At 41.5% G+C, this 60,948-nt stretch overlaps 1 protein-coding gene across 2 annotated transcripts; it reads left to right on the top strand.

The window, feature by feature from the left end:
- The first annotated feature begins 2,724 nt into the window (after window positions 1–2,724).
- MYCT1 (MYC target 1) lies at window positions 2,725–28,126 on the top strand. 2 transcript variants are annotated; one of them, XR_005456620.1, is made up of 3 exons: window positions 2,725–2,782; window positions 25,226–25,870; window positions 27,371–28,126. XR_005456620.1 is itself a non-coding variant. In XM_038769897.1 (2 exons), exons 1-2 carry the CDS (start codon window positions 2,731–2,733, stop codon window positions 25,738–25,740), a joined length of 567 nt encoding a protein of 188 aa, XP_038625825.1. In that variant the 5' UTR covers window positions 2,725–2,730; the 3' UTR covers window positions 25,741–27,064. The 2 variants fall into 2 exon arrangements, 1 of the variants encoding a protein (XP_038625825.1); XM_038769897.1 differs by lacking the exon at window positions 27,371–28,126 and having other exon boundaries at window positions 25,226–27,064.
- Window positions 28,127–60,948: the final 32,822 nt, after the last annotated feature.

The raw sequence follows: 60,948 nt of genomic DNA, 5'->3' as shown, positions 1-60,948 counted from the left end.
AGAAAATGAAGAAAGAGGTTATGAAAAAAATTAAGATAAACTCTACATATTTTTATCCAGAATTACCATGTTCTTAAGATACTCAAAGAAATGAAGTTATGCAATTATTGTTTCATGACACTAAATGGCCCTTTGGTCGATGAAAGAATTCATGAAGTACCATGAGAAACTCAGTGCTTGGTACATAGAAAAATCTGCCCTTTCCTCTCCATCCAAACTGCTACCACATTAGTACAATCACACATCCTATCTGACCTAGATTACTGGATCAGCCTCCTTGCTGAGCTCTCAACCTCCTGCCTCTCCCCACTCCAGTCTATACTTTACTTTGCTGCCCAGATCATCTTTCTACAGAAACATTCAGGACATGTCACCCAAAAATCTCCAGTAGTTGCCGATCCACCTCTGTATAAAACAAAAACTCCTCACCACTGGCTTTAGAGCACTCTATCACCTTGGCCTCTCCTACCTCACCTGGCTTCTCTCCTTCTACAACCCAGCCCACACACTTCGCTCCCCTCGTGCTAACCTTCTCACTGTGTCTTGATCTTGCCTGCTCACTGCCAACCAATGGCCCATGTCCTAACTCTGGCCTGGAACGCCCTCCCTCCTCAAATCTGCCAGACAATTACTCTCATTCATTCATTCATTCATTCATTCAGTTGTATTTATTGAGCACTTACTGTGGGAAGAGGACTGTACTAAGTGCTTAGCACTGTACTAAGCACTTAGCACTGTACTAAGCGCTTAGCACTGAGGGCACATCTCTTCCAAGAGGCCTTCCCAGACTAAGCTCCTCTTTTCCTCATCTCCCACTCCCTTCTGCATTGCCCTGACTCACTCTCTTTGCTCTTCCCTCCACCCAGCCCCCAAATACTTATCAGTCAATCATATTTATTGAGCGCTTACTGTGTGCAGAGCACTGTACTAAGCACTTGGGAAGTACAAGTTGGCAACATATAGAGACAGTCCCTACCCAACAGTGGGCTCACAGTCTAGAAGGGGGAGACAGAGAACAAAACCAAACATATTAACAAAATAAAATAAATAGAATAGATATGTACAAGTAAAATAAATAAATAAATAGAGTAATAAATATGTACAAATATATATATATATATATACAGGTGCTGTGGGGAAGGGAAGGAGGTAAGACGGGGGGATGGAGGGGGGCGATGGGAGAGGAAGGAGGGGGCTCAGTCTGGGAAGGCCTCCTGGAGGAGATGAGCTCTCAGTAGGGCCTTGAAGGGAGGAAGAGAGCTAGCTTGCTGGATGGGCAGAGGGAGGGCATTCCAGGCCAGGGGGATGACGTGGGCCGGGGGTCGACGGTGGGACAGGCGAGAACGAGGTATGGTGAGGAGATTAGTGGCAGAGGAGCGGAGGGTGCGGGCTGGGCTGTAGAAGGAGAGAAGGGAGGTGAGGTAGGAGGGGACGAGGTGATGGAGAGCCTTGAAGCCGAGGGTGAGGAGTTTCTGCCTGATGCACAGATTGATTGGTAGCCTATATATCTGTCATTTTATTTATATGTATTGATGTCTGTTCATTTGTTTGATGTCTGTCTCCCCCGTTCTATACTGTGAGCTCATTGTGGGCAGGGATTGTCACTTTATTGTTGTATTGTACTTTCCCAAGTGCTTAGTACAGTGCTCTGCACACAGTAACCACTTAATAAATTCAAATGAATGAATGAATGAATCATACCAGGAAAATAACCAGACCAGGATTTGGGCTCTGACATTGGCAATAGAATTCTTGGAGGAACCTTGTGATGATTGTCCTCCTCTGCCATGCCTAATCTAATGCCATTTGAGTATTGGCTTATTTTACACCTAATAATAATGATTGTGGTATGGGTTGCCAAGACAAGTGGCAAGTAGCAGGCAAGTGGCATAGCTGAGATTAGAATTCCCAGACTGTTCTCTTCCCATGAGGCTATTGTGCTTCTCTGGCCAAAGATAATTTAATCAATTAGCTCCTTTCAAAAATCCAAAGCCACCCGACACCTTTCCACTCTTACTTGATGAAAGCACCATTATTTCCACATTTCTGTACTAACATAAAGTGAATCTTAGCAACTGATCACTATTCTATATGCTATGCTGATAACGAATAAGAAAGCAATAAAATGATTTTACAAAAAAAAGGAAGGAACAGTCTCCAGAAGGATCATAAATAACTTACTTTAATTTTATTTGGGGAGAGGAAGGGAATGATTACCATTCATATTTCAATGGATCCTTCATTGGAACAATTTTATAGGTAAATATAATTCACCCAGTTGCATGTCTGGCTAGAGCTGAAACATTAAACCTAGATAAAATGAAAAAAAAAGAAAATTAAGTCTAGTAAACTCTTCTGTACCGTAAAACCAGACCTAGTTGAATAGAATCTCGATATTTTTATCTGCTGAAAAAGGCCCCATCCATGAAGTGTGCTCTGGAAAAATCAGTCCTAAATTTCCTCCTTAGCTAATGTACCTTCTAAGGAAATGACGAGAAGGAAATTGTTTTGTGTCTCAGGAACCATGTGGCACTCCAAGATAAGGCAAACAGTTGCTAATTTGAGTATAAAAGCAGGAAATGTGATACTCATATTTCCTTTTATGCAAACAAAAGTATGTGAGAGGCTATGTGAACTATTTGTTTTCTTGCTGAGCTGGACACCATAAAATCCTGGTGCTCCTTTTGGACATATTGGTTTTTCTTTTCCCCTCTAATTCTGGTGGACATTATGGCTAATAACTCAACAGGTTTAGAGAGCCCATGGCCAGAAAACTTTTGGGGTAAGGTGTTTTTTTTTCTCTCAAACTATACATGTGAGATGTAGTTTAACAGACCACTTAGGATCTCTTTAGCTATTTGACTATTAGAAAGTATCTGATTTATGATTTTTCAAAATGTCCTGGTTTAAGTACATTCATACATGCAGGTAGCAAGAAAAATTGGGGTAATAGAAAACGTTCATTTTTCAAATGCCTGATAATTAAATTTCTAGTGATTAAATAAAAGGATCCAGGTATGTGGAGTGTAGTAGTTGGATACAAGATGTAATCAGAGTGAAAGAAAATAGAAAAAATAAGAAACAAGATTGTGGTATTGGTAGTGGCTTGGGGGTCGAGGGCAAGTAAATCTTTGAAAAAAATTCTAAGTTTTTGCAAATTGGGAGGCTTCGTAAATGTTTTTCAAGTTTTCATGAGATTAACCATTGTATTCTGAAGATTGATTTTTAAAAAATGTGTGTACATTTCCTGGTATAGTTACTATTCAAAAGTAATTTTAAAAATATATATCATTATATTTAGTGCATATGCATATAATAACTTTCGACTATATTGGGACCTAGATTTGGGAGATCTGATAAAGGGAAAATAAAACTTGAAAGATGGAAGACAGAGAAATGTTTTCAATTGAAATTTGAATGTGGAGTGAATGAGACAGAGCTGCTACTGATCTAAGGTGCTGTCAAGACGGTGGGAGTTAGTGGCATAAGGGCTAAGCGGGAGCCAGTATGGAAGGACAGAGAAAGCAGAAAGGCAGAGCTTGAATTCACAAGAATTTTGTGTTCCTATAGTTTTAAAAAAGGAAAAGGAAAATAATTTTGAACTCAATCTTGAAATGAGGGAGATGGCTCAGGAATTTTTCAATTATGTTTCATTGTTGAAATCAAAATAAAAGCAGTGTGGCTTAGTGGATAGGGCCTGTAATCAGAAGGACCTGGGTCTAATCCTGCTCGGCCACATATCTGCTGAGTGCCCTTGGGCAAGTCAATTAACTTCTCTGTGCCCAGGTACATCATCTATAAAGTGGGGATTAAGACTGTGAACCCCATATGGGACACGGACTTTGTCCAACTCAATTAGTTTGTATGTATCCCACTGCTTTGTACAGTGCCTGGCCCATAATAAGAGCTCACCAAATACTATTAAAAGAAATGTAAACAGATTATCATCAAGGGGAAGATGAAGGACTCCAGGCAGAGCAGCGACAAACAATGGGCACCTGGAGCGTGAGCCCTGATCCTGACCCTGACAGGGCTTCTGTCAGAAGCTAGATGTTTCTTTGACATAATATTGTTTCTAGATCTCGCTGAAGAGAAATGTACAACATGTAAGAATGATAACTGGTGTATATTTAAAATCAATTCACCCCAAAAACATAATTTGGGCTTCTTGCAGCAAATGTTTTAAAGTTGGTGTAAGGAAATTCTTCTCCTTTCCAAATTCCTTTAAGATAAATTTAAATTTCACTAAAGAAAAATATCCAACAAGGCAAGAAAAACTAGAAATCCAGTCCCATGTTCCTTGGGCCTAATGAAAATCAGTCAGTCTTTCTAAAAAGAATGGAACATACTCTTTTTCTCATTTGTATTCTTTTGCTTTACAATGTGGCCTAGTGGAAAGAGCACAGACCTGGGAATCAGAGGAACTCGGTTTTAACCCCAGTTCCATCACTGGTCTGCTTGTGTGACCTTGAGCAAGTCAGTTAATTTCTCTTTGCTTCAGTTACCGCAACTGTAAAATGTAAATTAAGAATGTGAGCCCTTTGTGGGACAAGGGACTGTCTAACCTGATTATCTTGAATCTATCCCAACATTTAGTACAGCATCTGGCAAAGTTCCTAAGTATGTATGTATATATGTGTGTGTGTATGTTGGGGGGGTGGTGGGGACTTTGACTATTTTCTTTAGGAACGCATTCGTTTCCCTTCGGACGAGTGAGAGGGGAACAGCACATTGAATCGTTGGGAGTAGTAGTTAGTAATAATAAGACTTATTAAGTGCTTACTGTGTGCAGAGTACTGTAGTAAACACAGAAAGAATATGCAAGCGAGAATTATGCATGGTCCCTGTCCCTTGAGGTGGGGTGCGGGAATAGGGAGAGGGGTGGAAATAGAAGCAGGGAGAATGAACAATTATGAAATAAGAAGCAATGCAATGAGAAGCAGCGTGGCTCAGTGGAAGAGCCCGGGCTTGGGAGCCAGAGGTCATGGGTTCTAATCCCAGATCTGCCACTTGTCAGCTGTGTGCCTTTGGGCAAATCACTTCACTTCTCTGTGCCTCAGTTCTCTCATGTGTAAAATGGGGATTAAGACTGTGAGCCCCATGTGGGACAACCTGATTACCTTGTATTCCCCCCCGCCACCAGTGCTTAGAACAGTGCTTGGCACATAGTAAGCACTTAACAAATGCCATTATTATTATCATTATGAAATATTCAGCTGTAGGTGCCCTTTCACACCACCTCTGAGCTCCAAGAGAGATAGGACAGCTTGATTCCCCACCTCACTCTCTTCTCTCTTCCCTCCCATTCTGTAACAGGAGAATCCTAGAGCAGATAACTTGACTACATTTTCCCATATCAGGCTGTTCTGATAAATTTTCACTTACTACAACTAAAACTCTGGCTTCCTCTTGCTGGACACACCTTAAACCATTCCCCCCCCTTTTTTTTTATGTTGGCCAATGAGTAGTGGCAACTTAGCTACTTGAAAAGGTCAAAACAACTCTAAATACTTGCTTTGCTACAGACAGTCATAGAACCAGGAATAATTCTGTTTATTATTGACTGAAAGATGTCCTAATTTATTGTCATTGTATTTATTATGAAAGAATTGAAAATCTTTATATTTTATAATTTTGGATATTCCAGCATATCCAAGGATAATTTTTAAATGGATGAAAATAGATGGTACTGAAAAATTTTTTAACAAATGAAAAACATATTTTAATGTCTATTTTCACCAATATTTATAATACTTTTAAAATGAAAGTTAATTATGCCTTTTATTTAAAATAGCAATTACAACTGTGGTATTTTTAAGTGCTTTTTATATGCATTGTACTAAGAGCTGGGGTAGATACAAGTTAATCAGGTCCCACAACACATTTAATTTTCACCTTCTCCATTTTAGGATGAAATCTGGCAGAGAAAAAGAAAGGCATATTTTTGATGTGGTTATGTATGTGTGCAAAGCTGTACTACTATTTTAATTTCAGGCCTCGCTTTCAATTACAAGCAAATTGAGCTAAATAAATAGCTGCAAGGATGCCCCATTCCTCTAGGTAGCACGACAATGTACCTTCAGATTACAAGAAGCAATTTATGCAGTAAAGATAGAGAGATCAATAATGCTGAAGCCCAAGATACAAATGCAGCTCTTGTTGGACAACACTAATTTATAACTTCAGTGTATTTGGATGTTTGTTTTCATGTTGGACTCATCATTTCATGGATTGAGAACAAAGACACCTTTTTGTTTCATAAGCACTGCACTTGTCTAGAAGGTCAGAAACAGGGATTCCATTTCAATGAATAAAATGGGTGCCCAGTTACTCAATTTTCTCTCTTTTCTATGGCTCTTTGTAGTATAGCATCATTCACTTCCTGTTGTTTCTAACAGCTGAACCCAATCTTCCCCTTTGAATCTGTGGAGGAAGATGGAAGGTGAGCAGCTCTGTGGGAAGGGGGAAGGGGCACTGGCTATCTACCTCTCTCAAAGACTGTGAGCCCATTGTTGGATAGGGACCGTCTCTATATGTTGCCAACTTGTACTTCCCAAGCACTTAGTACAGTGCTCTACACACAGTAAGCACTCAATAAATATGATTGAATGAATTGTAAAGGAAAGTCCACAGTCTTCCCACAGTTTCTCCCGGCTCTGTCACAGGTCTTTCGTGTGATCTTGGGTAAATCACTTAACTTCTTTGTGCCTCAGTTTCCTCATCCATAAAATAAGGATTAAATCCTACTCTCTCCTACCTAGACGCTGAACTCCATGCATGACAGGGACTGTGTCCAAATGTATAACTTTGCATCTACCCCAGAGCTTAAAACAATGCTTGGAACAAATTAAAAATGTATTATTATTAATAGTACTGAACAATAATTTCTTCTGTGAGTTTCCTGCTCCTAACTCAAGGGAATATTAATTTCCCAGTCTCTGTAGGCTTTGAATTATGTGGGGATGAAAGTGCTTAATAAATACCATTGGCTATTATTATTATGTGCCCAGAGAAATTTGGTGAGGTTGCATTGCCCTCCTGAAACAGCTGACCATGACCATATATACACCCTGCTCTGATGCATTTGTCATTTCCCAGCTCCAGTATAGTTGTGGAAAAAAATTTTCCACAATTTTTTTCCACAGTTTTTTTTTTTTTTCTTTGTACGGGTTTCTTTGGTGGTGGTTTTGTTTTTTGCGTATCCTTGGTTTTTTAAGTGAATTGGAACAACAGAGGAGACAGAGGTAGGGAATCTGAGGGAGCAGAAGCACTGACAGTATGAAGGAAGGAGCAGGACTGGGGACAAAGCCAAGGTTAGGGACACCCAGAGGATTCTCTACTAGCCAACAATCAATATCAAAGTCCTTTATATGATCTCACATACATACTTATCACATTTTGAACAAAATCCATGAATCATTCAGAAGGCTCTGTTGTCACCTATATTTTCCCACGAACACTATTATTATTATTTTTACTCTTGTTCAATAGGTACTAAGGTTATCATTACAAGTGTGGTAAGAATGATTCCAACTGAAAACCAGCCATTACATTTGATTACGTGTAGGCACAATGACATAAACTTCCTCCTCCTGGCCTGGAATGCCCTCCCTCTGCACAACTGCCAAGCTGGCTCTCTTCCTCCCTTCAAAGCCCTACTGAGAGCTCACCTCCTCCAGGAGACCGTCCCAGACTGAACCCCCTCCTTCCTGTTCCCCTCCCCCCTCCCCATCCCCCCCGCCCTACCTCTTTGCCCTCCCCACAGCACCTGTATATATGTTTGTACATATTTATTACTCTATTAATTTTACTTGTACATATTTACTATTCTATTTATTTTATTTTGTTAATATGTTTTGTTTCTCAACCTGGAATTTATTTTGGAACAAAGGGAAATGCAATCTACATTTGTTTTCCACTTACCACTTTTGAGAAAGTGAAGACCATGTAGCTGAAAATGTAAAACTTTCTGAATTAGAGGTATAAAAATAGATATTGGGGCTTACCTTTGGCTTTACTAGTTTTATCTAGCTCTGATGAATGGCTGTGTGATCGTGGGTATGGGAACTGTGCATTACTCTGGTCAGGCAGCCATGTAGGGGTCATATTCTGGTAAGGCAGGCTGGAATGCTCCTATGCCATATTTGTGGGTATATGCATTGACTCTGTTACAATCCTGCTGGGGCATACAGACATACAGACATATCCTTTCACCTGAAGCTTCAGAGCTCTAATGCGATTGCTGGAATATTCTTTGGTCTATTGCTCCATAAGCCCCAGTGGTCTAGAGAGTACTGGAATGGATAAAAGGAAGAATTGAGTTCCATATCTATTCCCTTTCTTTTCTTTTCTTTCTCTCTCTCTCTCTCTCTCTCTCTCTCTCTCTCTCACATACACACACACACATTCTTACCATAGGATTTAAAGCAGTATATCACCTTGTCCCCACTTACTGTACTTCCCTGATTTCTTTTTACCAGCTAGCCCACATATTTTTCTCCTTTAATGCCACCCTACTCACTGTACCTTAATCTAATCTATCTCACTGCCAACCTCCCACCCATATCTTGTCTCTGGCCTGGAACACCTTCCCTCTTCATATTCAACTGATGATTGCTTTCTCCACCTTCAAAGACTTATTAAAAGCATATCTCCACCGAGAGGTCTTCCCCAACTAAGCCCTCATTTCCTCTACTCCCACTCCATTCTGTGTTGCCCTTGCACTTGGATTTGCCCCCCCTCCTTTATTCACCCCCCCACAGCTCCATAACCCTTACGAACATAGACAAAAATATAAGTAAATCAATTATGGATATCTCCCATTCACCTGTAAACTTGTTGGGGGCAGGGTACATGTTTACCAACTCTGTTAGATTGTACTCTTAGTACAGTGCTCTGCACAGACATGATCTAGTGGATAGAGCATGGGCCTGGGAGTCAGAAGGACCTGGGCTCTAATCTCAGATCTGCCACTTATCTACTGTGTGATCCTGCTTAAGTCACTTCACTTCTCTGTGCCTCAGTTACCTCATCTGTAAAATGGGGATTAAGATAGTGGACCCCATATGGGAAAGGGACTGTGTCCAACTTGACAAATATGTATCTACCCCAGTGTTTAGTGCAGTGCCTGGCACACAGTAAGCGCTTAACAAATACCACAAGTATTTCAACCACTGATATTGTACTCAGGCTGTGTGATTGCAAAGACAGGTCAGTGAAGTTCTACTCCCAAAGACTAAAGTAGGCTAACCACATCCTCTTTTATTCAGGCCCTTCTCCATCCCTTTAAAGATGTAGGCCTTAAAGGACATACATGTTAGATATACACTGTAAGTAAAAGAGTAATAATCTCCACTATGGAAATTCCTTATACCAATTTTCCCTGTTTATGGTCACTGACCTCTATATAATAGGGATTACATGGAAATATATTGATATTCCTCTTTCTATTTTTTTGTTTTATTTGTAGGGAGGCAGCAGGGTATTGCTTGTGACAGGTTTGGATTTCTTTTTCTTTAAGAGTGAGAGGACGGTCAGTTGCTGGCATCAACACCCACCATACCAGAAGCACAATTCATCTGGAAAAACCAACACCAAATATATCCAAAATATGGGGGCCTCGTTCAAGAGTTTCAGTTTATCTTCCTACTACTCACCTTCATGAAATTTCCTAAATTGAGATAGTCTATTTCCTTTGCACTAGATCATTTCCCTTGTTTTTCCCAGCTTTCATCCCATCCACGGACCTTGATAAATTGTCAGATCCTATAATTCAGAATTCACTTCATTATGTAATTATCAAGTGAGGTCCTGCATACTAAGGCTACTAAGGCTTCATTCTTAGGGAGGATGAAAGCTGCTGTCAGTTCATTGGTCACTCTGCAGGATGTTTCTGAGGCTACTGCATTTATTGACTTTCCTTGTATCTAAGGAGCACCTTAAATCACTTGGCACTGGACCATCACAGCCATTGAGTCAGCCTTGCCAAATGGTTCAAGGTCATATGCACTGGTGACTGCTTAACAACTGCTGGAAATGGAAACTTCTATCAAGTGTAATCTTGAGTATAAACCTTGGTCATAAATCAAATCCTCATGAACAGACTCTTTGAAGGGCTGAGAGGAAAGCGGTTCCCTAACGTTACCAATTCACTAAAGGGACAGTCAGTGGAATATTAACTGCTTATGCTTTCTGGCTTAATCACCCATTTGGGATTTTTGTTATTCATTGGCTAACTGCCATTTTTTATACAATTCAGGAACATAAGTCACAGGAATGCAATTAATATCTATCCTGCCTTTTACACCTTTTTATTAAAAATAAAATGAAATATATCTACTACCACTAAAACATCACCAAGTCAGGAATAATAATAATAATAATGATAGCATATTTGTAGAATTGTGCTAAATGCTGGGATACATACAGTTAGACCATGTGCAGTGCCTGTCTCGCATGAGGTTCTCAGTCATAGGGGAGGAAAAGCAGATATTTTATCCTCATTTTACAGATGAGGAAACTGAAGCATAGCAAAGTTAAGTGACTTGCCCAAGATCCTACAGCAGGGAAATGACAATGCAGGGATGAAAATCCAGTTCTCCTGACTCCCAGGCCCATGCCCTTTCCATAGGCTATGTCTTTCTTTTCTGAATTCCCCATAAGGGGAATGTCCTCAGTAAGCACTCAACAAACAGGAGAGAGTCAGGAGGAATGTACTGGCCTGGATGTTACTGCTGCACTCAGAACTTTGGGGGTTCCCTGGGCCCACAAATGTATGGGCCAAAAAGAAAAATGGCCTGAATTAGTAGACCAGGGCCAGGCAGGGGAGCCAGAAGTAGCATGGCCAAGGGAAAAGAGCGTGGGCTCAGGAGTCAGAGAAGTTGGGTTCTAATCCTGGCTCTGCCACTTGTGTCTGTGTGACTCTGGGTGAGTTATTTAATTATTTATCTTCTCTGTGCCTCAGTTACCTCACCTGTAAAATGGGGGGGTAAAACTGTGAGCCCCGTGTGGGTCATGGACTGTGTCCAACCCAATTATCTTGTATCTATTCCAGTGCTTAGTACACTTCCTGGCACATAGTAAGCATTTAACAAATGTCATTAAAAAAAAAGGCAGAGAGGGTCATAGCTTGCTGACTCACTGGGCCTCCTATAGCCTTTCCTCTTCCAGCATGGTGTAGTGGATAGAGCATGAGCCTGAGAGTCAAGGCCATGGGTTCTAATTTCAACTCCACCACTTGTCTGCTGTGTGACCTTGAGCAAGTCACATCACTTCTCTGTGCTTCATACAATCATTTGTAAAATGGGGATTGAGACTGTAAGTCCCATGTGGGGCAGGGACTGTGTCTAACCCAATTTGCTTGTGTCCACCCCAGTGCTTAGTACAGTGCCTGGCACAGAGTAAGTGCTTAATAAATACCATAAGTCCTTCTTTCTGGAGCAGGCTCATATGGAGAATTAGGCTAAACTCGTGCCTTTTTTTCCTGACTCTTTTAAAATCGAAAGAAACATCGATTTCACATTCCATGGGAACATAATTGTGGGTTATTTTGTTGTTGTTGTTGCTCTAGGGGCAAAGCTTTACTCCCTGGGAATCTTTTGCTGGACTACTTCCCTGACTGTGATGGAGACATGAGAGTCTATGAATCCTTATACTGCCTGGAAATGAAAACAACTCACAGCCCCTTGTGGCGAACACAGCAGCTCCTATTCAGCCCTGAATTCCATTCACTCCAGCCAGCCTTCCAAGAGCTTTCATAATAATAACAATAATAATAACAACATTTATCAAGTGCTATTCCAACCCCTGGGGTAGATTCAAGTTAATCAATTGGGACTCAGTCCTTTGTCCCCCATAGGGCTCACAATCTGGGTAGGTGGGAGAATACATATTGAATCCTCATTTTACAGATGGGGAAATTGAAGCACAGAAAAGTTAAATGACTTGTTCAAGATCACACTGCAAATAATTTGGAGAGCTGGGATTAGAACCCAGGCTCTCTAACTCCCAGGTCCATATTCTTTCTACTAGTCCATGTTGCTTCTCTTTCTTAGCCTCAATTTGCCAAGAGATCCTCTTAGTGGGATCCAGCTTGGGCTGGAACAGTTGACATTCTTCAGAACCATACGGTAAGCTCCCAAATGGATTATCTCAGCCCTGCTCAATGGAATTCTCTGAAACTGAGCCTCACCCTGATTCTCCCAAAGCTTTTCAGAGCAGGGGAAATGCCAACCCTCCAGAGGATTCAGGCATACTGGGGGTTTAATAGAGGAGTAAAGAAATCAGGTCAATAAAACCTCCATTTCATGAGGCTGGTCTAGCCTGGGAAGAGGCAGCATGGTGTAGGGGTACAGCACGGGCCTGGAAGTCACAAGGATGTGGATTCTAATCCTGGCTCTGCTTTGGGACCTTAGTCCATGTCCCATGTGGGGCTCACCATTTTAATTCCTATTTTACAGATGAGGTAACTCGAGTCACAGAGAAGTGAAATGACTTTCCTGTGTCCTACTCTATTTATATCCACCCCAGCACTTAGTATAGTGTCTGACACATAGTAAGTGCTTAACAAATACCACAGTCATTACTATTAACCACAAGATGCTAAATTCTAAACCAAAATAAAGGCTTACTATTACTATTATGACATTTATTAAGTGCTTACTATGTGCAGAGCACTGTTCTAAGCGAACAGTCAAAGTAATTAATCTCCTCTATGGCTAAGAGACTCTGACTCTGACAACTGAAAAATTTCCATCGGCATCATACAAACGTCAAATGCAGAATTCAATTGCAAGATAGTATTATCAGCAATGTGAGCCTCTCAGACTGGATTTAATGCCTCCATCAGCACAGATGGCAGATCAGTAAGAGAGCATGAACCAAGCAGTTTTCACTTGGGTTTTTCTAGGGAGAAATTTGAGACTCTTACTGTGTTCTCAAAAATACTGGCATTGACTGATCAATCAATGAATGGTGTTTATTGAGCACTTATTATGTGCCTAGCACTGTACTAAGCATTTGGGAGAGCACTATAGAGAAGAATTAGCAGGCACAGCTAACAACTAGCTTTGACTAGCTAACACTAGACTAGCTAATACAGCTAACGACTAGTTAGACACTGTAATGAACTTACAGTGTTATTTAAGGCCTACCTTTTCTTGTTTTATTCCATCAAGTCGTTTCCCACCCATAGCAACACCACAAACACATCTCTCCCAGAATGCCCCACTCGCCATCTGCAATCGTTCTGGTAGTGTATCCATAGAGTTCTCTTGGTAAAAATGCAGAAGTGGTTCTCTCCTCACTGTTGACTTCAAAGCTCTCCATCCCCTTGCTCCCTCCTACCTCACCTCCCTTCTCTCCTTCAACATCCCAGCCCGCACACTCCACTCCTCTGGTACTAACATTCTCACTGTGCCTCATTCTCACCTGTCCCGTCGTCGACCCCTAGCCCCCATCCTACCTCTGGCCTGGAATGTCCTCCCTTCTCAAATCAGCCAAACTAGCACAAAGCCCTACTGAAAGCTCACCTCCTCCAGGAGGCCTTCCCAGACTAAGTCCCCCTTCTCTCCCGGTCCCCCTCCCCTCTCCATTGCCCCAACTCACTCCCTTTGCTCTACCCCCTCCCTGCCCCATAGCACTTGCGTATAAATTTATAATTATAATAAGATTTATTTTTATTAATGTGTATATATCTATAATTCTATTTGTTTATAATGATGTTACAGATGCCTGTTTACTTGTTTTGATGTTTGTCTCTCCCCTTCTAGACTGTGAGCCCTTTGTGGGCAGGGATTGTCTCTGTTGCTGAATTGTACTTCCCAAGCTCTTAGTACAGTGCTCTGCACACAGAAAGCACTCAATAAATATGATTGAATGAATGAAACACTGCCTCCTTCTGCACAGTAAACTTGAGTCTCCACCCTTGACTCTCTCTCGTGCCACTGCTGCCCAGCATTGGTGAGTTTTGACTTATAGTATATTGCCTTCCACTGGCCAAGCTAGGAATGAAATGGGTAGACCTCTGCTTGACTCTCCCTCTTGTAGCCGAGACTAGAGAGTAGTGGACACTCTCCAGGTGGGACCCTGAGAGGGGAAAGGCTTACCTAGGCATCCAGAAAAGTTGTGGGACAAATTGGACCTGTATTTATTGGTGCATCTTCAGATTGTGGGCAGGGAATGTGTCTGTTTATTGTTGTATTGTACTCTCCTAAGTGGTTAGTTTAGTGCTCTCCATACACTAAGCACTCAATAAATCCTGTTAACTGACTGGAAATCAAGGTTGGAATGGTGCATACTTTTTGTCCTTGGGAACTCCCCATTGCTGAGATTCAGGAGCTACAGAAGAGGTGAAGGATCCACAGATCATGTTTGTTATGTCAGATGGATGGGACACAGAGAACTCTTTTTTTGTCTCATCCCTGTCTCTGGGCTGAGTAGGTTAAACTTTTTCCTTTACGTTCAGGGATAGTACTGGTAGGGGAGGAGGTTACCCCTTGGTTCTACATGGTGGTGTGTCTTTGATCCACTTCATGGATTGATTTTTTTGGTGAAAGATGGGCCCACCCATCTTTCAGGGTGAGAAAATTGGCCTCAAGCATTCCTTCTCCTCTCCAGCATTAGATTCTATGAGGCTTTTATTGGGGATTTTTAAAGACAACACTTCCCAAAGCAAAGAATATTCTTTGCCACTTCACCAGTTTCTCTAGAACAATACCCTCTTGATAGTCAGCTGTGCTCTGAATGAGGGTGGATTTGGGCTTCAGCTATAAAATAATATGATTTCAAAATGAGCTCAGATCATGTTTTTTAATTTTTTAATTGGTACTTACTAAGTGCTTATTATGTGCCAGACACTGTACTAAGCTCTGGGGCAGATAAAAGATAATCAGGTTGGACACTTCCATGTCCCATGTGGGACTCACAGCCTTAATCTCCATTTTACAGATGATGTAACTGAGGCACAGAGAAGTTAAAAGTCATGGAGCAGACAAGTAGAGGAGCCAGAATTAGAACTCAGGTTAACTGATTCCCAGGCCTGTGCTCCTTCCACTAGGCCACACTCTTCATGTTCCCAGCTATTTACAAAGAATATATTTCAGGCAGGAAAAGGAAAATCTAAAGGCTTTAGGGTCATTGTAGATGATACACTAAAAGAAGAGCGTTCTGTAAGGTAGATTGTAAGCCTCTTGAGGGTTTCTGGAGCCTCCATTAGATTAGAAGTCCCTTAAGGGTTTCTGGTCTACTCTCCCAGTCACTCAATATAGGGCTTTTCTATGGTATTTGTTAAATGCTTACAATGTGCCAGGCTAAGCGCTGGGGTAGATACAAGATAATCAGGTTGGACACAGTCTATGTCCCCCAAGGGGCTCGGCTCACAGCTGTAATCCCCATTTTACAGATGAGGTAACTGAGGTACTGAGAAGTGAAGGGTCTTGCCTGAGGTCACACAGCAGAAAAGTGACAGAACAGGAATTAGAACCGAGGTCCTTCTGACTCACAGGCCTGTGGCCTATTCACTAGACCACACTGTTTCACTTTCATTCATTCATTCATTCATTCAATCATATTTATTGAGCGCTTACTATGTGCAAAGCACTGTACTAAGTGCTTGGGAAGTACAAGTTTCACGCTGCTTCACACCCAATAGGGACTCAAAAATTCCACTGATTGAAACACAACATGAATTTCAGTCGATTTAGACCTAAGGCAGGCATGTCAAACTCATTGTCAATCAATTACAATAATTCATTCATTCATTCAATCATATTTATTGAGCACTTACTGTGTGCAGAGCACTGTACTAAGCACTTGGGAAGTACAAGTTGGCAACATATAGAGACGGTCCCTACCCAACAACAGGCTCACAGTCTAGAAGGGGGAGACAGACAACAAAACAAAACATGTGGACAGGTGTCAAGTTGCCAGAACAAATAGAATTAAAGCTAAATGTACATCATTAACAAAATAAATAGAATAGTAAATATGTACACGTAAAATAGAGTAATAAATCTGTACAAACATATATACAGGTTCTGTGGGGAGGGGAAGGAGGTAGGGTGGGGGGGATGGGGCAGAGGAGAGGAAAAAGGGGGCTCAGTCTGGGAAGGCCTCTTGGAGGTGGTGAATTCTCAGTAGGGCTTTGAAGGGAGGAAGAGAGCTAGCATGGCGGATGTGTGGAGGGAGGGCATTCCAGGCCAGGGGGAGGACATGGGCTGGGGGTCGACGGCGGGAAGGCGAGAATGAGGTACAGTGAAGATGTTGGCAGCAGAGGAGCAGAAGGTGTGGGCTGGGCTGTAGAAGGAGAGAATGGAGGTACATGTACATATACATGTACATTACTTGTACATATCTATCCCATTTATTTTATTTTGTTGGTATGTTTGGTTTTGTTCTCTGTCTCCCCCTTTTAGACTGTGAGCCCACTGTTGGGTAGGGACTGTCTCTATGTGTTGCCAATTTGTACTTCCCAAGCGCTTAGTACAGTGCTCTGCACATAGTAAGCGCTAAATAAATACGATTGATGATGATGATGATGATGATGATGAATGGAGGTGAGGTAGGAGGGGGCGAGGTGACGGAGAGCCTTGAAGCCGAGAGTGAGGAGTTTTTTCTTGATGCATAGGTTGACAGGGAGCCACTGGAGATTTTTGAGGAGGGGAGTAACATGCCCAGAGCATTTCTGCACAAAGATGATCCGGGCAGCAGAGTGAAGTATAGAATGAAGTGGGGAGAGACAGGAGGATGGGAGATCAGAGAGGAGGCTGATGCAGTAATCCAGTTGAGATAGGATGAGAGATTGAACGAGCAAGGTAGCGGTTTGGATGGAGAGGACAGGGCGGATCTTGGCAATGTTGCGGAGGTGAGACCGGCAGGTTTTGGTGTTGGCTTGGATGTGAGGGGTGAACGAGAAAGCAGAGTCGAGGATGACACCAAGGTTGCAGGGTTGTGAGATTGGCAGGATGGTAGTGCCATCTACAGTGACGGGAAATTCACGGAGAGGGCAGGGTTTGGGAGGGAAGATAAGGAGTTCAGTCTTGGACACATTGAGTCCATAATATGGACATATTGAGTTTATATTGAGTTAATAATGACATATTAAACACTTGTAAAGCACAGAGAACTGTACTAAGGGATGGAAAAAAAGTACATGGAGCTTAATTCAGATACAGATTCTGGCCCACAAGGTACTCAACAGTTTAAGAGGAAAGAAGGCAGGCATACGGTGGGGGGTGAGGGGACACAGCAGACTAAAAATCAACAAATTTATAAACATTCTCCAGTGGGAAATCCTTGTCCCCTTCCCTTGCTTCAGAGCCACCGTGCACTCTTTCCTGTTAACACAAATACTACTTCATTCATTCATTCAATTGTATTTATTGAGTGCTTACTGAGTGCAGAGCACTGTACTAAACGGTTGGGACAGTACAATACAGCAATGAAGTGTGACCATCCCTGCCCACAATGAACTCAGACAGAATAGCTGCCATTTATGGAAGAACCTAGTCCTTCCATCATCATGTTTTTCTTGCACTTTTTGGATATAATAGTAGTAATAGTATTGATTAAACACTCACTGTGTGCAGAGCACTATACTAAGTGCTGAGCACCATAGAAAGTACTGCTTTAAGGAGTGAAATAATCTGGATAGAAAAACAGCTTGCCTTAGTGGAAAGAGCATGGGCTTGGGAGTCACAGGACTTCAGTTCTAATTCCAGCTCTGCCACTTGTCTGCTATGTGGCTTTGGGCAAGTCACTTCACTTCTCTGTGTCTCAGTTACCTCATCTGTAAAATGGGGGTTAGAAAACTGTGAGCCCTATGTGGGACAACCTGATTACCATGTATCTACCCCGACGCTTAGCGCAGTTTGGCACATAGTAAGCACTTAACAAATACGACCATTATTATTATTACTAAGTGACGGTTTGGAAGAAGTGGCTTTGTGTGTGCACATGATGCCAGTTTAGACGTGCCTACTCTAACTCATTCTCTCTCTCCTACTGAGACTGTGAGCCCAATGAGGGACGGGAACTGTGTTCAACTTTTATCTCGAATTTACTCCAGCACATAATTGTTATTATTATTATTACTATGACATGGAATTAGTTGGGAACTTAGCTTCAACCTTAGAGAAGAACTGTATGTATTGGGAATGACCACACACTGAGAGGCCCGGAAATGAAACTCACCTTGACAGTGATTACTGCTTTCTTCAGAACATAAGAATAAAAGCAATTCCATACTGGTTAGAGCAACGATCTATTTCTCCCAGTATCCCATCTCTAATGGGGCCTCCCAAAGTTCCTTGAAAGAAAAATAGGACAGTTTGACCTCCTTCACTTATGCAAGAACCATTTTACATTAAATTTTTCCTCTAATAATCCATCATTAATCTAAATTCTTCTCAAATCATGCCATTTCTCTAACTTTTCCCTTTTATTTTTTTTTAAATTTCCCTATACTAACCTGTCAAACACAAATATATCCCAAACCTCCTTAAATCGTGAAGTTTTACCTCCATAACCTTTTTTGGTAATAGACTTCATCTGTTCACTATATGCTTTGTGAAGAAATGTTACCTTTCTTCATTTAGAACCAACAGATTCATGACCAAGAATATGATCCAGTGCTTCGTGTGCAGAATACTCTGACTGGCACTTGGAGGCCTTCCCAGACTGAGCCCCCTCTTTCCTCTCCTCCTCCTCCCCCTCCCCCCCCCGCCTTACCTCCTTCCCCTCCCCACAGCACCTGTGAATATGTATATATGTTTGTACATATTTATTACTCTATTTATTTATTTTACTTGTACATATTTATTCTATTTATTTTATTTTGTTTATATGTTTTGTTTTGCTGTCTGTCTCCCCTTTCTAGACTGTGAGCCCACTGTTGGGTAGGGACCGTCTCTATATGTTGCCAAATTGTACTTCCCAAGTGCTTAGTACAGTGCTCTGCACACAGTAAGCGCTCAATAAATACAATTGAATGAATGAATGAATAATCTAATGGGGAGGCTCCCCCAAGAGGCCCTCTCAGACTAAGCCCCACTTTTCCTCATGTCCCACTCACTTCTGTGTCACCCTGTCTTGCTCCCTTTGCTCTCCCCCCACCTCCCTGCCCCATAGCACTTATGGATATATCTGTAATTTCATTTATTTATATTGATGTCTGTTTATTTGTATTGATGTCTGACTCTCTGCCTCCAGACTGTGAGCTCATTATGGGCAGGGATTGTCACTGTTCATTCCTGTATTGTACTTTCCCAAGTGTTTAGTACAGTGCCTGCACAAAGTAAGTGCTTAATAAATATGACTGACTGAATAAATGGATATAACTAGATGAAAATGCAATAGGGAGCACAACAGTAAATAAATATAACATTAATATAAATATTAATATAAATTAATAATAAATAAATATAATATTAATGTAAATTTAGGAGATTAAATAAATCAATAACCAATAAGTGAATAGATAAGTTGTTTATGGTGTTTGTTAAGTGCTTACTTGTGCTTGCACTTGTGATTTCAGTGCTTGTCAAGCACTCATCTAAGCACTGAGGTAGATACAAGTTAATCAGGTTGTACACAGTTCATGTCCCACTTGGGGTTCACAGTCTAAAGTAGGAAGGAGAACAGATATTGAATCCCAATTTTATAGTACAGGAAACTGAGGCACAGAGAAGTATAATGACCTGTCCAGGGTCACAGTAGACAGCAGGAGGAGTGGAGATTAGAACCCCGGTTCCTTGACTCCCAGGCCTGGGCCCTTTCCACTAGGCCACACTGCTTCCTTAAGTGTAGATGACGGGGGTGGCTGAGAGAATGGGTAGATGGTATTTAGTGAGAAGTAAATCTAGCAGAAATTTCCTCGGAAATCATTAGAAGAAAATTTGAAAATCTCTGTATCCTTGATGATTTTCATAACCATTTACCCTCTCTACTACATACTCATTCACCTGCTGTTCTTACCAATCTTTGCCATCGTTTCACAACTTTTGTCCATTTGCCTACCTACTGTGCAAACTAAACATTATCATTTTCTCTTTCCCGGGGGATGGAGTCTCTCTCCTGGACTTGGGTGAAAGATTCAGATCAGGGCAAAAATTAAGTGATTGCTTGGTCTCTCTCTTCTCAAGCCATAGATTGAGAGGGGAAAGGAGGAAACCTTAGATTCCCCTGAGGCTTTTCCTTAAGGAGAATGAAATTGGGGGCACTTAGCTCTATACCATCCCTTAAACTCAGGCTAAAACTACAGACCCCTTATGTTCGATATTATCCAAGGCAGATACAGGATTTAAAACTTCTACCTGGCTGCAGCTGAGAGGTTCTGCGGAGGTCCCAGCAACCATAGCTGAACCAGATTCCCAAACAAGACAAGAACAAAATTGGTCTTTAATTGATACTACAAATGGGAGAATGCAAAAGAAACTACTCGAGTAAAGGATCATGAGACATTATTTTAAGGTACTAAAATTTACAACTTTAGAGTCAAGGGGATGCCAGACATTATGTTCTTTGGTCATGCAACTATCTCCTTGAGAGTTTTATTTGTTTGGGGAAAAAAAGCAGGGGAATAAGGTTTAATCTAAAATAATCCTTAAATTAAAATGATAACTAAATGAACCTCCCCTAGCTCCCTTTTGACCCCAGGCATTTCTTAGTTTGAGAGATATAAATTTACTGCATGAAGCTCTCTTCAGGTTAAATCTCAGAGAAGCAGAAAGCCCTAGTGTCCCTTTGCTTTGCCCTCCGGAAAATCTGGCTCCAAACCCAGGGGTTGGGTGGGAGGGGAGGAAAGGAGGTAGAGATTTGTCTCTATTGGCAGAGAAGCCTGCACCCTCCCAGAATGGTCGAAAAGGTTCTGGGGATTCCCAGAATACTCTAAACAATTATGATTGGGGAGTTGGACTTTCTGTCAGGTCTGTCAGATTACTATCTTGCTGTCTGACAAGGAGCAGAAAGTGGAAAGGTAGCAAGACAGGCAGATGGACACAAGAGTCAATCCAACAATTGTATTATTGAGTCCTTACTGTGTGCAAAATGCTGTACCAAGCATTTGGTAGAGTACAATATAACAGAGTTAGTAGACATTTCCTGGCCTCAGCCAGTTTATGGTGTAAAGGGGAAATTTCCATATTGCTAGTCACTAGAAGATACCCATATGAAGCAGATGCCTTAATCCCACAGGAAATCAGGGTGAGGAAAATATCCATTTTCAGGTGAGGCTTCAGGATACTTTTATCTGGTTCTCTAAGAGAGGTGTTTATTAAACAAACGGTTAGAGTTCTCTAAGAGAGGTTATTAAATGGTTAGAGTTCATGAGAAGCAGCGTGGCTCAGTGGAAAGATCACGGGCTTTTGAGTCAGAGGCCATGGGTTCAAATCCTGACTCTGCCAATTGTCAGCTGTGTGACTTTGGGCAAGTCACTTAACTTCTCTGGGCCTCAGTTATCTGATCTGGAAAATGGGGATTAAGACTGTGAGCCCCCTTTGGGACAACCTGATCACCTTGTAACCTCCCCAGTGCTTAGAACAGTGCTTTGCACATAGAAAACACTTAATAAATGCCATTATTATTATTATTATTATGACCCTCATACAGGTGAGTGCCAGTGGCATAATGATTAGCTGTGGGGAAAGAGACCTAAGTGCTTCACTGACTTTCCAGAAAGCAGCTGGTGGTAAAATAAGCCCCTGAGTTACTACCCCTTCAGTGTCAGATAGTACCAAGAAGCAGTGTGGCCTAATGAATAGAGAATGGGCCTGGGAGTTAGATGGACCTGGATTCTAATCCTAACTCGGCCACTGGTCTGCTGCGTGACCTTGGGCAAATCTCTTAACTTCTCTGTGCCTCAGTTACCTCATCTGTAAAGAAGGGATTAAGGCAGTGATTCCCATGTGTGACAGGGACTGTCCAAACTGATTTGCTTGTAGCTACTACAGTGCTTGTCACATAGTAAGTGCTTAACAAATATCATTATCATCACTGCCAGAGTTGGAAAAACAGAAGAAGCTCTGGAGGTCAAAGGGTACATGTATGCACAACTTGTTGATGTGGCAGTTGAGATCTTTCACTTACACTGCCACTCATCCTTTTATTGTAGCAATTATCCTACTTTTACCATATCTATTGACCATGGGGGAGGGGGAAGGGGAAAATCACTTTCTTCCTTAATACTTGAGGAATTTAAGCATTTCTTTTGTACCAAGCGCCCTGCTAAACATTGGGGTACATATCAAATATATTTGAGGCCCAGGCCCTCATGGTGCTCACAGTCTAAGAGAGGGGGACAGCAGATTATTTCAATCCCCATTTTACAGATGAGGAAACTGAGGCATAGAAATGCTAAGCCTTGCCCAAGGTCACACAGCAGGTAAGTGTCAGTGCCAGGAATAGTACCCGGGTTCTCTGACTTGAAGGCCCATGCTCTTTCCATTAACCCTGCTTTAAAGTCATTGATGATCAATTTACTACTAGAATTTCTTTATGAAACTTGGTCCTTATATACTCCAGGCTGGAGTAGTGCCAATCTACTGTATTGTACTCTCCCAAGTGCTTAGTCAGAGTTTTGCACACAGTAAATCCTCAATAAATACCACTGATTTATTGGTTGACTGACAGCAGGCCTAAGACAGTTTGGCATTGATAGATTGTCAGTCTGAAATAAAATTTTATTTCATTCTCTAATACTGTCTTTTACCAAAAAAAGGGGCTTTTGTAGTCACAGAGTGAATATTCCAGTGAAATAAGCTATGTAAAGATAAGGTTGAACAAGATACAACTGACCATGTTCTAATATTTTTATTACCATGTTTGTCCACATTAAATCTTGCCAATTACTTAGGGGGTGTTTATCATAGCACTGAACCACACACACACACACACACACACTTCTTAAATAATGGTATTTGTTAAGTTCTTACTATGTGTCAAAAATTGTTCTAAGCACTGGGGTAGATATAAATGAATTAGGTTGGACACAGTCCCTATGCCACATGGGGTTCACAGTCTAAGAGGGAGAACAGGAGAACTGAAGCACAGAGAAGTTAAGTGACTTGCCCAAGGTCACACAGCAAGCATTTGGCAGAGCTGGGATTAGAGCCCAGGCCCTTCTGATTCCCAGGCCCATGCTCTTTCCACTAGGCCACAGTTGCAGTTGATTGAGTATAAAAGGAACAAAAATGGACACATTTTCTAACCATATACACATGAGCATTATTCTGGAGTAAGGTAGGAATACTTCCCTAAAGGCAAAAAAAATCAACTCTGGGCTTGGAAGTAGACAACTATATGCCTCACGGGACCACAAAGAGTGCCCTTCTTGCTCCCTTTCAGAAGCTCATGTGCACTGTGGAAAGCAACAAAGAGACATTTTCCCCTTGCTTTCTGCACCTTTTCTGCCTCTGAAAAGTCTCTGAAAGCCATTCAGGCTATGGTATTCTGAAAATCTGCTCTCTGCACAGCAAGAGACAAAATTGAACACATCGAACTGGAAAGTTAGAATGAATGAGAACTGTTCTTTCCTTTAGGAAGGTAGAGCAAACAGGGAAAAGTCTAAGAGGGAATATTTGTATATGGATTGATCATTCAATTGTGTTCAGGGAGATTGGACACAAGAAGTGACCTTACTGAAGGTTCAGGGGAAAAAAGGAAATATCTTACAGGATATAAGTGATGTATAGGACATAAAAAAACAGAGATTAAATCACCTGAATGGAGAATATAAGATTGAGGGCAGAGATTCAGTCTACCCACTTTATTGTACTCTCTCAAGCACTTAGTACAGAACTTTGCATAAAATAAGTGCTCAATAAATACCACTGAGTGATAAATATTCATATAATAGTGCTTGCCAATTTAGAATGTTTTCACTTAATTCAGTAAATGGCACACCCATTGCCTGACTACTTGTGGCTCCTTGCCGCTGCTCTTTGGTTGCTTGTTGATTGTCCCAAACAGTCAAGAAGGAAGGACAATTACTCTCCCCTCCTTCAAAGCCTTATTGAAGGCACATCTCCTCCAAGAGGCCTTTCCTGACTAAGCCCTCCTTGTCTCTTCTCTCACTCCCTTCTGCATCTCCCTAATTAGCTCCTTTTATTCATCCTCCCTCTCAGCCCCAAAGCACTTATGTATATATATGTAATTTATTTATTTTATTCATTGAATTGTATTAAGTGCTTACTGTGTGCAGAACACTGTACTAAGCACTTGGGAAAGTACAATACAACAATAAAGAGTGATAAATAACCTTAGAATACATTTACAGAACCAGTAAAATTTAGAATTGTTAAATGTATTTACATTTCTGTCTGACTCCTCTTCTAGACTGTACATTTGTTGTGGGCAGGGAATGTGTCTGTTTATTGTTGCATTGTACTCTTCCCAAGCACTTAGTACAATGTCCTGCACACAGTAATCACTCAATAAATAGGACTGACTGACAGACTGAGGTAGAGGAAGGCCCTTCTCCCTTGTGTTCCAGGGAACAAGTATTTCTTGTCAAGCTAAGCATGGTGAACCATGGAAACATCAAAGGTGGTAACCCAAACCCAGAACTGATACTGAAGTCATTAGTTGGAATGTCTATCCCTTCTGTATCATCTATGCACTTGCATCTTTGACCTTTGGGCATGTGATACCCCACACCACTTATGTACATACCTTTAGGTTTCACATTATAAATGATTTATTTATATTAATGTCTGTCTTCCCTCTAGACTGCAACCTCTTTGTGGGTAGGGAAAGGGTCTGCCGACTCTGTTGTATTGTACTCTCCCAAGCGCTTAGTACAATGCTCTGCAAACAGTAAGGGCTCAAGAAGCAGTGTGGCTTGGTGGATAAAGCACAGGCCTGGGAGACAGCAATATCTGGGTTCTAATCCCGGCTCGGCCACTTGTCTGCTGTGTGACCCTGAGCAGGTCACTTCACTTCTCTGGGCCTCAGTTACCTCATCTGTCAAATGGGGATTAAGAGTGTGAGCCCATGTGGGGCAAGTACGATGTCTGACACCATTAACTTGTATCTACCTCAGTACTTAGAGCAGTTCTTGGCACATAGTAAGTGCTTAAAAAGTACCATTATTGTTATTATTATTAATAATACATACCATCAATATTGGTGATGAGCAAGCAAATGAACTAATTTCATCTGGTCTCTCTCTGGGATTCCATACAGGGAAAGCACAGAGGCTGTTCGATGACTAACTAGTCTTTCTTGGTTTCAGATGACCTGATCCTGTCCTTCACAGTGTCCGTGGCCATTGGGCTGGTGATAGGAGGGATAATCTGGGCTCTGCAGTTCTGCCTATCCCGTCGTCGAGCCAGTGCCCCCATTTCACAGTGGAGCTCCAGCCGGCGCTCTAGGTCCGCTCACGGCCACAGTCTCAACAGAACCGGATTCTACCGGCACAGCGGATGTGAGCGGAGGAGCAACCTCAGCCTGGCCAGCCTCACCTTCCAGCGGCAGGCATCTCTGGACCAAGCCAATTCCTTCCCGAGGAAATCCAGCTTCCGGGCCTCCACCTTCCACCCCTTCTTGCAATGCCCACCACTCCCTGTGGAAACCGACAGTCAACTGGTGACTCTCCCATCCACCAACACCTCCCCCATCATCAACCCCACCCACAGTCTGAGCCGCCCAGAGTTCCACTGGTCCAATAACAGTCTCCGTATTGGCCATTCCACACAGACTCCTCCTCCTGCCTACGAGTCCATCATCAAAGCATTTCCAGATTCTTGAATGGAGTTTTGATTCCTTTTGTGTGTGTGTGCTTGAGTGAGGGAAGAAATCCTAAGTCTACTTTACTACCTATGTTTTTTATTTCTCCAGCTGTGTGAAGCCAGCTAGGAAGTTCTCAATGTTTAAAAGGGTGAGTGAAGGCTGAGCACCGTGGTACGTAAGATGCCACGTTTTGCTTAGGAAAATCACAATCACGTATATCACAAGACACAAAATCTCCTCTCCTCTCATTCCGTAATCCTTTTCAATCAACATCATCATGAATCTTTAAAGAGCAAAAGGGAAGGAACTTTGTTATCAAAGAATCATCTCTAGTACTGTGTACTCATTACAGACTTTAAAAAAATGCCTATAATTTACATTTGACTTAAAAAAGGAAAACAAAGAAAAAAACACCTTTCCCAAAAACAAAGCCAAGACTTTTTATTGCCATTATAAACTTCACTACAAAATAATGACATGGAAATAAATGGTCAGAATTTCCCCTTCGAAAATTTTCATTTGCTGTAGGCTGGTGCCCTCACTTCAAATGAATCCTTAACACATGCCACTCTTAGACCGTAAGAGAATGAAATCCCAGGTTTACAAGAAGCAACATCTCTTAGACATTCTTTAGTATTAATATTGTATCTGAATACTTGGATGCAGTGCTAGACTGCCTGGGGCAACTGAATGTGCAAGCAAGGAGAAGCAGAGACTGTGTTCATGAGGACAAGGTTCTGATGAATCAAGGAACTGAACCTTTGCTAGAAAACTCCTTTTCTAGCACAGTGGAGGAAGAGTAGATCTATTTTGTGCTATTTAGACTTGTAAGGTTGTTATGGGCAGGGAACATGTCCACTTATTCTGTTCTATTCTGCTCCCCCAAGCACTTAGTATGGTGCTCTACAGGGTAGTAAGCACTCATAACTACCACTGATTGATTGTCTGATAAGGTCAATATGGAAAGTCATTCAAGTCTCTGTTAAATACAGGACAAGATCATTTCAGATCCCTAAACCTCTTATTTTTCCCTTTCCAAATATCAAGGTTAAAAAAACACAGAACTTGGATTTTACCTAACAAAAATTTAAGTTTGGTAAATGGCCTGGTTAAGTTTTAGTGAGTCTGGTTACTAGATAGTCTGGAATATAATTCTAGGGACTACATACCCAAAGCAGAGCAGTGAAGGTTAAAGAATCCATTCTCTCAGTCTCTCTCACAAAGCACATAAAATATAGGAGGTAAGGGGAGTGAAGCTGCATGACCTACTGGAGTGAGCATGGGCCTGGGAGCCAGAGGACCTTGGTTCTAATCCTGGCTCTTCCAAATGGTTGCCATTTGAACTTGGACAAGTCACAACTTCTCTGTGTGTCAGTTCTCCCTCCTACTTAGACTCTGAGCCCCATGCAGGACAGGAACTGTGTCCAACCTAATTCATTTGGACCTACCCCAGTGCTTATAACTGTGTTTGACACTTAGTAAGGGCTTAACAAATATGATTTTAGAAAAGCAGGCGGAGATAGGAGGCAAGAGTGGGTGAGCTATAGGAAAGAAAGATGAGAGCTGGGCACAGGGCTTCTGTCCAGTCCTGCACTGGAGAATGCCACAAGGACTTTCTCCATTGGATTTCTTTCTCTTTCTATTGCAGGCTAAACTGAATATGTTTGGAGAATTTCACTTACCAGGGGAACAGAAGATCTCTGGCTACTCTGATCAACCACATATGTGTTCCCTGAATTGTAAACAAAGTCTCTAGTTAGTTGTTATTAGATTGAAAATCTTTTGTACATTTTCACGTGAAAATAATTTTTCTGTGGGGAAAAAAGACTCACATATTTCTTTCTAAAGGACAGTATTCACAGTATTACAATGGCAAGATATGACTCCTTATAAATTAAATCTTCAAGAACTTTGCTTTGGTTTTCCTTTGATTTTTAAAAATGATTGTTCCTCAAATGAGGAAACACAGATCTGTTTACCAGATAGCTATCTCTATTAAAAAGTGACTGAAAAACTTGCAAGATATTCAAGACGTGGGGAGCTAGTCCTTAATAAGAAAAATATTTTAGGTTACTGAGCATGGGTTATAGAGCAACGAGATGTTTTTAAGAGAGATTTAACTCTGTAATAAATGCATTTTTACTTGTTTTATGCTTCATTTAATGTTTAATATAGGAAAAACACTTCAAGTGTACATTTTTAACCTGAAATTTACACTGGAAATGAAAAAAAAAACTTTTATAGTCCCAGATTAGGGGAACAGAAGCAGAAATCCTTTGGTGCATTTGTCACCTAGTGTAAATATGTTGCTTTTTATTTTAAATGGTTATGAGAGCACTGAAATGAGTATTTGGTAAATGTAATGGAGGTTCTGGAATGTGAAATAAAGAAAAAATGAAATTTTTCTTGTTTTTTTTTTCCTTTACCAGAATGAGGCTTTTTTTTTTTTTTATAACAAGCATCTGATGAACATTATAGCCTAGTTGAAAAACCATAGGCTTGGGAGTCAGAGGAACTGGGTCCTAAATCTGGCTCTACCACTCTTCTGTTGTGTGATCTTGGACAAGACACTTAACTGCTCTGTGCCTCAGTTTCCTCATCTGTAAAATGGGAATTAAAACTGTGAGTCCCTTGTGGGATAAGGACTGTGTCCAATCTGATTATCTTTTTTCTACCCCAGCACTTAGTACAATACGTGGCACACAGAAAGCACTTTACAGATTCCATAATATGTATTTATATATATATATATACACCAAGGGCAAAATGATATGTATGGAGAGAAATAGAAAGATAGAAAGTCATTTGTAACACTAATAATACCAGTAATAATTGTGGTATTTGTTAAGTACCACATACTGTACTAAACACTGAGGCAGATACAATATAATTAGGTTGAACACAGTCCCAGGCTCAAATGGAGCTTACAGTCTAAGGGAGAGAGGGGACAGAAATTCATTTCTATTTTACAGATGAGGAAATTGAGGCACCAAAAAGTTGTGATATGCCCAAAGTCATGCAGCAAGCAAATAGCAAAGGCAGTATTAGAACCCAGGTCCCCAGACTCCCAGGCCCATTCATTCATTCATTCAGTCATATTTATTGAGTGCTTGCTGTGTGCAGAGCACTGTACTAAGCACTTGGGAAGTACAAGTTGGCAACATACAGAGATGGTCCCTACCCAACAGCGGGCTCACAGTCTAGAATGGGGAGACAGACAACAAAACAAAACATGTGGACAGGTGTCAGGTCATCAGAATAAATAGAAGTAAAGCTAGATGCACATCATTAACAAAATAAATAGAATAGTAAATATGTACAAGTAAAATAAATAGAGTAATAAATCTGTACAAACATATATACAGGTGCTGTGGGGAGGGGAAGGAGGTAGGTTGGGGGGGATGGGGACCCTTCTGGATTTTACACACACATATATGCATACACACATATACACACACACACATATATATATATATATATATATATATATATATATATATATATATATATGTACAAACATACGTATACTGTGTTCATCTTAATATAGACTCTTGGTCTGTGGTTGTGTTTATGGCATAGGGACCCTGAAACTGTTTTTGAGTCTGCCTTGTGGAATCCTGATCTTTGCAAAAGCTCCCCTCTGGAAAAGTCACTCCTTTCTCCATTGCTGCCCCTCTCTCAGATTGCACTGTGTACTGCAGGGGACTTCCAGCAGTTCACTTTTGTATCACACTCTTTGAAATTGTGCTTCACTGCCATTCAAATGTTTTTTTCTTTCTTTCTGGTCATGTATGACCCCTTCTAGAAGACCAAGTCATTCATTTTCTGGGCACATACCTTCTTTGAATCCAAAAAGAGCTATAATCATATTTTTCTAAAGACCGAAATCTGTTTGTGTAAATATTGAAAAAAATTCTGAGTGGCTGACCACATCTACTATTGCAGATTTGTCACTCCTGTTACAACATGTACCAATCTATCTGGGGCTAACAAGATTCCCTGGGCGCTTTCACCTTCTTCCAAACCTGGTGTCTGTCAGCTATCCCTTCAAAAGGAGACATTATGTACAGTTTCCCTGCGAGAATTCTGAATCATGTTTATCAACAAGTATATCACACTGCAATTTCACTTATTCTAATAATTTTAAATGGTATTTGTTAAGCACTTACTATGTGCAAGACACTGTACTAAGCACTGGGTAAATGAAAACTAATCACATTGGATATAGTTCAGGTCCTGGGTGGGGCTTACAATCTTAATACCCATTTTACAGACGATGTAACTGAGGTCCAGAGAAGTGAAGTGGCTTTCCCAGGTCACATAATAGAAAAGTGGCAGAGCCTGGATTAGAACCCAAGTCTTCTGACTCCCAGGCCCAGACTCTTTTCAATAGGCCACAGCTACTTCTCAGACTTCATCCTCAGATTTTAAGTTTGAGAAGTTGAAAGCTATAGTTCTTACACATTTACACCAGAATACTAACAACATAATACAACCTTTCACCCAGCTTCTTGCTTGTCAAAAGGGGAAGATCAGTGGACTTAGGGTTGGCTTTGTGGATTTGGAATGTTGTATCCAATGGACAGAGGGACATTCAAAGAGTTAAGTACTGCATCCTGCTACTTGCCCTCATTTGAATCCCTCTACATCCCAGCTTGCTCACTTTGATCCTGTGCCTCACTCTTCTCTCTCACTGCTAACCCCTTTCTCACACCCTTCCTCAAACTGTCTGGAATGCCACCCCTTCACATCAAGCAGACCACTGCTTTCCCCATCTTCATAGCACTACTGTCTCTATATGTTGCCAACTTGTACTTCCCAAGCGCTTAGTACAGTGCTCTGCACACAGTAAGCTCTCAATAAATACGATTGATGATGATCTCCTCCAAGAGACTAATCTCTCATCTTGTCACCTTATTTCCCTCTTAGTCCATCTATAATAAAAGTAATAATAATAATAGTAATAATAAAATGTGTTAAGTGCTATTATGTTCCCAGTACTGTTTTAAGCACTGGGGTAAATATAAGATAATCAGGTTGGACACAGGCCACATGGGACTCACAGTCTCAGTAGGAAGGAGAACAACTATTCAATTCTCATTTTACAAAAGAGAAAACCGAGGCACAGAGAAGTTAAGTGACTGACCCAAGGTAACCCAGCAGTCAAGTGATGGAGCTGGGATTAGAACCCAGGTCAATTGACTCCTGGGTCCTTACTCTTTACTCCTCTAAGCATTTGGGCCATTGATCCAACCCTTCTCCCCATGGCTCTGTATATATATATATATATATATATCTTTATATTCAGTTGCTTCCCTTACCTGTAATTTATTTTGAAGTGCATTTCCCCTGTAGATTGTAAGGTCTACTTACTCTCTGATACTCTTCCATATGCTCAGGTTAGTGCTCTCCTTTGACTGAAGGACTGATTTATTCTCCGCACCTGGAGGACAACAATGACAGTGGCCCTGAATCTTAGTGCCCAGCACGAGAAGAGAGGCAGACTTGGATGAAACACTCTTGAAACAATTGATTAATGAGCATTTAAGTATGTTGGGCTACAACAACCCAAGTTCCTCATGTCAAGATCAAGCCCAGGACTAGAGCAGCTTTGAAATCAGAATTTAAGAATTTCAAACTCAGGGAAACTGAGCAATTCCATTTTTCAGAGAAACATCATCCTTATCATTAGAAATAAAATCAGAAGTATGCAAAATGTGTGATGTACTTCTGTACTCTATATATTTCTTCATTGTTAAAGACTTAGAGAGGTCATCAATTAAAAGTAGCTTTCTAATTGTTTAGTTGAAAATCCATCACTACAAACACAATCTTTCTAGATTTTAAGCTTGTGTTGTGCAGGGAATGTGTCTACCAACTCCCTTATACTGTACTTTTCCAAGAGTTTAATACGATGCTTGGCATATGGTAAGTGCTCAATAAATCCAATTGATTAATTAAATCCTAGGCAGGCAGGCTAATATGAGAGCAATCCATCCATCAATGGTATTTATTGAGTGCCTACACGGTGTGCAGAATACCATATTAGGGATTGGGAAAATAGATTTGAGGCAAAGAACAGTGCTTTCAAAGAGCACAGACAGGATAGATGTGGTGTTTTAAATTATTCATTCACTCAGTCATATTTATTAAGTACTTACTGTGTATGGAGCACTGACTAAGTGCTTGGGAAAGTACAATACAACACATCTGGAGTGCATATTCCAAAGGGGAGTGGTTGGGAAGAACTGGGACTGATGCAGTGGGATTGCCCTTTATGGTCTTCCTGTGGAATGAACTCTCCAGCTCTTCCACATTCCTTGGGCCCACAGACTGAGCCAAATACAATTGTTTCCATACATAAATTTATGGGCAGGGAACATGTCTGTTTATTCTCTTATATTGTACTCTCCCAAGCACTTAAAACAGTGTTTTGCACAGAGTAAGTGCCCAAATTCAATTGATTTATTGATAGAAAGGAGGGGGCAAATTTTCATTTTGAGTGTGGGTCAGCATGCCAAGGGAACGAGGTACTGAGAGGAAGTGTTTTGAGATGAGAGAAAGGGGTGGCCGGGAGAAAATGGGAGGAAATGGAGTATGGGGAGGGAACAGGCAAAAGGGCGAGGGGGGGAAATGGAGCTAAAGGAGAGAGCAAAGGGAGGAAGAAAATCCAGAAAAGTACTATTGTCTCAGTCATAATAATAATAATAATTTGCACTTATTAAGCACTTAGTATGTTTTAATAGCTGAGGCAGATAGAAGGTTATCAGATCAGGTACAATCCCTCTTCCACACAGGGGACACAATCTATCTTAACTCTACTTAAGAGATGAAGAACTGACATTTGGAGAGGTTAAATGATTTACACAAGATCCAATAGCAGGCAAGTTGATGTGGTGGGATTAGAACCCAGGCTAAAGTTTCATGCTTTCTAGGCCCTGTTTACCTCCTGTAGAGGCAAGGCAGTATTCATGAATATTGTAAAATTCAAGCTAAAACTAGGAATTTGGGGTGCAACCATGTCATAGCTGTATAACCATTATCATCAACATGTTTTGAGAGGTTGGACTCATTCATTGTAGACACTTTAAGTCTTGACAGGTGACTGTTCATTCCTATGGATGAGAAAAAAACATTTGAAATTCAAATGAGAAATGGTCAACATGATGCCTTGTACCTCATTCAACAGTCTTTTTAGCTAAGGCATTGTATGTGTTGTTTAAAGTGAACCACAGGGCAAAACTTAATATTGGGATAATTGGCTTCAATATGCACCATCTCCCCTGTTTGGCTTTAAAAAGAGAGAATTAAAGGCAAAAAAATGGGAATAATAATAATAATAATAATGGCATTTATTGATTGCTTACTATGTGCAAAGCACTGTTCTAAGCACTGGGGAGGTTACAAGGTGATCAGGTTGTCCCGCAGGGAGCTCACAGTCTTAATCCCCATTTTACAGATGAGGTAACTGAGGCACAGAGAAGTTAAGTGACTTGCCCAAAGGCACACAGCTGACAATTGGTGGAGCTGGGATTTGAACCCATGACCTCTGACTCCCAAAGCCCATGCTCTTTCCACAGAGCCACGCTGCTTGGTCGGTGTCTTGGCTTAGGAGCCATCTGTGGCTTGATGTGAATTTCTGTGCAGCAGGCGAATCTGCATAGCCTAGTGAAAAGAGCATGGGCCTAGGAATCAGGGGACTTGAGTTCTAATAATAATAATACTACTAATAATAATCATATGGTATTTGTTAAGTGCTTCCTATGTGCCAGGCTTCGGAGTCAGAGGATGTGGGTTCTAATCCCGGTTCCACCACTTGTCTGTTGTGTGACTTTGGGCAAGCCACTTAACTACTCTGTGCCTCAGTAACATCATCTGTAAAATGGGGATAAAAGACTGTGAGCCCCACCTGGGACATCTCAATTACCTTACATCCACCCCAGTGCTTAGAACAGTGCTTGGCGCACAGTAAGCACTTAACAAATACCATATTTAAGTCTTTATTATTTTCTAACTCTGTTATATTGTATTCCCCCAAGTGCTTAGTACAACACTCTGTGCATAGTAAACACTCAGTAAGTACCACTAATGGATAAATTCCATAATGATTACTTACTATTTGGTCTACACAGGACAACTGACTGCCGCAGAGAAGCAGGAAAAGTGGGAGTCACCTGAGGGTCCTCATCCTTGGTCTCTGCCAGCAGCCAGGTTCCAGAACCTCCATCCCACCTGGGCCCTGCTCTCTGCTCCACCTGGGCTGTTTCTGCCAGAGTCTGATCACTGGTGTTTCTGAGATTCCTTTCAGGCCTTCTTGCGGCAGCCTCTTCAGCCAGGAGTGGTAGCCGGGCTTCTGACAGAGGCAGGATGAGTGGTGCTTGAGTGGTGATCACTAGGATGTGATTGTGGGGAAAGGTGGAAGTGTGTATGTAGTGTAATTTTTTTTTAATGGTATTTGTTAAGCACTTACCTTGTGCCAGACACTGTACTAAAGCGCTGGGGCGGATTTAAACTAATCGGGTTAGACACAGTCTTTGCCCCTCTTGGGGCTAATGGCATTAATCCCCATTTTACAGATGAGGTAACTGAGGTACAGAGAAATTAAGTGACATTTATTTATGGTTCAGTCTCTGTCCCCCTCACTTTCTGTCTACCACTTGATATCTCTTTCCATCATTCATTCCCATTCTCTCTTTTCTCCCCCTTTCTCTCTTCCACCTTGGGCAACTGTTCCTGTCCCTCTAATTGCAGCTCTGCTCATTCACATGATAATTATGATAATAATAACAATAACAATAAAAATAATAAACTCAGATATTTGTTACAGTCCTCTACATTGTAAGCTCATTGGGAGCAGTGAACATGTCTACCAATTCTGTTGAATTGTACTCTCCAAAGTGCTTAGCACAGTGCTCGGCACACAGCAGGCCCTCGATAAATACCGTTTATTTAGTGCCAAGCACTGGGAAACTGAAGAGTACCAAAACCATGATGGGGAAGAGTACCTAGAGCCAGAGGAAGCAGGATCCAGTGGGTGTGGGGAACCACTATCAAGCTAATGCTTCAACCATTTCCTGAAGAGATGCTGTCAGAGTGAGAGAACCTTCCTATGAAGACCCAGCCCTCAAAAAAAGACCAGCTTAGGATGTCTACCCTGGGGGAAGACAACAGGAACTGAATAGCTGGGGCTCAGAAACAATGCAGAGGCACCTGAATCAGAGGAACATTATTGGGGACACCATGGCCAAGGGGAGACTGGGGATATGTGTATACACACACATATATATATGTTTACATATGTGTGTGTGTGTGTGTGTGTGTGTGTGTGTGTGTGTGTGTGTGTGCACGCATATGTGTAAGAGTGGTCCAGTCACACTGATTGCGGAGTTACTTGCAGGCACTGTGAGGGCTATCTTCTGCTCTGTCCATTGGGACACTGCTAAACCTGCCAGTTCCAAATCATGAGGATCACTGGCTAGTAATAAACCTTGATGAACCCATCTGGGACAACTGCCTAAAGAGTTTGAGTATTGGGGAATCACTTCCAGTAGGGAAGATCCTCAGCCATAAAGAAATCCCCTGAGATGAAAAAAGTACCTCTGTCTCACAGAAGCATATAGCTAAACGGATTGTCTCTAGAAAGTGAACTAGTAGAGAAGCAGGATAACTTAGTAGAAAGATCCAAGGCCTGGCAGTCAGAGGGCCTGGGTTCTAATCCAGTGCTTAGAACAGTGCTTTGCACATAGTAAGTGCTTAACAAATGCCATCATTATTATTATTATTATTAATCCCAGCTCTGTCACTTGCTTGCTGTATGGTCTTAGACAAATCACAACTTCTCTAGGCCTAAATTTCCTTATTTGTAAAATTGAGATTAAATATCTGTTTCCTTTCCCCTTAGAATGTAAGCCCTATACGGAACAGGGATTGCATCCAACCTAATAATTTTTAACTAATTCCAGTGCTTTGTACAGTATTTGGAACATAGTAAGTGCTTACCAAAAACCATTATTATTAATAGTAATAATAATAATAATTGTGTTATTTGTTAAGCCTACTATGTGCCGGTACCGTTCTAATCACAGGGGTAGTTACAAGATAATCAGGTTGGACGTAGTCCCTGTCCCACAGAGGGTTCACAGTCTTAATCCCCATTTTACAGATGACGGACTTGAGATACAGAGAAGTTAAGTGACTTGCCCAAGGTGTCACAGCAGATAAGTGGTGGAACTGGGATTAGAACCCAAGTCCTTCTGACTCCCAGGCCTGTGCTCTATCCCCTAAACCATGCTGTGTCTCTAGTAGTAGCAGTATGATGTTTTGGGAGGAAGTGCAAAGGTTCCTCTTGCTCAGTGTTGTCCACAATATTAAATGGAAATATGGTCCAATCCCAGACTTGGCACAAAGTTGGACACAGAAAGTTTTCAGGATACAGATTAAGTGAGCAGAAAGCCAGGAAAAACCTAGAAGAGCCAGAGACCAAGAGAAAACAGTGGTTCATTAAGCCAAGAACACAGAGCATTGTCACTTAGATCACTCAAGCATAATACAGAGTACAGGTGCAGTACAAAAATATCAAAGTTGTGAGGATAGTTTGGTACTCATGGAGAACAAACTCAGATACTCTGAAGCAAAGGATAAAAATTACAAGAAACTTGAAAAACAAACCCTCCCATTTATGACCAAGCCACTCTCCCCCAGTGTAATGACAAATGCCAATTTCAACTTATTTAGAAATAATTACCACTACTCCATTTTGGGAGTAAAATCTGAAAGCATTTTACATGGAGAGATAAATCTCTAAGAAGAAAAGGATAGTCTCATTCTCTTAGTCTAAACAAGAGATGGGAGCCCTGGCCAGTTCATTCAATCAAATTTATTGGCTGCTTAGTGTGTACAAAACACTGTTCTCAGTATGTTCATGCTTGGGAATATTTTCATTGTAGAATTTGTTATCTACTGTATACCTGTAGGATAGCAGCTGTAATTATTTACTGAAAAATTTTGGAAAATAGTTAGCCTTAATTTTAACTCACTAATAGTAGTGGTATTAGCAGAGAAGCAAAGCACTAATAGCAGAGCAGCAGCGTGGCTCAGTGGAAAGAGCATAGGCTATGGAGTCAGAGGTCATGGGTTCAAATCCCGGCTCTGCCAATTGTCAGCTGTGTGACTTTGGGCAAGTCACTTCACTTCTCTGTGCCTCAGTTCCCTCTTCTGGAAAATGAGGATTAAGACTGTGAGCCCCACATGGGTCAAGCTGATCACCTTGCATCCCCCCAGTGCTTAGAACAGTGCTTTGCACATAGTAAGCACTTAGCAAATACCATTATTATTATTACTTTCTTATTTCATTATTATTCTTGTCAATAGCTCATATCACTCCCTTAAAATAATTCCTGCTCCGCCACTTCTCTGCTATGTGACCCTGGGCAAGCCACTTAACTTCTCTGTGCCTTGGTTACCTTATCTATAAAATGGGATTGTGAGCCTCATGTGGGACAACCTGATTACCTTGTTTTACCCCAGTGCTTAGAACAGTGCTTGGCACATAGTAAGTGCTTAACAAACACTGTTATTATTATTATTACTATTAATAATAAATGATATTGTAGACACAATCAGATCAAGCACAGTCCCTATCCCACATAGGACTCACAATCTAAGGGAGGACAGCCCACTGTTGGGTAGGGACAGTCTCTATATGTTGCCAACTTGTACTTCCCAAGTGCTTAGTACAGTGCTCTGCACACAGTAAGTGCTCAATAAATACGATTGATTGATTGATTGATTGACTGGTATTTAATCCTCATTTTACTAATGAGAAAGCTGAGGCACAGAAGAGTCAAGTTATTAAAAATTTCATTAAATGTTATTATTGTGTATCCTATTTCTGGCATTTTTAGGGCACTCAGTTCTGCCACATACTGGGTTTTTATTGTATTTCTTAGTTAGAAAGATATTTGGGAATGTTTGTTTGAGAACCTGAGATGCGATCTGGTTCACTGTTGTGTCACAAGAAACCATAGATGTAGAAAATACAAGACATGGGATTTGTGAGAACCCCAGGGAAGAGAACAATTGGATGTATACCCCAGTGCACTTATCAGTGACATTTATTGAGTACTTGCTGTATGTAGAACACTATATTAAGCTCTTGGGGGAGTACAGTACAACAGCGGTGGTAGACATGTTCCCTGACCACAAAAAGTTTATCGATCCAAGACCCTCTCCCTCACTTAATGCTCCTTAATAATAATTATGGTATTTGTTAAGCACTTACTATGTGCTGAGCACTGTTCTAAACACTGCGGGGGATACAAAGTCATCAGGTTGTCCCATGTGGGGCTCACAGTCTTTTATCCCCATTTTACAGATGAGGGAACTGAGGCCCAGAGAAGTGAAGTGACTTGCCCAAAGTCACACAGCTGGCAAGTGGCAGAAATGAGATTAGAACCCATGACCTCTGACTCCCAAGCCCCGGCTCTTTCCACTGAACCATGCTGCTTCTTTCTTAAGCAGGACACCAGAGTAGCGTATCTAATTAAGAACTGATGTTGGAAAACAATAAGATACACAATCACTGAAGACGTTGAACATTAAGGCAACTTTTTGGACAAGTTTCACAAAAAATGGCAAGTCAGTCAATCATATTTACTGAGTGCTTAATGTGTGCAGAGCATTCATTCATTCATTCAATCGTATTTATTGAGTGCTTACTGTGTGCAGAGCACTGTACTAAGTGCTTGGGAAGTACAAGTTGGCAACACATAGAGACGGTCCCTACCCAACAGTGGGTTCACAGTCTAGAAGAGCACAGAGCACTGTACTAAGTGCTTGGGAGAGTATAACAGACATATCCCCTGCCCCAAATGAGCTTATAATCTAAAGGGAGAGACAGACATTAATATAAATAAATAAATTACAGATATGTAGATAAGTGCTGTGGGGCTAGAAGGGGGGATGAGTAAGGGGAGTAAGTCAGGGCAATGCAGAAAGGAGTTGAAGAAAAGGAAAAAAGAGGGTTTGGTCATGGAAGGCCTCTTGGAGGAGATGTGCCTTCAATAAGGCTTTGAAAGTGGGGAGAGTAATTGTTGGTTGGATATGAGTAGGGAGGGCTTTCCAGGCCAGAGGCAGGATGTGGGTGAGCGGTCGGCATCAAGATAGATGAAATCGAGGCAAAGTGAGAAGGTTAGTACTAGCATTATGGTTGTGAAATTGAAATTCTGACCCAAAGCTCCAACCTTCCATTTCATAGGGTAAGAATGGGGAAGATTCCAACTTCCCAGGTGGCAAGATCATTTATAGTAGAATAGATTTTCAGATGAGTTGATGCCATCGCTGGTGAACAAAGGAGCCCAAATAGCATCATGAAAACCAAGAGCAGAGGACTACTGCTGAATTCCATTTAAAGGATCTAGATTTCCCTGAGACACAGAGATGATAAGTAAGAAAATATCCCAACAATGCTACAAGTCCTGCACAGAGTTGAGAACATGGGATTTTACCTCCTTTAGAAAATTTTAAAAGTTCATGAGCATGTGTCCTCTCATCATTTTGAGTAGGAGGGTCAAAAGGAGCCAGAGATTTAGAAGGGGATGGACTGGAAGGGGATACAATTCAAAGACCTAATAAGCCATAGAAGCACCATTTAAGGACTCATTGGAAAAAAAAATCAATCAGATGATGTTTACAATCACTTTTTAAAGTAGTATGCTGAAGGGTAGCCCTAGTTCCCAAGGGTATTTTGCAAGAAAGGAAGGGACTCGCTCCACTCTAGTGCACTCTGAGATTTTCCCAGTAATTTTCCGATACCATCCCATGGCTTGACCTTGGGCAAGTCACTTCACTTCTCTGTGCCTCAGTTACCTCACCTGTAAAATGGGGATTTAGGCTGTCTGCCCTCTGTGGGACAGGGACTGTGTCCAACCCAATTTGCTTGTACCCACTCCAGTGCTTAGTACAGTGCCTAGCATACTGTAAGTACTTAACAAATACCACAGGTTTTTTTTAGATTAGGTCTTTCAGATGGCTGATGAAGCATCAGATTTCAGCAAGCCAGTCTGCCACTGCAGGGCTGACTGCTGAGATCCAAGAGAATATCAACTGCCCTTCCATTTTCCAGGCAGATTGACTTGCACAAGGTCACAAAACAGGCAAGTAGCAAAGCTGGGATTAAAACCCAAGTCTGTTGATTCCCAGACCCATGTTCTTTCCATCAGGCCACATTGCTTCAATCCATCATTGGTATCTATATGAACACTTACTGTGTGCAGAACACTGTACTAAGTGCTTGGTAGAGTACAATACAATAGATACGATCCTGGCCCACAATGAGTTTATTGTCTAGAAGGGAAGACAAGCATTAAAATAAATTACAGATCTGCACATACTTAACTTCTCTTTCTCATAATTTGCTTCTCTTTCTTTCCCTGTCTGTCTCTCTGTCTCTCTCATTTACAAACCACAATCAGTTTGATTATAATCCTTTAAACTAATCATGTCGTCTGGCTGGCCCCCGCCCCCGCCACCTTCGAACCAATAATTTCCTCAGAACTCACTCCAGTCACACATAGGTGTTGACAGGAGCAGAGCGTGAACATGCTACTAGACTCAGAATCCTGCTCCAGAAATGTCAGCTTTATCTGTCCCAGCTACTTCCTTCTTACTGCTGACTATATGGCTCCCACTGTCCCCCATGCTCATGCACCCAGGATCTCTGTCCTTCTTGTCCCCTAGGCACCACTGAGCCTATAAGGTTGTTTGGGAACTCACTCTGGCCCCTGAAGCTTCTCTCAGGCCCCTGGTGTATTTTTTTGGGAGAGACAGTAAAGTTAAGTGACTTGCCAAAAGTCACACAGCAGACACATGAAGGACCCGGGATTAGAACCCAGGTTCTTCTGACTGCCAGGCCCTGGACATATCCAATAAGCCTTGTTGCTTCTCACACTGCTTGAACCACTTCAACTGTTCCCAGGACTCCAGAGTCCCGGGAGCTCCAGCACTGGTGGAGGTAAAACGGACATCCCCATGACTCTCTGGCAGCATCTCCTTTCTAGTTAGGGGCCTCTCCGCAGGCCACTGAGAATGGATCCTTTTACCATTCTCTGGCTGACTCTCACATTTTCTCAATGATTCCTTGGGGTACCTAACTGCTTCACTCCCTGGCAAATAGAATCCAGTGGCCCCAAGCAGCTGCTGAGGAGGCCAGTATTTCTCCACTTGTGGAGCTATGGGGCAGGAGGAAGACAGGATAGCAGAAATGGGCAGAGAGTGGAGAGATGGAAGCCACTGGCTAAAAAGGAGGCAGTTCCCCTATTGTTTGGGCAAGAAGGCAGGACCAGAATCCAGGCATCTGGCCATAGGGAGGGGCCCAGTGAAGAAACCTCTAACATATTTTTGTCTCTCTGGTGGCAGTGACAGAGCATGGCTATAGTCATTCAATCAATTAATTAATCAATCAATTGTATTTATGGAGTGCTTACTTTGTGCAGAGGTTGTACTAAGCACTTGGGAGAGTACAATATAACAGTATAACAGATGCAAGTATTGAGACATAGCATGAACCAGTGGTTTTAAACTAAATACTGGGGAAAATAATAATAAGGGTTTTGTTTAAGCACTTACTATGTGCCAGACACTGTAGTGGATACAAGCGAATTGGGTGGACACCATCCCTGTTACAAATGGAGCTCAGAGTCGCAATCCCCACTTTACAGATGAGGTAACAGAGGCACAGAGAAGTAAAATGACTTGCCCAAGGTCACACAGCAGACACGTGGTGGAGCCAGGATTAGAACTTATGACATTCTGACTCCCAGTGCTCTATCCACTATGCCATGCTGCTTCTCCAGAGGATAAGAGGGGAGAGGCTGGATAGGAGGCAATTTGGGGCTTAGGCAGGGAAAGGAGCCTCAGTTAGCTCATCTGTAAAATGGGGATCAAGACTGTGAGCCCCATGTAGGACAGGTACTATGTCCAACCTAATTTGCATGTATCCATTCCAGCACTTAGTACAGTGCCTGACACATAGTAAGCACTTTAACAATTACCACAGTTATAATTATATTACAATACAAGAGAATTAATAATGATAATAATAATGATAATATATAGCATTTGTTAAGTACTTACTATGTGCCAGGCTCTATACTAAGCACTGGGGTAGCTACAAGTTGATCAGGTTGGACACAGAACCTGTTCCACATGGGGCTCACAGCCTTAATTCCCATTCTACAGATGAGATAACTGAGGCATAGAGAAGTAAAGTGACTTGCCCTAGGTCCCACAACAGACAAGTGGTGGAGTCAGGATTAGACCCATGATCTTCTGATTCCCAGGCCCATGCTTTATTTACTACCCCATGTTGTGTTCCCTGCTTATAATGAGTTTACAGTCCAGAGGACAGACAGACATTAACAAGAATAAAGTTCAGGAGATGGAATCCAGGTTCTCTCCATCTCTCATTTAACTGCCTCCTGATACACATTCTGATAGCCTTGGTGTTTGTGTGAACTTAAGGAATGTTGCTCTTTGTTTATAACAATTTGTGATGCTTTAAACTAAAATAGTGCAACTAAATTCTGTGGGTTGGAAGAAGCTTGGGAATACCATGCACTTTTCTCAGGTTCCTCTCCAAATAACCCTGATTAGCTCTTACTATATGCCACATGGCTAATAATTGCAGTCCCATGGCATGGAATTGTGATCCAAGACATTCTAAGGAACTTGGAATCCACTCATATATGTAGTTTTTTTTTTTAATAGCATAAACAATCCTCCTCCTCCCTCTCTAAATATGAAATCTTGCTCTTCCTCACCAGTTCATTAGGGTTCACTGTGTAATCTTTGGGGGCACAAAGTGATCCACTGGATACCGGGCAGTTAATAAAGCACATCTGAACAAACTAGGCAGTGAGGTAGGGGCAATTAGCCAGTTTGCCTGGTGTTTAAAGTGGTTCTCCTCACAGTTTAATAAGGTGAAATTTCCTTATCCTCTTGATCTGGGTGGACTGTCTCAGACAAAAAGACCATGCACTTGGTGGGTGGTAATAGTAGTGGCAACAATAATAATATTATTAATAATAATGATGATAATTGTTAAGTGCTTACTATATGTCACTATACTTACTATATGCTTATATGCTATATGCTTACTATACTATATAGAGAAGCAGCGTGGCTCCGTGGGAAGACACGGGCTTTGGAGTCAAGAGGTCATGGGTTCAAATCCCAGCTCCGCCACTTGTCAGCTGTGTGACTTTGGGCAAGTCACTTCACTTCTCTGGGCCTCAGTTCCCTCATCTGTAAAATGGAGATGAAGACTGTGAGCCCCACGTGGGACAACCTGATTACCTTGTAACTCCCTCAGTGCTTAGAACAGTGCTTTGCACATAGTAAGCGCTTAACAAATACCAACATTATTATTATTATTATGTCAAGCACCGTACTAAGGTCACACAGCAGACAAGTGATGGAGCAGGGATAAGAACCAGGTCCTTCTGACTCCCAGGCCTGTGCTCTATCCACTAGACCTCAGAGTAGTAGTAGTATTTATTGCATGCCTACTGGGTGCAGTGCACTTGTATTAGGTGTTTAGGTAGTCCAGAATAAATGAGATGCTCCCTAACCACAAGGAGGTTATGCTCTAATGGAGGAATTGAATATTCAAATACATTCGCCTGGATCTATTTGGCATTTGGAAGGGGAGGGAGTTTCTTTGGGCATGGCTGTTGGATGACAAGCCTTCACCAGATCTATTTACAATGTCCAACATGGGGGACAAAATCAAACATTTGAAAAACTAAACAAAGCAAACTTCAAAAGATGCCTTAGACACAACTGTTGGAGGTCAACAGAAACAGACAGTCTGGTCTGGCATATGGCAATCATATTTGGAATGACTTTCTTAGAGCAGAAACTTAAGCAAGAAACATTGTTGCAAGGATCATCTTATTGAAGTAACACTCATCTCATTTCCCCATTTCCCTCTTCCCACATCATTAAACAAAATCTTCTCATGATTGACTTTAAGGCTCTCCACCAACTCTCCCCAACTTACATAGTCAACCTTTTTGCCAATTAATCTCCAGCTCACTCACTTCATTCCTCTGAAGCCAGGCTTCTGCCAATCAATCAATCAATGGTATTTATGGAGCACTTACTGTATGCAGATCACTGTACAAAGCATTTTGAGAGTATAAGTCTAGCTGTACCTTACTCTTGACAGGCATGCCTCTGTCCTTCTCATACTGTTCCTTCAGGCTGGAAGTTTCTTCCCACAGTAATCCAACAGATCACAGCTCTTATTTCAAAAGACAAAAAAAAAAACAAGTCTTCCAACAAATCAACAAAAAAACAGTCTTCCGATCAACTCCCAGAACCCCAAGTCACTTCAACCCTTCAACCACCTATAGCTGATAAATAAATATTTATTTATAGCTTCTCAGCCCTGATATATATAATAATAATACATTATCATTATACAATATATGTATATATTGTATATATATATAGTATGTATAATTATATATATTGTATATGTTGAATTGCAGAGAAGAAGCAAGGCTTAGTGGAAAGAGCACGAACTTGGGATTCAGAGGACATGGGTTCTAATCCCGGTTCCTCCACTTGTCTGCTGTGTGACCCTGGGCAAGCCACTCAACTTCTTTGTGTCTCAGTTACCTCATCTGTAACGTGGGGATTAAGACTGTTAGCCCCATGTGGGACAACGCAAATACCTTGTATCTACCTCAATGGTTAGAACAGTGCTTGGGACATAGTAAGTGCTTAACTATTATTAATATTATAATTATTAACATAGTATATATGTATGAACTATATGTATTTATGCTGATCACCCTATTTGTAAATACTGTAACTACTTCTAAAACGTAACCTCCTTGTGGGCAGTGAATATGTCTCACGCCTTCTGTTGTATTCATTCAATCATTCAATTGTATTTATTGAGTGCTTACTGTGTGCAGAGCACAGTACTAAGTGCTTGGAAAGTACAATTTGGCAACAGATAGAGACAATCCCTACCCAACAACAGGCTCACAGCCTAGAAGGGGGAGATAGACAACGAAATAAAACAAGTAGACAGGCATCAATAGCATCAAAATAGATCAATAGAATTATAGATATATACACAAGGGTGAGGGTGGATGGGTATTGGGTGAGGAAGATATGGGGACAGGGCCAATCCAGTGGCTTCCGTGTCACTAGATTCTATGATTGGAGTAATTGTATTGATTAAATACATCTGAAGTGCAGAGTACAAGCACTGCCAGTTGCCTCCATGACAAGAATGGAATTGAGGGCACTGCAGGTTTAAGGCAGGATTTAAGTCTAGAACATATGGTGAAGCCAATAGGCATGGGAGTCAATGAGGGAAGGGAGTCACTGTTGCCGAGCAGAAGAGAGCACAAAGTTCAATTCATTCTCACCGGCTCTGAGGTGGTTGAGGGGGTCCTAGGGCCTCAATTCCCACCAACACACTCCCCGGCATGAGTGGTCTGTTAGTGCTCCTGCAAGTTATTTACAAGTGTTTAATACAGTGCATCGCACCCAATGGCTGCTCAATAAATCCCCCAACTTCTCTACTGCTACTACTACTTCTACGAGAAAGAAAAACTAGCACGAAATACTACAAAATAGCCTACCAGAAGCATAACCAAGGATAATCTTTACATGTGGTCATTGTGGGGGCGACTGACACTGAAATATTGTTCTTATCAATCATATCTACACATATTGAACAAGTTGATCATTAGTGAGGCATAATGGAACAATGGATAAAACAATACTTTGGTGATGTATTTGCCTTTAAGGTCAGTTCCTTGTAACTGGGGTCTTCAGAAGCGTTAGCTGTCATAGGGTGAAAAATATTTTAAATCATTTTATTCGCGTTTTAGTCATGCACAACCATGTAGATCAATTTTGTTATCATTGCATCCATCTTCAGACAGAAAGGACTGTTCTTTCTAGGTTCTTTGGAGACCATTAAGGATTTTGAATAAACATTTTGAATAAAAATGTACTTGTTGAGAGAAATTATTGCTAGTTGCAAATTTATTCACAGGTGTGGATGTAGCTGAGAATCTTGTAATTTTCCCAAGAAGAGAAACAATTTCAAATGGGAAAATGTATGTGAAAATTTGCCTGATCATTTCCAAGGATATGGTCCAGTCCTACAGTGGTGGATAGTAAATCTGCAAGTCCAACAGTCTTGACTTTTTTCTGTAATGAAATGGGCCATCCATAGTCAACATGGTCATTTATCTGTGATAAGGAGTTAGTGGTGCTGGAGACAGGGAGTCTGAAGAAGAGCTGAGTGCAGTTAGTGAGACATGATCAAGGTCGAGCTAGAGACCTGCACAGATGCTCTACTTGATACCCAACCAATCCAATAGACCACTGAGACCTTCTGTAATCACTCAGAATAGTCTATTTTGCTGATCTTATCTGCAATTTCGTGGCAGGTGCCTTGGGATTTCTCGCAACAGGGCAGTTTCTGTAACCATTAACCCACTCAGGTAATGAGGCTGTCCTGCTAGGTAACCATTCCCAATGGGATCACCCACCAGAATCATGGTTTAGGACAGATCTTCTTTATGAAAGCAACCCTCTAGCCCTACAAGCCAGGGTGCCTCATCCCAGCATCAATTGGTAGAGACACACTTTCCAGCAAAGGCTTGTACTTTTTATAGCCAAAGAAATACAAACTATGAAATGCTTCCTAGACTTCTCCCTTCAAGTCCTAGTCCAACAAAGAGAAACGGCAAGTTCTAGTGGAAAGAGCACAGGCCCGGGAGTCAGAGGACCTGGGTTCTAATCTCAGCTCTGCCAATTGCTTGCTGTATGATCTTGGATGAGTCACTTAACTTTTCTGTGCCTCAGTTCTCTCAGCTGCAAAATGGGGATTAAATTCCTGTTCTCCCTCCTGTTTATATGGTGAGCCCCATGTGGGACAGGGACTGCATCCCACCTAATTAACTTGTACCTACCCCAGCACTTGGAACTGTGTCTGACACATAGTAAGTGCTTAACAAATACTGTTTTAAAGAAGAAATACTTCACAGTGAGATGTTCCTCCTTTCTTTAGCTGCTAGTGTGTGGGAACATCTCTTCTCAGGTAATCCCTTCTCAAGAGAAATTAGTGCAAAATCTCAAGAATCTCCAAGAACCACAAAGGAAATTCCTCTCTTGATGATGTAAATAGTTCTGGCTCCTGCCCTTTTGTTGATAGTAGAGCAGAACAGTTTTAATAATATTAATAATAATTATGGTGTTTGTTAAGCACTTACTATGTGCCAGACACTGTACTAAGCTTTGGGGTGATTACAAGCAAAGCAGATAGGACACAGTCCTTCTCCCATGTGGGGCTCACAGTCTCAATTCCCACTTTACAGATGAGGTAACTGAGGCCCGGAGAAGTGTAGTGATTTGCCCAACAGCACACAGCAGACAAGTGGTGGAGCGGGGATTAGAACCCCTGACCTTCTGACTCCCAACCCCATGCTCTGTAGTCTATACCATGATGCTTTGATGTAATATGTATGAACTTTCTCTTTTAGCAGTTTCAGAGATGACCAGATTGCTTTGGACTGGTCCAGGCTTAGCATGGGTATCTTGCTGCTATTACTGTGCAGCTTGTATGTCATGTGGTGCCCAGGACCACTGGTGACACTCTCCTTTAGCACTGACTGATGGGCATAGGGGGAGCTACTCTGCCCACTCCACTGACCTAACCTTGGATCAGAGAAGGGTTGGGCAAGGGGAGGCTGTGAGGGGCAAAGGACAAGATGAAAAAAGAGAGGAAGGTAATAATAATGATAATAATAATAACAGTACTTGTTTCATGCTTACTATGTGTTAAGCATTATTCTAAGCACTGGGGGTGATACAAGTTCATCAGGTTGGACACAGTCTCTATTTATTACCCTATTTATTTATTTATTTTACTTGTACATATCTATTCTATTTATTTTATTTTGTTAGCATGTTTGGTTTTGTTCTCTGCCTCCCCCTTTTAGACTGTGAGCCCAGTGTTGGGTAGGGACTGTCTCTATATGTTTCCAATTTGTACTTCCCAAGCGCTTAGTACAGTGCTCTGCACATAGTAAGCGCTCAATAAATATGATTGATGATGATGATGATGAGTCCCTGTCCCACATGAGGCTCATACTCTTATCCTTACTTTACAGATGAGGTAACTGAGGCACAGAGAAGTCACAAGGTCACAAAGCAGATATGTGACAGAGTCAGAATTAGAACTCAGGTCTTTCTGACTCCCATGCCCGTGGTCTATCCACTAAGCCACAGGGGAGGACTTCAGGATGGACCATGGCATAATGCTCCACTCTCCCAGGGGAGAGCTCAAGGGCAGATTGGGGTGTTATCATCATTATCAATAGCACTGAGTGAGCATCAACTGTCCACCGTGGTTTACTACCTGTTTAGGGACAAACCATAGACATAAAAGGCATTGTGTGCCTGGCCTTGAGGAGTTTTCACTCTAATTCTATATCTAGGTAATAGCTCAGCTTAAGAGTGTGGATAAAAGAGTTAAATTCTTCAGAAAGAACAAAAGACTAAAGAAAGAAGTTAGGAGGCTCTCTTTAGTCCAGTGGAAGTGGATTAAGATAGAAAAACCCAATGAACAATTGAGAAGAAAACCAGGTAGGGATGATGCTTTTCAAGACAAAGTTAGTGAAGACTCGGATAACCAAAATCTGCCTTACTTGTTGGGGTGAGGAGGCTACTTTGGCACATACAGAGTTTGTGAAATGGAAGGGATGGAAGTTAGACTGAAGAGGATTTTGGTGACATTTGTTCATAGAGAAGTGCATGTACTGAGCACTTTGAGTTCACTAATAGAGGTGTCATGAATTAATTTAAAAATAAACTAATCGTCCTGGCAGAGTGGAAGAAAAAAAGCTGCATTTTGTACCATTCAGTGGAGTTCTACACAAGTGAGTGGAGCTAATACAATCCCCACAAAAAAATCTGCATTTTTAAATTGGCTTTTTGATGGATAAATCAATGGCTCATTATCCTTATCTGTCCCATGTAAAGCAATGAATAATGTTCTAGACTACCACAAATAAGGAATTTGAACTTCTGCTTCATTAATTCATATAAATACAAACATGCTAACTGGATTTCTGGGGATTTAAGAAGAATAAAGACCAAAGAAAAGCCTCATGAAGAAAATAAAATTTTAGGAAAACTAAAATAAAATGAACGATTGAGGAAACAAACATCTTGAAATGATATAATCAAACAACTCTTGGATATTTGAATGCCTACCATCCATTAACATCATTAAGCATTTTTATATCATGAAGAGACAATGATTGATGAACAAGCTCTTAGGCTGAGTGGAATTCAGGCACTCAGTCTGTTATTTGTCATCCAGCCAGTTAATGCCATCATTTACCATTTAAGAATGAGTGTAGAATTTGGTTGGGGGATAAGAAGTAGTAGTAGTAATAGTAGTAATAATAGAAATAATAGTATTCATGGAGCACCTACTTTTGCAAAACACTATATTAAGACAATTGCAGTCAGTCAATAGACAAAATCATTTGTTTCTTCATCCGCGGCTGCTAAATCCTCCTACCATTTTATGGTAGTCATCAATCAGTGGAATTTATTGAGCCCTTACCATGTGCAGAACATTGTACTAAGCATTTGGGAGAGTACAACATAACACAGTTGGTACAAATGATCCCTGACCATAAGGAGTGGGAAACAGGCATAAATATAAATAAATACATTGAGGATACGTACATAAAGGCTGCAGGCATGGGGTGGGGGAGTGGGGGTAAATATCAAGGGCTTAAAAGGTAAAGATCCAAATGCATTCATTCATTCATTCATTCAATCGGATTTATTGAGCACTTACTGTGTGCAGAGCACTGTATTAAGCGCTTGGGAAGTACAAATCGGCAACATATAGAGATGGTCCCTACACAACAACGGGCTCAACTGGCATCACTAAAAGGAGTAGGAGTAGGGGAAGGTCTTAATCAATCAATCAACCAATTGTATTTACTGAGGGTTTACTGTGTGCAGACCACTGTACTAAGCACTTGGGAAAGTACTATATAACAGTGTTGGATGTTACGTTCCCAGACTACAAGGAGCTTATAGAGAGGGAGACCGACATTCAAATAAATATTGGATACGTACATAAGTGTTTTGGGGCTGTGGTGGGGGGAGGGGGTGGGCAGTGAACAAAGGATACAAATACAAGCATAAACGTGAGACATACCTTCCCACAGCACTTGTATATATTTGTACAGATTTATTACTCTATTTATTTTACTTGTACATATTTACTACTCTATTTTGTTAATGATGTGCATATAGCTGTAATTCTATTTATTCTGATGGTTTTGGCACCTGTCTACATGTTTTGTCTTGTTTTCTGTCTCCCTCTTCTAGACTGTGAGCCCATTGTTGGGTAGGGACTGTCTCTATATGTTGCTGACTTGTACTTCCCAAGTGCTTAATACAGTGCTCTGCACACAGTGAGCATTCAATAAATACAATTGAATGAATGAATGAAATGAGGGCTTAGTCCGGAAAAAACTCTTGGAGATGCAAATTTGTGGAGGGCTTTCAGAGTAGGGAGAATGTAGTCTCTATGTATATGGGGTGGGAGGGAGTTCCAGGACAGAGGGTGGATGTGGACAAGGGGTAAGCAGGGAGATAGACAAGATTGATGTAAAGTGAGTAGTTTGGTGTTAGAGGAGTGAAGCGTGCAGATTGGGTTATAGTAGGAGATCACTGAAATAAGGTAGGCCAGGGTCGGAAGGAGTTTGTTTTACCATAAACTCTTTGTGGGCAGGGCAGGAGTTACAACGGACACATTATGTGCCTTTTGTAGGCAGTAAAATGAAATGTGTTGTTACTTGACTCATTCGCCACTTCTCACAACAAATTTTCTATTTCCTTTTGAATTAGAGTCAATAGAATCAGTCGATCAATCAATCAGATTTATTGAGTGCTTACTGTGTGCAGAGCACTGAGAAAAGCTAGCTAAGTAGGATTGCTATAATGGTGCCCTAATTAACTTTTTTTATACTATTTGCTAAGTGCTTACTAAGTGCCAGGCACTGTACTAAGTGCTGGGGTAGATACAAGCTAATTGGGTTGGACACAGTCTATATAACAGTAATAATGATGGCATTTATTAAGCGCTCACTATGTGCAAAGCACTGTTCTAAGCGCTGGGGAGGATACAAGGTGATCAGGTTGTCCCACGAAGGGCTGGCTCACAGTCTTAATCCCCATTTTACAGTTGAGGTAACTGAGGCACAGAAAAGTTAAATGAGTTGCCCAAAGTCACACAGCTGACAATTGGAGGAGCAGGGATTTGAACCCATGACCTCTGACTCCCAAGCCTGTGCTCTTTCCACTGAGCCATGACATGGAGCTTACAGTTTTAAACCCCATTTTACAGATGCGGTACCTAGCCTCAGAGAAGTGAAGTGACTTATCCAACATCACAGAGCAGACAAGTGATGGGGCTGGGATTAGAACCCAGGTTATTCTATCTCCCAGGCCCATGCTCTATCCAATAGGCTATGCTGCTTCTCAGTGGTTCTCATCTTAATGCTATTTCAGGATTAAAGAAACAGATACTCAAGGTAGTGTTCCTTTTTCACACTACTGTAAAACCTTTTGGGCTGAGGTATGAAACACAATTGTCTCATTTGAGTTAAAAATTAATTGTGAATCAGAGAATAGCTTTAAGGGCCTCTCTTCTCCAGTATGTCCTGAGCAGAACTTTCTTTCCACACCTTTGTCATAAGGACCTGGGTTCTAATCTCTACTCCATCACTTGTCTGCTGTGTGACTTTGGGCAAATCATCTAATTTCTCTGTGCCTCAGTTATCTCACCTGTAAAATGGGGAATAGCACTGTTCATTCATTCACCAATCTTATTTTTTGAGCACTTTACTGTGTGCAAAGCACTATACAAAGCCCTTGAGAGAGTACAATACAACAATAAATGGACACTTTCCCTGCCCACAATGAGCTCACAATCTAGAGGAGGAGAGAGACATGAATATACATACATAAATGAATGTTATAGATATATACATGTGTGCTGTGGGGATGGCAGGGAGGATGAATGAAAGGAGCAAGTCATGGTGACACAGAAGGGAGTGGGAGAAGAGGAGAGGAGGGCTTATTCAGGGAAGGCTTTTTGGAGATGTATCTTCAGTAGACTTTGAAGTGAGGGAGATCATTTATCTGTCTGGTATGAGGAGGGAGTATGGTCCAGGCCAGAGGTAGGATGTGGGATAGAGGTTGGCGGATAACGAGATTGAGGTGCCATGAGAAGGTTAGCATTAGAGGAGAACAGTGATGTTAGTAGGAGGGGGCAAAGGGACTGAGTGCTTTAAAGCCAATGGCTAGGAGTTTTTGTTTGATGAGGAGTGCATAGATAGATGGGCAACCACTGTAGTTTCTTGAGGAATGGGGAAACATAGTATGAACGTATTTTAAGGTAAGTGATCTGGGCAGCAGGGTGGAGTATGGACTGGAGTGGGGAGAAACAGGAAGCAGGGAGGTCAGCAAGGGAGGCTGATAGAATAATCAAGGTGGGATAGGATAAGTGCTTGTATTAATGTGGTAGCAGTTTGGATGGAGAGGAAAGGGCAGATTTGAGTGATGGTAGTGATGTTGTGAGCCCCATGTGGGACATGCATTATGTGCAAGCTGATTAGCTTGTACCTACTCCAGCTCTTAGTAAAATGACTGGAACATAATAAGCACTTAAACGTCATTAAGAAACAAACAGACAAGAGAACTATGTATGGAAATGAGACTGGACTCTTTCTGGGGTTCCAAGGAGTGTGGAAGACCAAGACACTCCATTTGAAATATGATTTTATAACCCTCTAGCTTTACATTCCTTCAACTGGTCTGAAGGTTGATGGACTGTTGTCACCTAACTCTTACTATTCACATTCCCACAACCACACTGGAATTTAATGAGGAGATCGATGCAGTAGTCATGGTGGGATAGGATATGTGCTTGGGTCAGCATAGTATCAGTTTGGACAGAAAGGAAAGGGCAGATTTTAGAGATGTGAAGGTTGAACTGACAGGATTTGGTGACAGACAACATATGGCTTGAATGAGAGAGATGATTTGAGGTTAATACCAAGGTTATGGACTTGTGAGATAGAGAGGATAGTGGTGTTGTCTTCAATTATAGGAAAGACATAGGCAGACAGGATTTGGGCAGGAAAATAAGTTCTGTTTTGAACATAGTAAGTTTCAGTGTCGGTGGAACATCCAATTGATCCATCAGTCAATCGCATAAACTCACTGTGGGCAGGGAACATGTCTAATTCTGTTGTATTGTGCTCTTCCAAGTGCTTAGTACAGTGCTCTGCACATAGTAAGTGCTCAGTAAACACAACTGATTGATTGATTGGGCACTTATTGTTCACAGAGCACTGTACTAAGCACTTGGGAGAGTATGGTCTAACAGAGTTAGTAGATGTTCCCTGATAACAAGGAACTTACAATCATCAGTGGGAGACAGATATTGTTATAAATAAATAAATTATGGATCTGGACTGAGTGAAGAAAGGAAATCCTAGTAAGAAAAGGCCTCTTGGAGAAGAAGTGCTTCAGATAAGGTTTTGAAGTTGGGAAGTGTAATCATTTGACAGTTCCAAGTAGAGATAACCTGAAGGCAGGAGGAGATTTGAGATTGCAGAGAAGGAAAGAGGTCAGGGTTGGAGAAGGAGATTTGGATATCATCCTCATAGAGATGATAGTTGAAGCCATGGGAGTGAATAAGTTCCCCAACTCACATAATAAGCTCTTAACAAATATCATAATTATTATTAGAAGGAAAATAGAAGGGGACCCAGAACTGAGCTGTGAACTACCCCCATTGTTAGAGGGTGGGAGGCAGAGGAGGAGACTGAAAAAGATACTGGGAAGGACTGGTCAGAGAAACAGGACAGTGTCATGAAGCCAAGTTTAAAATATTCCTCTTTTTATTATTTGTGCAATTAATATTTAATGATTTAAATAAATAATATTTTATGGTTGATAGCTTTTTTTTGCTTTTGATCATATAATTTAATAAATATTGATAACTGTATTTTCCTTCTTTAAAAAACAGATCTGTATTATTTTTGTCAACTTTTGGGATACTGGGAATGAATTAATAATAATAATGAGGGTATTTGTTAAGTGCTTACTATGTGCCAAGCACTGTTCTAAGCACTGAGAGGGGTACAAGGTAATCAGGTTGTCCCAGATGGGGCTCAGAGTCTTAATCTCCATTTGACAGATGAGGTAACTGAGGCACAGAGAAGTGAAGTGACTTGCCCAAAGTCACACAGCTGAAAAGTGGCGGAGCCGGGATTAGAACCCATGACCTCTAGCTCCCAAGCCCATGTTCTTTCCACTGAGCCATGCTGCTCCTTGCAGCATGGCTTAATGCACTTTGTAGTATTTCCTGTAGGAAATATTGCTCTTTCACTAAAAACGCTATTTCCATGGAACCGACTAACAGGAGTTATTAAGTAACCTACATGGCAAAATTCCACATTTCAAAACTGACTCTGACATATCTCTGAATGCAAATACAGTCTCTTTGTAGCAGGCCCATGTGCAGATAACAAATTGGCCTCTGCGTACAGCAGGCTCTGACACCTTCCCCCAAGTAGCAAGGAAACAGCTTGTCGTCTGAGCCGGCTACCTTCTGCCTTCCCACCTCTATCAGCTTCCCAGGCTCTCTTGCCTCTGCAAGCCCCACACCTAGGCATCCTTGAGCCAAGAAGACTGCTGAAGAATAATTAATAACAAAGATGAGGATGATATCTGTTAAGCATTTACTCTGCATCCAGCATCATACTGAGCTTTGGGGCAGTTACAAGATAATCAGGTCGGACACTTTCCCTGCTCCATGCAGAGCTTACAGTGTAAGGAGAGGGAGAAACCTGCTATGGCCAGCATGGCTGCTTCCAGCCTTCTGCTTGGGGCACAGTATGGCAGTTCCCAGCTCCTGGGATTCCACTCCTTGGTACCTGGAGGTCACCCTCCCTGAACCGCTATAATAATAACAATAATGATATTTGTTAAGCCGCACCTGGAGAGTTTTCAGTACTCTAGCAGTCTCAATTATGGGAGGAAGAGTCAAGCAGAGGTATATCCATTCCATTCCTAGCTTGGGCAGTGACTAGCGAGTGGAAAGCATTCTGCTATAAGTCAAAACTTACCTGTGCTGGGCTGCCACAACATGGGAGAGACTCGAGGGTGGAGACTCAAGTTGACTGTGGGAAAGAAGGCAATGTTAACCGCTTCTGTATTTTTACCAAGAAAACTCTATGCTTACACTACCAGAACGATTGCAGATGGATGTAGGATGGGGTGTTCTGGGAGAGATGTGCCCATGGCATCACTACAGGTCAGAGATGACTCGACGGCATAAGACAAGACAATTTGTTAAGCACTTACTATGTTCCAGGCACTGTATTAAGTGCTGGGGTGGATACAAGCAAATCAGGTTGGACACAGTCCCTGTCCCACGTAGGGCTCTCCATCTTAATCCTCATTTTACAATGCGGTAATTGAGGCATAGAGAAGTGAAATGACTTGCCCAAGGCCACAAAGAAGACAAGTGGCAGAGCCATTATAAGAACCCAAGCCAATATTAGAACCCATGACCTTCTGACTCCCAGGCTCATGCTCTATCCACTACACCATGCTGCTTCCCATAATAACAATTGTGATACTTGTTAAGCACACATTGCTTCAGTTGACATTTCATTCAAATTTCGCTGGACACTTTCAGAATGACCACCTGGGCCACTTAAATTAATACCCAGCTCTCCTTCCAGGTAAATCCTAATTCTCCTTTTCAGTAATTGTTCAAAACCCTTAACTATTTTCATGTTTAGTGAGGCCTCTTTTGAGCTGAAGCTTTGTGAAGACTGTGATAATAATTGTGGTATTTGTTAAACTGATTACCATGTGCGAAGCACTGTAATACTAATGATGGCATTTATTAAGTGCTTACTATGTGCAAAGCGCTGTTCTAAGCACTGTACCAAGTGCTGGGCTAGATACGAGATCATCAGGGCCCATGCTCACAGTCTAAGTAGGAGGTAGAACAGGTATTGAATCCCCATTATGCAGATGAGGGAATAGGGGCACAGAGACATTAAGTGACTTGCCCAGAGTCACTCAGCAGCAAAGTGGCAGAGCTGGAATTAGAACCCAGGTCCTCTGGCTCCCAGGCCCATGCTCTTTCTACTAGGCCATGCTGCTCTTCAAGAGCCTCTGCAGCTGTGGTAGGGTGGAGGTCACCTTGGTAAATGCAGAGTTTGTGGAATGGAAGGGAGTGAAGCTGGGCTGCAGAGGATGTATGTCACAACTGTTCACAGGGAAATGTATGCAGTGACTACTTTGAGTTCACTAAAGAAGTTGTCTTTAATTAGTCAGGAGTAATAAACTAAGAGTCGTGGCAGAATAAGAGAAAAGCTGTGTTTTGTACCACTCAGTGCAGCTCTACATAAGTAAGTGGAGCAATAACAACCCCCCCACAAAAAACCAACCCACTTCTCATTAATTGGCTTTTTGATGAATAAATCAATGGCTCATTATCCTTATTTGTCCCAAGTAAAGGCAATGAATAATGTTCTCAGCTACTACGAACTGGGAATTTGCATTTCTGCTTTATTAACTCCCATAAATAAAACCTAATTGGATTTCTAGGGATGTAAGATGAAAGACAAAAGAAAAGTTTCGTGAAGATACAGAGAAATGAATAAGAATAAAATTTTGCTGAAATCATGAAATTACCTCTCTTCATTATAGTCTCCAAATTATTTTAGTGAAGAGCATGAAAGAGTTAAAAATGCCACTAATAGTGCTGGAATATGCATCTATGTGGCAGAGTGATTAGCTTGTATCTACCCCGTTTTTTAATACAGTGCTTAGTGCAAAATAAGTGCTTAAGAAATAGCACAATGATATTTGTGATTATTATTAGATGGCTTTTTTTCTCCAACCCATTAGGCAGAAGGCTGTTAAAATCCCATTTCCTTCTGCTTCTTTCCTGCATTCTGTCACTCTACTTTCCCAGGACAGGGTCTGGAACTATATTTGAGAATTGAAGCTTTGAAGGGGGGGAGAAGGAGAAAGAGAATAGAAATGGGTAATCAATCAATCAATTAATGGTATTTACTGAACACTTACTGTGTACAGAGTACCGCACTAAGCACTTGGGAGAGTACAATGTAATCAAGTTGGTAGATGTAATTGCACCCACAAGGAGCTTAAAGTTTATAGGGCAAGACAGGCATTAAAATAAATTACGGAGAGATTCTATTGCTAGTGGTTTGTCCTGTGCCACCAGTATTATTTGGGCCCTGGCAGATATGTTCCGGTGGAACGTGGAGTGCAACGAGAAATTAGGTGGGCAGGAGTGCTACATTTTGCTAATGGACTCATACTTTTTTAATCTTTTTATGAAGTGACTTCAACATAGTTCAAATCCTGACCCATTATCCGGAAGGCAGTTGCTTTGTTAAAGAAGCAGTGTGGCCTAGGGGAGAGAGAACAGGCCTGGAGTCAGAATGACCTAGGTACTAATCCCAGCTCTGCCACTTGCATGCTCTGTGACCTTGGGTTGATCAGTTAACTTGTCTGTGCCTCAGTGACCTCATCTGCAAAATGGGAATTCAATACCTGTTCTCCCTCCTTTTTAGACTGTGAGCCCCATGTGGAACAGGGACCATGGCCAACCCAATTGACGGCTGTCTACACCAGAACTTAGAATAGTACTTGTCGCACAGTAAACGCTTAACAAATACCTTTTAAAAAAAACCCCAAAACATAAAACCACAAACTCTATTATACTGTGCTCTCCCACACACTCAGTACAGCACTCTGCACACAGTAAGTGCTCAATACATTGGTTCATTGATACTCGGTTACTCCACACAAATTCATGGTCCCAAAATCTCGGGCTATACTGCAACACTAGACTATGTCTGTGGCCATGAAAGCGATTATTGTTTGTACTGTCAGTCAATCAGTCATTCATATTTACTGAGTGCTCACTGGGTGCAGAGCACTTTACTAAGCACTTGGGAGAGTACAATATAACAAAATGCAGTGTAGTTTAGTGGATAGATCACGATCTTGGGAGCCAGAAGGACCTGGGTTCTAATCCTGGCTCTGCCACTTGCCTAGTCTGTGACCTTAAGCAAGTCACTTCACTTCTCTGAGCCTCAGTTACCTCATCTATAAAATGGGAATTAAGACTGTGAGACCCATGTGGGACAGGGATTATGTCCAACTTGATTAGCTTGTATCTACCCCAGCTCTTAGAACAGTGCTTGACACATGTTAAGTGCTTAACAAATACCATTATTATTGTTACTGTTAACAATAAACAGACATGTCCTGCTTACAGCGAGCTTACAGTCTACAAGGGAAAGACAAACAATAATATAAATTACAGCCATGTACATAAATCTCTTCATAAATTTATCTCTTAGTGATAAATTGTAAGCTCACTGTGGGCAGGGAACGTGTCCATTTATAGTTGTATTGAACTCTCCCTAGCACTTAGCACAGTGCTTTGCACACCGTAGGCACTCAATAAATATGATTGAATGAATGAATAAACAAACTCCAAGTCCCCAGAAATGGAATTGAGCCATTGTTCTCAGCTCACACTGTTTTTGGTGCTCCTTGGTCTCCTTCTCTCACAATCAATGGCATCCCCTCATCTGGAGATTGATTTTGCCATCATGTAAGTGATCTTGCTGCCTGGAAAGCCTGAACTTCCCAATTCTTGGGCAATGGCTAGCAAGTGGAAGGCAATCTACTACAAGCCAGAACTCACCTGTGTTGGGAAGCCATGGCATGGGAAAGAGTCGAGGGTGGAGACTCAAGTTTACTTCGCAGAAGGCAATGGTAAGCCACCTCTGTATTTTTACCAGGAAAACTCTCTGGATCCACTACCAGAACGATTTCAGATGGAGGTTGGGCTTTATGGGAGAGATATGTCCATGGAGTTGCTATGGGTCACAAACAACATGACAGCATAAGACAAGGTGTGTCAAGCACTGTTACAAATGGTGGGATAGTTACAAATTAATCAGGTCAGACACAGTCCCTATCCCAAAGGGGGCTCTCAGTCCAAGTAGGATGGAGGAAAGGTATTGAAACCCCATTATGCAGGTGAGGTAATTGAGGCACAGAGAAGTTAAGTGACTTGCCCAAGGTCACGCAGCAGACAAGTGGAAGATCCAGGATTAGAACCCAAATTCTCTGACTCCCAGGCTTTCCACTTTCCACTGGGCCACACTATTTCCCCTGATGGGCCTATAATGGCTTCACTTCAGAAACCAAGACTTGGTTTTTAGGGATGGTAGTAGTAGTAGTAGTAATATTTTACTGACAGTGGTAGTAGTAGTTGCATTTATCAAGCACCCATTTGGTGTTGTGCACTGTACTAGGTGTTTGGGAAATACAAAGATACAAAGCAACCTGTTCCCTGTCCACAAGAAGCTTATATTCTAATTGGGGAGACAAACAACAAAATATTTAGGACTAGAATGGTGCAACTAAATACACTGAGCAGAAACATGGATACATGAAGTGTGTAAGTAATTTCCTAAATGCCAGAGTTGGCTGAAAGGATAATATGGCTCAATGTGCTGGGAAATTAATTGGGAAAGCTTGAGGAAGAGCTGTGGTCTGCTTGATGTGGGGAGGTAGGGAGTTTCAAACCTGGAGAAGAGTGTAGATGAGGGGACAGAGGTGATGAAATCTGAGGTGTTTTTTTCTTGTCAATCTTCTCATTTAATAATCAGTTTAAATAATAATAATAATAATAATATTTGTTAAGTGCTTACTATGTGCCAAGCACTGTTCTAAGCACTGAGGTAGATACAAGGTAATCAGGTTGTCTCACATGGGGCCTACAGTCATAATCCCCATTTTACAGATGAGGGAACTGAGGCCTAGGGAAGTGAAGTGACTTGTTCAAGGTCACACAGCAGACAAGTGGCGGAGCCAGGATTAGAACCCATGACTTCTGACTCCCAAGTCCCTGCTCTTTCCACGAAGCCACGCTGCTTCCCCCACTAAGTGCCATTTTTAACTAAAGGGATGATTTAGTGCCCACATCTACTCAAGGCAGGGTAACCTCTCCCTAAGTCCCAACCAGGAGGAAGTCCAAGAACCTCATCCCTAGTCTTTAGACTGCTTAGAAGCAGCATGGCCTAGTGGAGTCAGAAATACCTGGGTTCTAATTCAGCTCCACCACTTGTCTGCTGAGTGACCTTGACCAAGTCACTTCACTTCTCTGTGCCTCAGTTACCTCATCTGTTAAATTGGGATTAAAACTGAGAGCCTCATGTGGGACATGGACTGTGTCCAACCTGATTATCTTATATCTACCCCAGTACTTAGTACAGTGCTTACAGTGGTAAGTGCTTAACAAAGGCCTTTAAAAAAATAATAAGAGCATTCTGTATAAATAGCTACACTTGGGACTTTTTTAAAGCTATCAATCTCTGACTAGTGCACTGAAAGAGAAAACTGGCCTGTTTATTGCCTATCATTCAACTTTCAAACTTCCTACTGTTTTGTTTTTTCTGGTTTACAACAGAGGGAGATTCTGCCAACTGTTCAACATTTCACCTGTCTGATGAAGAATTTATATAAAAGCTGCTGAACCGCTTCCTACGGGTAGGTCCAATTTGACATTAGCCTCCACAGTGCGCAGAGAGCATCTTGCAGCAGTCACAGGGACACATGAGAACAGTAGATAAAAACTGACCTGACCAATTCTCACAATACATTTTCTACTTCTTCTGGGACTACCAATCAATCAATCAATTGCATTTATTGAGCACTTACTGTGTGCAGAGCATTGTACTAACCACTTGGGAGAGTACAATGTCACAGTATGATAGCTACAATCCCTGTTCACAAATGAGCTAACAGTCTAGAGGAGATCCAATTTTGAAAGCTGGCTGAATAGGGTGATCATAAAGATGCCTTGATTAATTTTCTAGTGAATGTATGAGTTTATGAGTTTTAGAGTCAGCAGATAGAAGCTGACTCAGGGTTTTTGGAAGAGCTTTGTGCTGTCTTTGAATTGAAGTCAGTCAGTCAGTCAATCAGTGGTATTTATTTAGTGCTTACCTTGTGCAGAGC

This window comes from Tachyglossus aculeatus, chromosome 2 (genome assembly GCF_015852505.1).
Source record: "Tachyglossus aculeatus isolate mTacAcu1 chromosome 2, mTacAcu1.pri, whole genome shotgun sequence".
NCBI classification, from domain to species: Eukaryota; Metazoa; Chordata; class Mammalia; order Monotremata; family Tachyglossidae; genus Tachyglossus; species Tachyglossus aculeatus.
This window is presented reverse-complemented; position numbering and strand designations above follow the sequence as displayed.

What these genes read in the sequence shown, in the direction of transcription:
- MYCT1 (XM_038769897.1), top strand. Translation starts at nt 2,731, where the DNA reads ATGGCTAATAACTCAACAGGTTTAGAGAGCCCATGGCCAGAAAACTTT. An exon ending in ATGGCCAGAAAACTTTTGGG is followed by an intron (nt 2,783 to 25,225) that starts GTAAGGTGTTTT and finishes TCTTGGTTTCAG; the next exon opens with ATGACCTGATCCTGTCCTTC.